The sequence below is a fragment of the Beta vulgaris genome, chromosome 3 (genome assembly GCF_026745355.1).
Source record: "Beta vulgaris subsp. vulgaris cultivar EL10 chromosome 3, EL10.2, whole genome shotgun sequence".
Taxonomy (NCBI): domain Eukaryota; kingdom Viridiplantae; phylum Streptophyta; class Magnoliopsida; order Caryophyllales; family Amaranthaceae; genus Beta; species Beta vulgaris.
In genome coordinates this window covers 38,183,871-38,255,959 of record NC_079204.1, presented here as the reverse complement: position 1 = coordinate 38,255,959, position 72,089 = coordinate 38,183,871, and the positions used below count along the sequence as shown (strand labels likewise).

At 35.0% G+C, this 72,089-nt stretch overlaps 1 protein-coding gene and 1 pseudogene across 1 annotated transcript; both read right to left on the bottom strand.

The window, feature by feature from the left end:
- Positions 1 to 29,628: 29,628 nt before the first annotated feature.
- Positions 29,629 to 31,508, bottom strand: LOC104883721 (xyloglucan 6-xylosyltransferase 2). Its single transcript, XM_010668276.4, has one exon. It carries the CDS (start codon positions 31,232 to 31,234, stop codon positions 29,876 to 29,878), a length of 1,359 nt encoding a protein of 452 aa, XP_010666578.2. The 5' UTR covers positions 31,235 to 31,508; the 3' UTR covers positions 29,629 to 29,875.
- A 21,521-nt stretch (positions 31,509 to 53,029) lies between these two features.
- LOC104883731 (pentatricopeptide repeat-containing protein At1g77405-like) lies at positions 53,030 to 65,323 on the bottom strand (annotated as a pseudogene).
- Between the last annotated feature and the right edge of the window lie 6,766 nt (positions 65,324 to 72,089).

Sequence of the window (72,089 nt, the reverse complement as noted above, 5' to 3'; positions counted from 1 at the left end):
CCTTAGAGTATGTTTTTTGTAATCATCATTTAGAAGATACTTCTCATTTTTTTTACTCATGCCCTTTTTTTTTTGATGTGTTGGAAATACTAGTGGAAGCCAAGATTAGTAAACATATCCCAAATTGAAATAATGAGGTGACTACATTTAAAGAGTTTATTAAGGATTTTAGAAACTGTTATTCTAATTCGCAAATTGAAATTTTCGCCATCATCTGATGGTTTATTTGGTTGGCAAGGAACAATATTCTTTTTAAATGTGAGTCTAATTCTCCGAAAAAACTATGTGAAATTTTTATTAAAAAAACTGATGGATTGTGACTCTACTTTGTTAAGCAAGGCTAATGTTTTGATTAAGACTCATCAAAAAGAATTCAGAATTGTTATGTTGTTTGATGTCCCCCTCTTCAAGGTTTTTATTATAAGCTGAAACCGATGGTTCGAAGTTAAGTAATGGTAACACTTCCTTTGGGTTTGATATTATGAATAGTGCAGGTGACGTTTGTTTTTGTGGCGCAAAGTCGATTGATCCCTTGTAGTCTATTTTAGTTGTTGAAGCATGGGGTTTTTCTATCTTTCTAGGTATAGATAAAATTCATATTGAAGGAGATAACCTTATACAATCTATTAAGAAATTATGGAGACTTCCTTGGACTATTAATGCTTTGATTTGTGATGCAGGGGAAGATTTAAAGATGTTTGAGGTAGTACAACTTGAGCATGTTGTGAGAGAAGCGAATTATGCAGTGAATTTGATGGCTAATCGAGGACATGAGACAGATTCGTTATCATATTGGTTTGAGTTTCCTGATGTTTCTTTTTCTGTAATCATCTACAGGGATACTTTAGGTGTGCCTTCTTCTTGGTATCCACCCTAGTTTTTCTTTTCTTGTAAAAAAAAAAGAATAATCCTAAGTTGTGCAGTTGTCTTTGCTTATTGGTCTCATTCCTTTATTGATCTACTCAGCAGGTTAAAAAATTGTGAGTCCCACCTAGGGATGACAATTCAGTCAGGATCCGACCCTAGTCCGCCCCGATCTGAGGCAAAAAATCCGAGCCGACTCCGAGAAAAAAAAAATCCGCGTCCGACTCAGTTTAAAAAGTCCGACTCCGAGTAGGAGGAGGGCCGGAGTCGGATCTCATAAAAAATCCGATACCTCCGATCCGACTCCGACATAATCCGACTCGACATCCGACTCCGACTCCGACTTTGAACAAATTAGTCTTATTTTTTTATATTAATGTATGATGTATGTATACTCTCGGTTTGATTTTAACTTTCAAAGCAATTGATCTTAGTTTATATTCAAAGGCATTCCTATTAAAGGAAAAATGCGTAGGTGGAATTTTCACATGACATGACAGTACTCTCCAATATAGTATGTGTGTGTGACGTGATAGTTGACACTTGCCACACTTATCAATCTTATAATACATATGCTTATGCTTACGATATCATTTAAAAATATTATATACTTTTATTAAACAAGATCTTACCTATATATACTCAATTCGATGATGGACCAACCTAATAGTCTATTACCCTATAAACCTTATGGCCTGTGTAAATAGCTAACTCTAATTTAAAACTCTAATCTATCATTTTATTGTAGTTATGTGTGTACTACAATAATTGTATACTTTTATTAGATAATTTCTAATTTATATATACTCAATTTGCCCTTGTTATTAAACCTTTCATTCTTAATAATCCCAACTTTTAACCAAAGGATGTATGACTCGAAATAATTTTTCGAACATAGAACACAAACGTATAACTCATGATATGACAAAAAGATATGTTATTGCACCTTTGATTACTATGAATCGACATTAAGGGAATGCAACACAGTAATGACATTTTTATATATTAATCCAATATGATTTATATTATCCTTAGTATGTTCATGATCATCGTTATTCGTTAGTGTTATGTATGATACATCATAACTTTTTACTGATCTTGTTAAATTTTTATAACTCATACTGAAAAGATCAAACTATAAAAAACAAACAACAAATACTTTGTACTACTCATTTTACGATGCTATACATCATAACGACTACCTTAGCCAACTTGTGCGATTAAGAAGTAGATGGTCTGGGTCAATTTGTTATACCATATTTTGTACTACTCGTTTTTACGATATCATATTCGTTGCTTAAATGTTTATTTCTTATGCTTTATTTTTAAAATTAAAGTTTTTAATCAATAAGAAAGGATGGAAAAATGTTAAATAATTGAATTTGTTTCCTTCAAAGACACAAACCGAAAAAAGAAATAAAATTGTGATTGTGAATTTCTTTTTCATAAAGTTAAACTTTTTTAATATATAAGAACGGATAGAAAAATGTCACTAATTAAATTTCTTTAATTCAAACAAAAAAAAAAAAGAAGGAAAAAAAATTCTCATTTGGAAAACAATGAAGTGTGTCGGGCAAATGTGCAACACAAACCCTAACCAAAATTCCTCATTTCTCACCCGTCCACCACCTCCCTCAAATCCTCACTCTCACTCTGAAAACCACCACTCCCCCAACCACTACTCAAAACACCGCAAATCAGCGACTGGCTATCTGCTTCACGCAAGCCAGGTAAAGAATCATCATCTCCTTCATGAAGTCGCAAAGCAGGTAATGAATCTTCGTCGCAAAACAGTGTTAAGGTTTAATATTTCAGTTTTTTTTTAAGTTTCAGTTTTATAGTTGAGTTGGGTTTATTACTTTTTTTTATGTTCAAGTTTTATTTTTCAGATTTTTTTGTATAATGTATACAAGTTTTTTTTCTTCTTTTTCTCTGGTTTGGTGATGGCTAATGCTACTGCTACAAAGTTTTGTTAAGTAAGGAAATTGATGATGTATAATGTAATGAATAAACTGATGATGATGAGATTTTGAGGGAGAGAAGTCGTTCTACTTCTTCTTCTAATGCAGCTGGATATAAAAGTCCTAATCATTTGCTGTTACTTTATAATTTCTTATAATGCTGTTACTTTGAGGCTGTATTGTTGCATGGTTTTAGTTGGCTATTGGACTTTGTATATGCGGTTGGAGTAATGATTTTTCTGTTTCATATTTATCAAATTTTGTTGAATAATATATAATGTTAAGTAATGAATTGAGACTTGAGAGGTAGAATGTTACTTTACATATTGTGAAATGTTCTTTTTTCTCCACCAAATTTAATTGATTTATTTGTATGTAGGGATGGAAGAAGTTTCATCTAGTCCTATTGAAAGATCTAGTAATCCATCTTCTAAAGAGCAAGAGCCAACCCTTGGTTCACAAACTAAAACAACTAAGAATGGTAATTCGAAAACTTCAAATGTGGCCAATGATGACCAAGTGGTTGAACTTGTGGGTGTTAATGGGAAAGCTAACTTCGATGGTGTGGAAGCATTTTGAGCAACTAATAGTGGATGATGAAATAAAGGCAAAATGTATGGGTTGTAACAAAGTTTTCGTTGGTGGAGGCAAGAATGGAACTTCACATTTGAAAGATCATATACGTAGATGTATGAAGACAAAACAAAATATGGATGTGAAGCAACAACTTTTGCAAGCAAGTGCAAGTAGAAGTGGATCTTCTACATTAGGGATGGGAGGAAAATTTAAGTTCAATGCACAAGTTGCAAGAAGTGAATTGGTCAACATGATTATATTGCATGAATATCCACTTGCTATTGTTGATCATATTGGGTTTAAGAGATATTCAAGAAGTTTAAATCCGGATTTTAAGGTTATCTCAAGGAGCACCGTTAAAGCGGATGTCCTACGAGAATTTAAGGAAGAAAAGTCAAGGTTGATGAAGTTATTGGCAAAGAATGAGTCTAGGGTTGCTATTACCGCGGACATGTGGACTAGTAACAATCAAAGAAAAGGGTATATGGCGGTAACGACGCATTATGTTGATAATGATTGGGTTTTTCAAGATCAAATTATTAGGTAGTTGGTTAATATTAGTTTATTATGTTTTTATTCTTGTTTATACATGTTACTTTAATATTTTTTCATGACTAATTTTTATGCAATTTAAATAAATTTGTTAGGTTCTTGTATGTCCCGTGTCCACACAACAAAGAATCAATTAGCAAGACATTGGTTGAATGTTTGAAGAGCTTCAATTTTGATGAGAAGGTAACTACCATTACACTTGACAATTGCACAACCAATGATGCCATTGTGTATATTTTACGTGAGAAACTTAATTCTAGCAAGCTTATTCTGAGTGGTACTAATTTGCATATGCGATGTTGTCCTCACATATTGAACTTGATTGTGGGTGATGGGTTAGAAATGATAAGTGGTGCGATTGAAAAAGTTCGTAGTGTTGTTGCTTTTTGCACATCAACACCAAATAGGTATGAAAAATTTGAAGATGCTTGTAATTATTGTAGGATTCCTATCACTGAAAAACTTGTTTTGGATTGTAAGACAAGATGGAATTCATGCTATGAAATGTTACAAGTAGCCATTTTGTATAAAGATGCATTTACTAGGTTGGATTCAAAGGTGACTAAAAGTGGAAGGGATAAATTTAAATTACCTAGTAAAGAAGAGTGGAAAATGGCTAGTGATATATGTGATAGGTTGGCATTATTTCATAGGGCTACCGAGGCTTTTTCGGGGAGAAAGTATCCAACGACAAATTTGTATTTTCAAAAGGTTTGTGAAATTAGACTTGCCTTGAGAAGATGGTTTAGTTGTGGGAATAAGGTGATTGAAACTATGGCTTCAAAAATGATTGATAAGTTTGATAAATATTGGAATGTGAGTAATGTGATGCTATCGGGGGCTTCGGTTTTGGATCCTAGAAGAAAATTAGAATGCGTGAGCTTTTATTATAAACTTGTGTATGATGATGATGTTGAATTTGAATGTGGTAGAGTAAAAAGATTGTTGGTTGATTTAGTTCATGACTATGAGAAAGATGCATGTCATGATGGAACTTCTTTCGTGAAACCTTCATCATCCCTTAATTTTAATAGTAAGAGGCCTATGGTTGATTTGGATGAAGTTGAGGGGTTATGGGAGAAACATGTTTTGGAACAACCACCTAAGAAGTCTCATAAATGTGAGGTGGAAACATATTTGGAAGAACAAAGAATTGTTGTTGATGAAAGTAAGTTTAATCTTTTGGCTTGGTGGAATGCACAATCACATGTGTTTCCCACTCTCTCTAAGATTGCTAGAGATATTCTTGCGGTTCCTATATCTACCGTTGCTTCTGAGAGTGCATTTAGCACAAGTGGTAGGATCATTGGGCCTCATCGAAGTAGACTTCTCCCGGAAACTATTGAAGCTTTGATGTGTCTTTAAAGTTGGAGGCGTTTATATTACAAAGGTATTTTCAAATTGTTTCATTTATTCGAACTTTTAGCCACTACATTTTACATAATATTAATGTAGCATAATTATGATTTCTAGATGTTACCAAGGATAGTCTTGAATGTGCACCTATCTATGATGATGAAAATGTAGAAGCTATGGAAGAACGAAAAAGGTAAATTTTATATGTTTATGTTTTGTGTATTTAGTTAATTTTAATTATAGTGACACTTACAAGTTACAATGACTTTATTCATGTATAGGTTTGTGTTGGCCATGGTTGATTAAAGTTGAGGGTTGAAGACTTGGATGAAGATGTATAGTTTCCATGGAAAGTTGAAGAAAAGTTAATGTAATTAATTGATTAATTTTCATGGGAAGAAGATTGTTATTGTTGTATGACCTTAGGTTGATTCGGATGAAAGTGAGAACTTTAAGTTGAATGGACCTTTCTTTTTAATCATGTATTTGTCTATTTGATTTTATGTGCTTAGTTAAACTTAAATGATTGTCATATGAATATATGATTGTTACTTGTTAGTAATGATTACATTTTTTGTATTATAGAAGTTTTTTTTAAATATAAAACCGTGCAAAAAGAAAGTCGGATGTTCGGATTATCGGAGTCGGATCAGAGTCGAATGTTCGGATTTTAAGTCTAGTCGGAGTCGGATGGCGGAGTCGGAGTCAGATTTAAAATCCGACTTCCTGTAGGGTCGGAGTCGGATTATGCATAATCCGGTCCAAGTCCGACCTGTTGCCATTCCTAGTCCCACCTTTTTACAATGTTGTGAGTAATGTCGTTTTTTTATTGGTTTAAATTTCTAAAATTTCAAATTTGTATTTAATTCTAAATCTAAAAAAACGCTTCTTTCTCTTTCCTTGCCTCCCTTTCCTCCACCTATTTTCTTCCACACGCTCACTATCAATGCTAGGGTCATAATGAGCTCGACATGTTTGCGAATAGTTTGGGCTCGGCTAAGTAAAAACTCGGTCAAAATTTGGCTCATGGTAGCTCGGCTCGAGACCTTAACGAATCGAACCGAATTAGGCCAAACTCGACTCGAAAAGCTCGTGAACAGGCTCAATTATTTTATAAATAAACTTAATTAGGAAAAAAAAAATTAACATTATTAATTAAAAAGATAATAAATTTGAAATCAATACTAATATTAAATTAAGGTAAACATGTGTAAAAGTACGGGTGAACATTCAAGTCAACATTTAATTACCATATAAAAAAGGAAAAATTGTCAAGAATAAGTCAACCTTTGCGTTGACCGCTTTTGACAAGTTAACCTTCATTTATTCCAGTAGCAAGTAAAGCTTGTACATGAATTAGCTTTTAACGAGTTTTTTTACTTATGACCAGAACAACCCCTACAATTTTGTTCAGTTTTAAGTTTCTCACGGAAGTTTTATTAAATTCAAGCAGTACAAATATGTTCTAGAGAACAATTTAATGAGTTCCAGAATACACACCTGTTAAAACTGAACAAAATTGTAGGGGTTGTTCAGGTCATAAGTAAAAAACTTGTTAAAAGCTAATTCATGTACAAGCTTTACTTGCTACTGGAATAAATGAAGGTTGACTTGTTAAAAGCGGTCAACGCAAAGGTTGACTTATTCTTGACAATTTTTCCTATAAAAAAATGGTTAGAGTATTGCATAGGTGCACTTCAACTCCTCCTATTACTCTTATTCTGATGTCACTAGATTTAAGAAAAAGCATGTAGATGCTGTAGCTCAACACATAGTTGTGGGCTCAGCGGTTGAGGACTTGAGGTTTTATCACAGGATAGTGGGATGAGAGGTTGTTGGTTTAGAGTAGACCTGTCAAAAAATGACCTGATATGATAATTCGACATGAACCTATGATGACATGTAACTGACTTGCACCTATAATTTTGGAAAAACAGGTCACCTGTAACAGTGTAACCTGACTTGTACCCGACCTGATAATAACTGACACATGCTCTTGGCCCGATACTCTATGACCTAAACTGATTCCAGCCTAAAAAAGATCGATAACTTAAATGATCCGACCTGACAACGATCTGAACCCGATTCGACACGTGACCTGATTAGGACCTGAAATCGATTATAACTCGATGTAACTTGTCATTAACCCGACCTGTTGCGACTCGTTACCTGATTTTACTAGACCTGTTGCGACCTGGTACATTATTTTATCCGACTTGTTGCTACATGTTACCCGATTTTTTACCCGACTTGTTGATTGTTGATAACTCGACTTGTCACTAACTTTACCATATAGTACCGTAAATCATAAACTAACACTAATACTATATAAAGGCATATAACTAGATGAACTATTCAAGCATTGATTTTCAATGAAATCTTAAATAATGATACAAATTTGAAGCAGTGCCACACAAAATTCATGACCTGTACCGTGCTCAAAGCGACCCGAGTGTGACCTGAAACCAAGTATGGTACAAATCGATAACTACCAACCTGAACCTGACTCGAACCTGACCCAAACCACTATTGTCCTGGCCTGATAAGTATGCTACACACATGACATGAGCCTGAAAGCACCCGCCACAAACCTGCAATAAACCCGATCCAATACCAAATGATCACAAAAGATGACCTGTCCCGAAATTGACCACGCCGAACTCGGCCGAACATGAAAGAATAAATGAACCGAGGAAGACCTGACCAAATTACGACCGTTCCTGACTTGCACCCGACCTGTTTGATTTAATGACCTGACACGACCTGACCAAACATGATCTGAAACCTGAGATGACTTAACCTGAACCAGACTCGTGTAATGGAATTGATAACTCTAGTTTAGAGCAGCTATATTATTCAGAAGCACAAGAACAAAGACAAGCTGCGCTATTATGACATTAAAGATGTAGAGAATGAAGTTAATTGTCTTCAAGTTTTTCCAATAATTTTCTACATTTATCTTTTGGACTATTTTGCATGTGAGAAGATCGATAATGAAAGACGAAAACTCGCTTTTTAATCTAAAAATCTCATTCATGAATAGTTGAATTTTCTCTTTTTTTTGTCTTACAACTTAATAGTTGTGTTTTATGCTCTTCAGGAATGGGTCTTGGATCCCACGTCAAAAAATTGAAGAAGGGTGAGTAGGATAGAGTTGATATTAAAACTAACATATGCATTAACAATTGAGGTATATCCCACATCAGCAAAATATAGAAAGGAAAATTGTGCAACTTTCTATTAAAGCATCAAGATTGCCTTATCTTCTATGTAAATCCAACGTCTGGGTCTCAAAACGGGATCTTAGTAAACGTGTATAGGCTTTATAAGCATATATAAAAAGTTAGCCTTTGGGCTTGATAAGAGACTTAACTCATTGGATTAATTTTAAAATGGAAAAAGCTTTTATAACATGCAAAGTTAGCCGTTGGGCTTGATAAGCATAACCGGTTGAATCGAGCTCATGAGTGGAACTCGAGTTCTAATTTTTTTGTCGAGCTCGAGCCAAGCTCTGGAATTTTAGGCTCGACGAGCCCACGAGCAGAGCCGATCTTGGTACTATTACTAACGAGGCGAGCCAAGCACATGGGTGCTCGGTCTCGACTCGTGCAATAAGCAGCTCTAGTCACTGCTGCTAGCTTGCTAGTTTCTCTCTCCTTCCTGAATCCGCCACATCCTTCTTCCTATCGCTTTCTTTCTCTCTCCATCTTGAACATGTCACCAACACCACTAACACTGTAGTAGCACCCACACCAATTTCGTAGCTACACTGCACCACTATCCACATCAAATTCGCAGCACCAATATTGCATCATTTTTCAAATTTGTGGTGGTTTTTTCAAGTTGGTCGTGTATAAGGGAGGTAGTCCAATCATAAAAAAATAAATGCAAGACTGAGAATTTAATTTTAAAAAGAAATTAAAATGTAATTAATTTAATCTCAAACTTCCTTATTCAACTATTGGTTGTCAAATTTTCACCCTCTATCAAGCAATTCGGAATATCTTTTTAAAAAGGATGAGCCTTGAGCTATGGATGGAGGACGAAGAAAGAGAAGGGTTTAAGGTTGACAGTCTTTTAGGATTCTCATGTTTTCAAATGGTGGTGCTTTAGGTGAGGTTTGTGATTTAGGAGGTTGTGGGTGGCTTGAGGTTGTTGGTGTTGGTCATGGTGTCTTTGCTTGAGGGTGTTGGTGCTAGTGTCTGTGGTGTAGGGTGTTAGTTGCTGGTATTAGTGGTGATGGTGTAGACACATAATCATGTCTCACCATTTAAGGATCCGATGATAAGACATATCGCGGTCTTAATTGGTCCAACCCAAGGGCATACCAATTTGAAAAAAATTCCAAAACTATTTCAAAAAAGTGTGAAACTCCTATTTCAAGACCCAAATAATTATTCATGATGATAATTATTTGTATGATGAGCCCAATCCTTTAGAAAGTCTAATTAATTTTTTATTAATAATTAATTATTTTTTTTTGATAAATAAATATTTTCAAAGATATTTTTTATAGTTAAAATCGGATTTTATCCCGTAACATCAGATTTTCAGAGCTAAAAATAAAATAAAATCTTTAAAACACGTCTCTAGAAAAGCTAATAAAGTTGTAGCAAAAGCCAGGCTGGTGCGCCAGACGTACGACCGTGCGCCTGACGCACGTTGGTGCGTCAGGCGCACCATTATTCACCAGTGTCTGGTGCACCAATCTGCACCTGACACATGGATTCGAGAATCAAACAGAGTCATGCGTCAATTGCACTTCTCTGTGTAAGACACATCCTTTTATTTCTTATCTTTTTCAAAGTGTGTACCACGTGTACGCTTTGTACTGGGCATGTTGTATCAGGCGCGCCAATCTGTGCGTGACACGTCATCTCGCGCCTGACGTTAGGGATGTCAATGGGTTGGAACTGCACAGGATCCTCTAGAATCTAGATTCGTTTTTCAGACATGAATCCAAATTCGACCCAGATATGTAGTATAAAATCGAGGATCCAAATCCAATTGATTCTACGGATGTCGGTCCAAACGCATCCAAAACGGATTCTAACCTATTTTATTCAAACGACCCTAATTTTCACAATAATTAAAGATTTTGAAGAACAAAACAACGTTGTTTATCATTTCATTTGTCGATGTTGAAGTAAACAAGCATTCAGTCTTATTATAGCAAATTCAAGGATAAATAACATTAAAAGTTTAGCATTAAGCTTTATCCTTTTAATGATATATTATAAAATATTTCTAAATAACGGATAAACGGATTCGGATTTGAGTAATAATTTAAGACCCTGTCCACATTCGTTTTGATCCCTCGAGTCCAAAATTTGAGGATCCAGATACGCTAAAAACGAATCTGGATCCACGTATCCAGGTACGGTCCATTACACACTGACATCTCTATGTGAAACACATGGTGTGTAAAACGCATATTCGTTTTTCTTATAAATACACTTGATTTCCGAACAGATTAAGACACAGTTTTCACGCAAAAACACTTCGAAGTTTAGGAATATATGAACATGTCTACAAAACCTCCCTGCAAAAACTCATATCTATTCCTTCAGGCTTCACGATTGTTCGTCCTAGATGTTGTCAATATCGCAGATCCAAGCCACTATATAATCATAAGGTTATTAAATAAATTCTCTATTTTTATATTGACATTACTAACTATTTATTTCATGATGTGAATCTTTAATAAAAAATCTTTCTAGTGTATATTCTAATCCTTTCTTCTTTTTATTTATTTTCATACATTATTATATGTTTATATGTTTGCCTGATTGTTCCATACATATTATATAATTGTTATATGCATGAATTTTATCACCCATGTGTTATTTTTGTTAATCAAATACCTAAAAAACTGTTCTAACATTAATCAGATTAATTTGAACAGGTTAAACAAATACCTAAAAAGCTGTTCTAACATTAATCAGATTAATTTGGAAAACCTATTAAATTTCCTATAATATTGATTGCATAATAACATATCACTAAAAACAGTTTTTATAAGTTTCCTAAACCAACCTAGACTTATTATTTTAGGGTACATGAAAATATTTTGTGGTTATTCCTTTACACAAACATTGACTTTTCCCTTGCTATTAAAAAACCACGGACTCGATTTAGAGTCGACCCAATACAACATAATCATGTTCCAGGTTCAAAAAGAGGTGGTGGGTATTCAACTCGAAACTCGGCACTCAATATTTGTGAAGGAGAAACTAGAGATCAATGTAATGATAACTCCAATCAGTTTGATGGACACATGGAGTCTGGGAATGTCTCAAATCTGGAACGACTGGGAACCCTTCATGCCTGAAAAGACGAGGAAGGGCAAGGAGCCTATGAACAGTAGTGTCCCAGTTTCAAAACCTCTTCCTAACTTAAAAATGAAGATTATTGTTTGGAATGTTAGAGGGGCCTCCAACAACGCTTTTGTTCCCCATGCATGGGATGTGGTGCGGCTAAATAAACTCTTAATTTTCATTTTTTCGAAATAAAGGCCGAAGAGTGTCGTGCTAGAAACGTTACCAGACTTCTTGGGTTCAATGACTTCAAAGCTATTCCCCCTCATGGTTTAAAGGGGTGGGGAGGATTTGGTTAATGTGGAAAAGAACGATTGAGCTAGTTAGTTGGAGTGAAGTTTCTCCTTACTACTTCCACTCTTTGTTTCAATTTAGCCTTAAACACTCCGAGGTACTCCTAAGTGGTATTCATGCGCCATGCACTTTAAAAAAAATACACGAAATTTGGAAAAATATGGAGCAAAATCTTCCACTGGACCTGGTGCCTTGGATGGTAGTTGGTGATCTAAATGAGGTTAGAAGTCAGGCGGAAAAGTATGGGGGTAGAGCTTTTCGAAGCTCTCAATGCAAAGACCTAAACTCCTTTATGGATGCTGCATGTCTGGTGGACCTAGGGTTCGACGTAAATCCTTTTACCTAGACAAATGCAAGAGAGGTTGCTGCTTTGGTTAGAGAAAGGCTAGATAGAGCGCTGGCTTGTAACACCCCGATAATTCTCTCTTTTCAGAAATACTTTTTAATATAAAACTTAGAGAATTACCAAAGCATTATCGCCCGTGTGATAACGTATCGGCTTATTCAGAATTTTGCAGCGGAAAACATATGACTAAACTTTAACCTTTTATTATAAATAAATAAATAAGTACTTTGAAATCAAACATTCTAAATAAGTCTACTCGGACAAACTTAATAAAGTACGTTCCTACTAATGCAGAAAATAAAATATACTAGTTTACACATTCTCTCCATTCCCAGATTCCCAATGATGCACATCTGCAAACCTGTAATGTCAATGCTTTAAAGAATCTGCTCACCAAAATGGGTCATCACAGGATCAATAAGGCAAAGTCATGATCACAATCACAAACAAAGCACGTAATCGGCAAAGTTGAGTACTGCATACTAATACATAAACATTCATAACATGATACTAATAAATAACATGCAGGGATAAATAATAATATAATCATTTAACATTATGCAGACAACTTCTACTGAACTAAACTCTAAACATCTTTTTATTACTTTAATGGAATAGTTATTGGACTTGAGTTGTCCCACCAACCAATGCCTTCAATAGGAAGACGAAATACGGGAGCTACCACTTATTCCAAAATGACCTGCGATATTGAGGAACCTTTGAAAAATAATAATAATAATAGGGATGGTGATCAATCCATCTCCCAAAAAAAGCCATGGGCTACCACCATGTACTCCAACTCCTAGTGTCCAACTCTAGACATGCACCAGTCTAAAGTCTATAACTATCCTCGTTACACTTTACGTTATTTACAACTTATTACTTGTTATGACACATACACGAGTAACACAAAAATAACAATCAAACATTCAGAACTGAACTTCTTTTATCTTAGGATTTAATAAGTGATCACAACTTACAACCCAAGATTACTTTCTTTTAATCTCAATCTTTCTTATTTGTTGAACCTAGCCAACAATCAAACTTACCTTTAAAAGGCATAACTTATCAACTTACCAAATAAGGCCACATTCCTCATAAAGTAGTGAAAATGATGAAATAAGGGAACATATGAATAAACATGATTCAACCTCAATAATATATTAATTCCCCCATGTGAATTAATAAATAAAGTTTCCATCCACATGCTTGCATCAATAAATCCATACAAACATGACAATCATTCATAATAATTCTTATAATTAACATGCTTGCACACATGCATAAAACATGTAGAAATCAATCATACTAGAAATCACATATGAACTTATAAAGTTCCTATACATGATACTATAAATTTTTCTCCTTAAATCATGATACTAATCACATAGCATACAGGTATGTACGTACTTTGTGTAAACTAGTCGGCAAGCCACTTTTAACTCTTTAAAAGTCCCCTACTGAGTATTCTCCGCCTAGAAATCAATATAAACTAAAATTAATACTCTTAAATAAAAATACAGCAACTTTAAAATATTTAAAATCCCCTTCAAACATATTCAAAAGTTGATTTTACTATCAAAACTTCAATTACTTTTAATTCCTAGCATAGTACTACCATACTAGTAATTAATATTCTTAAAACTCCATTAATAAAGCCTTTTATGAAATTCCAACAACTTATAAAATCATAAAATCCTTTTTAAACATATGTAAACATGCTTAAATTCATAATCTAAAACAATCTCATAATGTACAACATACTATTATGGTTTTCTAATAATTAACACCCAAAAAATCCATGCTTTAATGATTAAAACTTCAATCTAACAATAATAAACAAATCTGAAATTCTATTCTTATAATATATAATATATATGAATCAAGATTATTTATTAAAATAGTAAATTACAATCAATAATCATGATTAGCACTAAAATAAAGCATAAAAACATAGTCTTTAATGGAATCTTGATGAAGAAGAAAAGAAATTAACCAACAAAGCAAAGAATCCAAGAAGAAGATGAAAGGCGCCGAAAACCACCGGCCACGCAGCAGCACTTCAACGCCCAAGATTATAGATTTGAATGTTTTGTGATATTTCCTGTTGAAGAAGAAACGTTACTTGAAGAAGAATAAAAGATTTGAGAGAGAGAAAAAGAAAAACGTGAGGAGAGAGAAAATAAATCTTTGTATGGGGTAAAATAATTGGCTATTAAGATATTTATAAGGAGGCTTCCTTTTGAGCTTAGGAAAAGGAGATTGGGCTCAATTAAAATTGATGATAAATAGGAAAAATAAATTAGAACTCCTAACTAGGGGTGCTTATCGAGCGAGCCGAGCCCGAATAGTACTGGGATCCGCTCGAGCTCATTTAGCTTTTCATGAGCTTGGGGGAGCCGAGCTCGGCTGGAGCTCGTGATTAGAATTTGCGGCTCGAGCTCGGCTCGTGAGCTTGTTTAGGCTCGGCTCGTGAGCTTGTTTAAGCTCGACTAGTAAGCTTGTTTAAGCTCGAAGCCCAACCGTGTAGGCCCACGTCAATACTAAAGCAATACTTAGGCTGTAAGCCCAATCGTATAGGTCAAGTACAAAGTAGGTGAGCTTGTTTACTCACCCATCATATACTTTTATAACTTGGTTTCCCTCTTAGCATTGCTAAGATTTCAATGTGGGACTCCATGGTTTGTTAAACAAAAACAATCTCATTATACCTATGTTTTATAACTTGGTTTTCCTCTTAGTATTGCTAAGATTTCAATGTGAGACTCCATGTTTTGTTTAAGATAAACAAACTCATTCTAAATATGCTTTTATAACTTGGAATCCCTCTTAGCATTGCTAAAATTTCAATGTGGGACTCATGTTTTGTTAAAGAAAAAAAACCCATTATACCTACCCATGCTTTTATAACATGGTTTCCCTAGCTAATATTTCAATGTAAGACTCCACATCCTACATATGCTTTTATAACTTGGAATCCCTCCTAGCATTGTTATAATTTCAATGTAGGACTTCATGTTTTATGAAAAAAAAAATTCATATTTGTACCATTAACACTCTTAAGTGCATTTAAACAAACAATTATGAAATATTTTCAGTATTAGATAATCCAAATATTTAAAAATATACTTCATTCTCTTTTGAAGAAAATAAAGTATAGTTTTTGTTTTCCAACCAAGGAGATACAAAATTAGACTTTAAATTGAAGTAAGGAGTAGTAGCTATTTATAAAGAAAATAAGGTTGATCCTTGTTTTTTAACCATTGTGGGACTTTATTGCCTAGTGGAGGAGGTGAAGTTGGATCGCAAATTAAAATATATAATTTGTAATCTAAATTAGAATATTGTATTAAATTTTTTTAATGTAAAATATTTTTTTAATATAAATTTATTTTAGTATAAAATAATAATCGAGCTGTTCACGAGCTTTACGAGCCGAGCTTTGCCTAGCTTGGCTCGGCTCGTTTAATTCTCGAACTGAGCCAGAGTTCGAGCCGAGCTTCAAAGAGCCGAGCTTTGACCGAGTCGAGCCCGAGCTGCTCGCGAGCTTGTCAGGCTCATTATCACCCCTACTCCTAACATCAATATAACTCCTTTTTCCTAATCTACTTAGAATTTGGGTTCCTCAAGTCCACTTAGACTTCTTTTCCAAATCAAATTAGTATTTCAAACCTTTTTCAAAGCATGCCTAAATAAAATATTTTTAACTTTCTTAAATCCTTAAAAATAATTTCATTTGACTTTTAAAATAGTCAACCTTCTATATATAATCAAATCATTTAAAACTAACTTATGTTTAAATATAAATATATAAATACTAAAAGATATTTATAAAATCCTCTATAAATTTGGGGGATTACAATCTACCCCCTTAAAAGAAGTTTCGTCCCGAAACTTGACACGAAAACTCACAACTTTAAAAAAAGTTTGAACTCATCTTTTCAAAAGTTTAAAAAGAATTGTGCCACTTGTGCACACTTTTTTTTAACTTAAAACACTTGTGTTACTTATGAACACGTTTTCTTATGCGGAGAATCTACTTCTTTTGAACTAACATGTGCAAATTTCCCAACATAGGCATACATATGCATGAAAATAGACAAAAAGCGCGAAATTTATCGCATTCTATCCCCCTTGAAGAAAACGAGTTACACCCTCGTAACTCACCTCAAGGAATAAATCTGGATACTTCTTTTTCATATCATCTTCGGCTTCCCACGTTGCCTCTTCAAACTCGTGGTTAGACCAAAGTATTTTCATGATGTGGACGTCCTTATTGCGTGTACTACGCACTTTCCTGTCGAGAATCTTGACAGGTCTTTCCTCATATGTGAGGCTACTATCGATCTGAATTCGTTCAGGTTCTAGGACATGACGCTCATCAGGGATGTAACGTTTGAGTTGGGAAATGTGGAACACATCATGCATCTTCCCATCCATTGGCAATGCCAATCTATAGGCTAGTTTCCCAATTTGCTCTAAAATCTCATATGGGCCTACATACTTAGCACTTAACTTTCCCTTTTTCTCAAATCTCATGATGCCCTTAGTGGGTGATACTTTTAAGAACACCTTGTCACCTATAGCAAACTCATCCTCACGTCGTTTCAAATCATCATAAGTCTTCTGCCTATCTTGCGCAGCTTGAATTCAAGCCTGAATCAGTCTGACATTCTTGACGGTTTCCTCAATAAACTCTGTCCCCAAGACTATATTTTCACTAAAGTAGTTCCAACAAATGAGACTTCTACATTTCCGTCCATATAATGCCTCAAATGGTGCCATTTTAATGCTCGCATGATAACTATTGTTGTAAGAAAACTCAATCAGGTCTAATTGGTCCTCCCAACTACCTTGAAAGTCAATAGCACATGCTCTCAATATATCCTTCATAGTCTGGTTAGTCCTCTCAGTCTGACCATCAGTCGCAGGGTGAAAGGTTGTACTCATCTTCAATGTTGTCCCAATATTTAATTGGACCTTTTTCCAAAATTTCGAAAGAAACCTAGAGTCACGGTCAGAAATGATATCCTTTGGAACTTCATGTAGTCTCACCACATGCCTAATGTATGTCTTAGCAAGTTGCTTCTTTTTTCCTGTCTCCTTAATAGGTATAAACACAGCGGATTTGGTCAATCTATCCACAATAACCCAAATAATGTCGTTTCCACTCCTTGTTTTAGGTAAGGCAGTCACAAAGTCCATAGAAATAGAATCCTACTTCAATCCAGGAACCTCTAAAGATTGAATCTTCCCCATGGGTCTCTTATGATCTATCTTCAACTTCTGATAGGTTAGGCACTTAGACACATACTTAGCTACCTCTCACTTCATATTTGGCCACCAATAGATAACCTTAAGGTCTTTATACAACTTGTCACCCCTAGGCTGCACAGAATATGGAGTATTATGCCCCTCATCTATAAGGCATCTCTTAAGGTTATTACACTTCCGTGGTACACACCACCTCCCTTTAAACCTTAGACTCCCATCATCATGAATCTTAATGTTAGCTTCCTTACCTTGCCTAATTTTCTCCTTGATCTGATCTAGGTGCTCATCCCCAACTTGACCCTCTTTGATCTCATCGGAAACTGACAAACTCAAAGATAGAGTACTAAGTCTTACCTCACTTTTTCCAGGATTTAAGATTTCTAGGCTCAACCTTTGCATATCTCGACACAACTCCTCAGGGACTATCAAGGCACTCAAGCTCTGACTCGATTTTCTACTCAAGGCATCAACAACCACATTTGCTTTCCCCTCATGATACTGGATATCTAGGTCATAATCCTTAATCAACTCCAGCCATCTTCTTTGCCTCATATTCATGTCTTTTTGGGTGAAAATGTACTTCAAGCTCTTATGGTTTGTGAATATCTTACAAGTTGCTCCATAGAGGTAATGTCTCCAAATTTTCAATGCAAACACTATGGCAGCTAACTCTAGGTCATGGGTAGGGTAATTAGCTTCATAAGGTTTCAATTGACGCATCGCATACGCAATTACCTTCCCATTCTGATGTAACACACATCCTAGATCATTCTTCGAAGCATCACTATATACCTCAAATCCCTCATTCCCATCAAGCAAGGTCAAAACTAGTGCGGAGGTTAAATGATCTTTCAAAATCTGAAAGGCTTCTTCACACTTTTGACTCCACTCAAATTTAGACTCCTTTTTCATCAAGTTGGTCATAGGTCTTGCTATCTTCGAGAAATCTTTCACAAATATCCTATAATAGCCAGCTAGACCTAGGAAACTTCTGATATCTGACACGCTCTTTGGAGTTGGCCACTCACTCACAGCTTGAATCTTAGCAAGATCTATTGAGACTCCTTCCTTAGACACATAGTGACCCAAAAACGCTACTTTCTCCAAACGAAACTCACACTTAGAGAACTTGGCAGATAATTGATTTTTCCTCAATGTCTCCAAAATGATCCTCAAGTGATCATCATGCTCAGCTTCATTTCTCGAATATATTAGTATGTCATCAATGAAAACCACCAACAACTTATCTAGAAACTCATGAAAGCTCCTATTCATTAAATCCATAAATATAGCAGGAGCATTGGTGAACCCAAATGGCATTACAGTGAACTCATAGTGACCATAATGCGTTCTAAAGGCAGTCTTAGGTGCATTCTTATCAACTACCCTTAATTGGTGATATCCTGAACGAAAGTCAATCTTTGAGAACACACTCGCTCCATTCAACTGGTCGAATAGGTCATCTATTCTAGGCAAAGGATATTTGTTTTTGATGGTTAATTACATTATTCAACTCCCTATAATCAATGCATAGCCTCATGCTACCATCATTTTTCTTCACAAACAACACATGCGCTCCCCAAGGTGATGCACTAGGCCTAATATAACCGTTATCTAGTAGTTCTTGCAATTGCATTTTCAGCTCACTCATCTCAAGAGGTGCCATTCTATAGGGTGCCTTAGATATAGGTGCAGTTCCAGGAACTAAAGCAGGTGACATACCTGAAATCTCACTCGAAAATACTACCATAAACTCGTTCACAATTGGGACATCCTCAACCTTTACCTCGACTTCCTTACTCACTTCCTGCACACTACAAAAGAATAAGTCACACCCTTTTCTCATCAATTTCCTCACTTGCATAGCAGAGATAACTCCAAACTTCTTAGGTTTCCCAAAACATCTATAGGAGGTCATTTTCCCAAAGGGTTTCTCATCTCTACCTTCTGAATCTCATAGTCGATATTGGCCTTATAACGACTTAACCAATTCATTCCAAGAATCACATCTAGGTCTCCCAAATTAAATTCTATTAAATCAGATGGAAAGACATAGTCTCCTATCTTCAAAGGCAAATTTCTAAACAACTTGGCACACCTTATGATCTCTCCAGTGGGAAGACTAATAAACAAGTCAATTTCTTCATAATTTACTAACCCCAGACTCTGTAGGACAGATGATGATATAAAAGAATAAGTCGCCCCCGAATCAAATAATGTTTTAACAAGGACTGAGTTAATAGAAAAATTACCAGAAACTACGTCGGGAGATTTCTCTGCTTCCTTTCGACTCATCACGTACATCTTTCCCGCAGGGTTACTTTGGTTGGGGTTCTCACTTGCAAGCTTACCATAGTTCCCTTAATTATTTTGTTGTCCTCCAGACTTAGGACCTTGGTTTCCTGACTGGTTGAATCCTGATCTGACCTGATTACCACTTCCCTGGCCTTTTCTGCTCCTTACCATGCTTAGAGTTGCACTCGAACTCCCTATGACCCTTCTTTTGGCAGTATTTACAAATCACTAGATCTCCCTTACAATGTTTCCCAGGGTGGTTTTTGTCAAACTTCTTACAATGATAAAATCTTTCAGGTCTACCCTAACTACTATCCTGGTTGTTCCTCCCTTAGAAATTCCCGTTACCATTTCGGTTTCTCTTGAAATTCCCTTGGTTTTCCCCAGCATTAAAATCGTTCCTCTTTTCACCTACTACCCCATTTTTCTTATCTCTCCTGGACTATAGACCATAAATATGGGATAATCTCCCATACACAACATCTAGGGATGTAAAGGTCTCTCCTCAAAATCCTAACTGTATCTCATCAGTTAAGCCTTTCTTAAACCTCTGCGCCTTAAGTTCCTCAGTGGCTACAACCTCAGGTGCAAATCTGGACAGGGCTATGAATTTGCCGTAGTACTCAAAGATGGTCATACTACCCATCCTAAGGTTAATGAATTCTTGGGCTTTTTGCTTCCTCATAAAGGCAGGGTAAAACTTCCCTCTCAAGGCAATCACAAAGGCATCCCAATTGAATCCTTCAACAGCACTCAATCTAGCTCCACCCTCTCTCCACCATAAATCAGCCTCATCTTTCAGATATAGCACAACTCGACCCACTCTCATATGCTTAGAGTAGTTCACAACCTCAAAAAGTTTCTCAAACTCCCTAATCCAGTTTTCTAGGAAGGTTGGGTCAGCTTTTCCCCTTATAGTATGGTTGCTTAACCTTTCCCCAGCAGTTTTAGGATGCTCAACTCTCTCCTGAGTCAATTTCTCCACCAAGAGGCGAATAGCTGCAGCTAGGTCGATGTTGTTAGTCATGCTACTTCGGGACCTGAAATTAATATAACTCTACTTTAGATTCCAGCATAACTTACATGTCCAACTAAGAAGGCAACATTTGATTTGATCATTAAATAATAACTTTTATTCCTCCATAAAGGGTACTTAATAAAATGAATGTTATTATTATGTTATACTTTCCTAAAAACAATGGTACTATAAAACTATTATATCACTGTTGGTCAACTATCCAACATTATTATATAATACTAATATACTATATTAGTTTGCTAACCAGAGACATATAATAATTTAAGGTACTACATTGTCAACCTTATCCTTAGCATCCTGGTACTGGTCAGGCTTGAATGTCTCATCTTCAGTTTCCTCTACCTCATCCTCATAGTAGTCGACATATTTCCTTTGCCGCTTTGATCTTCTAGTGGGTTAAGGCTCTTCATCTTCCTCAAGTTCAGTATCAGTCTCATACCTGAAAAATGCATGATAGATGTCTTTTCTAGTTTGGCCTCTAACAGAGTCAAGTTCCACAACGAGCTCGTCATCGCTAGTCAATCCTGACCTCAGTATTCTACGCATAGTCCATTCTAGATTGGTATAATCTCTATCATCAATAGGTGCAATATCCTCATCAACTTCATCGTCACTCAGGACAATGGGGTTATAATAACTATCTAATCTGGCAGACATATTTAAGGATCTAGAACAACAAATATATACTATAATATTTTAGTACTCTCCCTGAACACATTCCCAACAATAAACAATAAGGAGTTACCATTAACATTATAGGCATAAGAATATAACACTTAGCAGAAAAGAAAAATATGAACAGTTAGCAGGAAAGCAAAATAATCATGAATAGTTAGTAGGGAAGAAAATAATCATCATGCTGAACTAACTATTCAATGCAGGCATATAATATTTCTATTATATGTACCCTTCCTATACTACCCATTCTCACAATGCAACAACTAAAACTTTGAAGGCATAAAAAATAATGCAGACACTCTTTATAAAGTAATACTCCCTCTGTTTTTTTTATCTTTCTCACTTGAAATCTTGACACTATTCATGCATAGAGATAATCTTCTCAAATGTTCTCAATTTATAAGAAAAAACATAGTCATGTGGGGTCTTGTTTGATTCGTCTCAATTAGTACTTTATTAATATTCAATCGTTATAATTTTTACTAATATATAATGAAAGATATTTAAGTTTTAAAACGTGCATTGGAAGACGCGCACAGAAAAGTAGGAATGATAAAAAAACCAGAGGGAGTAATAATTAAGTGTTTAAAAGAAATTTTCGACATATACAAAAAAAAACTCGGACTTATAAAAGTCGAATAAAAAATTTCGAAAATCCGAAATTTCCGAATTAATCATAATTACGAACAAAAATTTCGGAACAATGAAATTTCCCAAAAAAAAATATTTTCGGACTCCTAAAAAATAATTTTTTGGACCTCTAAAAAAATGTATTCCTATAAGTTTTTCAAAATAAATCAGTAGGAGCAATTCTAAGAGTTTATTCAAATGACTAGCAAGTTAGTTAGGCGCCTAAAAGTTTTGAAAATAGCTCCCAGATACCACTTTGTAACACCCCGATAATTCTCTCTTTTTAGAAATACTTTTTAATATAAAACTTAGAGAATTACCAAAGCATTATCGCCCGTGTGATAACGTATCGGCTTATTCAGAATTTTGCAGTGGAAAACATATAACTAAACTTTAACCTTTTATTATAAATAAATAAATAAGTACTTTGAAATCAATCATTCTAAATAAGTCTATTCAAACAAACTTAATAAAGTACGTTCCTACTAATGTAGAAAATAAAATATACTAGTTTACACATTCTCTCCATTCCCAGATTCTCAATGATGTACATCTGCGAGCTTGCAATGTTAATGCTTTAAAGAATCTGTGTGCTCACCAAAATGGGTCATCACAGGATTAATAAGGCAAAGCCATGATCACAATCACAAACAAAGCACGTAATCAGCAAAGCTGAGTACTACATACTAATACATAAACATTCATAACATGATACTAATAAATAACATGCAGGGATAAATAATAATATAATCATTTAACATTATGCAGACAACTTCTACTGAATTAAACTCTAAACATCTTTTTATTGCTTTAATGGAATAGTTATTGGACTTGAGTTGTCCCACCAACCAATGCCTTCACTAGGAAGACTAAATACGGGAGCTACCACGTATTCCAAAATGACCTGCGATATCGAGGAACCTTTGAAAAATAATAATAATAGGGATGGTGATCAATCCATCTCCCAGAAAAAGCCATGGGCTACCACCATGTACTCCAACTCCTAGTGTCCAACTCTAGACGTGCACCAGTCTAAAGTCTATAACTATCCTCGTTACAATTCACGTTATTTACAACTTATTACTTGTTATGACACATACATGAGTAACACATAAATAACAATCAAACATTCAGAACTCAACTTCTTTTATCTTAGGATTTAATAAGTGATCACAACTTACGATCCAAGATTACTTTCTTTTAATCTCAATCTTTCTTATTTGTTGAACCTAGCCAACAATCAAACTTACCTTTAAAATGCATAACTTATCAACTTACCAAATAAGGCCCACAATCCTCATAAAATAATGAAAATAATGAAATAAGGGAACATATGAATAAACATGATTCAACCTCAATAATATGTTAATTCCCTCATGTGTATTAATAAATAAAGTTTTCATCCACATGCTTGCATCAATAAATCCATACAAACATGACAATCTTTCATAATAACTCTAATAATTAACATGCTTGCACACATGCATAAAACATGTAGAAATCAATCATACTAGAAATCACATATGAACTTATAAAGTTCATATACATGATACTATAATTTTTTCTCCTTAAATCATGATACTAATCACATAGCACAAAGGTATGTTCGTACCTTGTGTAAACTAGTCGGCAGGCCACTTTTAATTCTTTAAAAGTCCCCTACTGAGTATTCTCCGCCTAGAAATCAATATAAACTAAAATCAATACTCTTAAATAAAAATACAACAACTTTAAAATATTTAAAATCCCCTTTAAACATATTCAAAAGTTTATTTTACTATCAAAACTTCAATTACTTTTAATTCCATGCACAGTACTACCATACTAGTAATTAAAATTCTTAAAATTCCACTAATAAAGCCTTTTCTGAAATCCCAGCAAGTTATAATATCATTAAATCCTTTTTAAACATATGTAAACATGCTTAAATTCATAATCTTAAACAATCTCATAGTGTACAACATACTACTATGGTTTTCTAATAATTAACACCCAAAAAATCCATGCTTTAATAAATAAATCTGAATTTTTATTCTTATAATAGGGGTGAAAGTTCGGTGTGCGGTTTGGATTAGGGCCTAATCCAATCCAATCCGAATAAAATTTGAATTTCAAATTCTCAATCCGAATCCAAACCAAATAGGGTTTGAATCCGATCCAATCCAATCTGAAATTTCATACTCTAGATTGGATCTGATCCGAAAATCCGTTTTTTTTAAAACTCTAGTTTTTCGATGAAATAAATTAAGCACAACAACAGTCTAGTAGATTTAGGAAATGAGGAATTGAGTGCAGTTAGTATTTTAGGGGAAGGATTGAAGTGCTATGTGTATTGGGCTATGGAGTAGGTTTTTTTATAATAAAAATCAGTTAAGCACTTAAGCCCAATTCAGATACATAATACAAAGCATAGTACTATTCGATTATATTGGATTTTTGGATCCAATTACCCTCAATCCAATCCGATCCGAAAATCCAATTTTTCAAAAAATCTCAATCCAAATCCAATCCGAACACAGTTCGAATCCGATCCGAATTACTAATTTGGATTGGATTGGATTGGATTGGATTTTGGATTTTATCCGAATAACTTTCACCCCTATCTCATAATATATAATATATATGAATCAAGATTATTTAATAAAATAGTAAACTAAAATCAATAATCATGATTAGCATTAAAATAAAGCATAAAAACATAGTATTTAATGATATCTTGAGGAAGAAGAAAAAAATAATCAACAAAGCAAAGAATCCAAGAAGAAGATGAAAGGCGCCGAAAACCACAGGCCATGCAGCAGCACTTCAACGCCTAAGATTGAAGATTTGAAGGTTTTGTGACGTTTCTTGTTGAAGAAGAAACGTTACTTGAAAAAGAAGAAAAGATTTGAGAGAGAGAAAAAGAAAAACGTGAGGAGAGAGAAAATAAATCTTTGTGTGGGGTAAAATAATTGGCTATTAAGATATTTGTAAGGAGGCCTCCTTTTGGACTTAGGAAAAGGAGATTGGGCTCAATTAAAATTGATTATGAATAGGTTAAATAAATTAGATTTCCTAACATCAATATAAATCCTTTTTCCTAATCTACTTAAAATTTGGGTTCCTCAAGTCCACTTAGACTTCTTTTTCAAATCATATTAGTATTTCAAACCTATTTCAAAGCATGCCTATAAAATATTTTTAACTTTCTTAAATCCTTAAAATAATTTCATTTGACTTTTAAAATAGTCAACCTTCTTTAAATAATCAAATCATTTAAAACTAATTTATGTTTAAACATAAATATATAAATACTAAATATAAATATATTTATACTAAAAGATATTTATAAAATCTTTTAAAATTATGGGAGATTACATGGCTAATCACACTTGGATCGCAGAGTTTCCTGGAACTCAAGTAAGTCATTTACCTAGATCCTATTCTGATCATTACCCTATAAGCATCAATCTCAATCTTTCCCACTCTTCTCGTAAAAATTATCCGTTTCGATGCAAGGAAGCTTGGTTAGCTCATCCTGACTTTAAGGATTTTTTTGTCAACAACTGGCTTAATTCGAGAGTGAGTTTTTAGAAGGAAGAGAGACGTTTTTGAAAAAAATTCACTATTGGGATGGTCACATTTTTGGCAATCTTAACCTTCAAAAGAAAAGGATTTATGCTAGGCTTAATGACATTCAAACTTCTCTTGCTTTTCGAAACTCAAATTTTTTGGTTAACCTGGAAAAAACTCTTGTATTGGATCTTAATAAATTTCACCACATTGAAAGACGTATTTGGGCACAAAAAGCAGGTTTTTATTGACATAGATTTGGGGATTATAATACACGTTACTTTCATGTTTTAGCTAAGATTAAAAAAACCAAAGGGAAAATTCAGGCACTTCAAAATTCAGAAGGAGATTGGGTCTATGATGATTTGGTTTTAAAGGACACGGCTAAAACTGCTTTTATAAACATTTTCACATCTTATCATATCTCTAGTCATTGCTTCTCTTCTTTTGTCTCCCCGGTTGTTATTTCGAATGAAGATGCTTTTGATTTGGTTAAGCCTATTTCTGTAGAGGAGTTAGGCGTTGTTCTAAAATCAATGCCTCCCCTCAAAAGTCCAGGTCCATATGGTATCCATCCCATCTTTTATCAGCAATGCTGGGAACTTCTCAAAGACCATATTGTTTCCTTTGTGAATAAATGTCTCAATGAGGGTGCATTTCTGGAATCCATTAATAAATCCTACCTCTGTTTGATCCCTAAAAAAGAAGCTCCATGCTCGATTAATGATTTTCGTCCAATAGGTCTTTATAACACTATTCTAAAACTCTATACAAAATTTATTGCGTCCAGGCTCAGGTCCCTAGTGCCTAATTCGATTAATCTGCTTCAATCTAGCTTTATCATGGATAGGACTATTGACGAAAACATTACAATTATTAAAGAGGTAGCTCATTTGTTTAATAAGGCTAAACGAAATAAAAATATTATGGCTCTTAAAACTGATCTAACTAAAGCATTTGATAGTCTTGAATGGGCCTTTATTAGAAAAACTCTCGTTGGCTTTAACTTTCCCAAAAGTTTAGTTGATGCTATTATGAGTGTGGTTGCTTCCCCTTTAATTTCTGTTTTATGACATGGTGAAATAACAACCGAATTTCTGCCTTCTAGAGGTATTCGTTAAGGAGATCCTTTGTCTCCTTACATCTTTGTTTAATGTATGGAAAGACTAGGCCTTCTTATCCAATAGAAACTGGATTTAAAATTGTGGAAGCCCTTAATGGTTGCTAAGGACATTGGTTTATCTCACCTATTTTATGATGACGATGTATTCCTTTTTGGTAAAGCTTCTTGAGCTAACCTAGATGTGATCTTAGGAGTCTTAAATGAATTTGGGAAGCAATCAGGTCTTTTTCTTAATATGCTAAAGTCCACCGTTTTTGTTCCAAGGAAAATGGATCATAATGTTAAGGAGTCTATCGCCAGTCATTGTGCTCCGCGTGTTTCGACAAATTTTGGTAAATATCTTGGTGTTCATATAACTCCTAATAAACTGAGGAAGTCAGATTATCTAGATTTACTTGAGAAAACAAAGGATAAAATAAGGGGGTGGCAGGCTAAAATCTTGAATATGGCGGGTAGATGCACCTTAATTAAGTTAGTTCTTAATACTTACCCCCTTCATATCATGCAAACCAACATCATCCCAATTGGTGTTCTTAATGATATTTAAAAAGATGTTAAACGCTTCTTGTGGAACATGGTAGGGCAAGGACACTACATTTCCGAAACCACTTGGGATCAAGTTTGTAAGCCCATGATGAATGGTGGTCTAGGGATTAGGACTTTAAATATGTGGAACATTTTTTTTATGGCTAAGTTGGGTTGGAAAATTTCTAACTCAACCTTCTAAACTATCGGTCCAAATCTTAAAGAAGAAGTATTGTAAAGGAACAAATTTAATGGATGTCATTCCGAATCAATCTCATTCTGCCATATGGCGTGACATGCTCAAGGGGAGGGATCTTCTTAAGCAGGGTATGATTTATAATATTGGGAATGGTGAAGATATCTCCTTGTGGTATCATCACTGGGTTGGGGATGAACCTCTTTATAAGCATCAAGACATTGTGATTCCGGAAACAAAGGCCCGTTGGAGAGTTGCCCGCATTATCCAGAATAGGAAATGGAACCTTGACCCAATTGCTCCGTTACTCCCTCATGATATTATTGTGATGATCAAAGCTATTCCTTTACCAAAATATGCTTATGTTCCGGATGGAATAAGATGGATTTTTTCTAAGGATGGTAACTTCACAATCAAATCAACCTACCATAATCTTGAACCTAACAAAGAATCCTTGTTGCTCAATTCCAACTTATGGCCTAAATTGTGTAAAATAAATGCGCCTTTTAAATATAAAATATTATTGTGGAATGTTGTTCATAAAATCTTACCTACAACCACTATTTTGCAAAAGAAAATAAACAACTTTGATCCACAGTGTCAATGCTGCCATGAAAGCTTTGAAACTCATCTTCATCTTTTTCGAAATTGTTTTCATGCTAGTATTCTTTGGAAGCAAATTTTTCAAAATTGCCATTTAGCTAAATCCGTGGATGTCAGGATCTCTTTTAATTGTGATTGGAATGACTGGATTCAGTTTAACATAACGCAATCAAAGAATTGGCTTGAAATCTTTACCATTGCCTTATGGCATATCTGGAGAAACAGGAATATGGCTGTCTTTGATGGGGCTATGTCAAGCTCCTCATCTCAGTTTAACCAGTTTTATATAGATTGCATGCATAATATTGATGTTTTCCAGAAGCAGATTACGACAACTCCAAAGCCACATCAACTTACTGCTTGGAAACCACAAGTCCATGGATACCTAAAGCTGAATACGAATGGATCATGGAAGGCCAGTGATGAAGCAAGTGGAGGTGGAGTCATTAGGCGAACAGATGGCTCATGGTTCATGGGGTTCTCAATTAAGTTTGATGTTATTAATCCAGCAGCTGCATGATTGGTTACAATCAGGAAAGGTCTCTCACTGGTCAAGGATCATAATATCAGCAGATTGGAGGTGGAGACTGATGCTCAGGCGCTGAAGATTATGATGGACAGGGCGAAGAAATATCCCCACTGCCAACTAAACGCAATCATTTGTGACATTGTTAAGCTATTGAAATCTAACTGCGCAGTGATCTTCCTCCATGCTAAACGTGATGCGAACATGGTGGCTCATAAGCTAGCAAGGTTTGAGATGAACATAGAGGTGGACAGAATCACTCATATTGCTCCTCCGCAATGTATAATGCAAGACTATATGCAAGAATTGGTGAATCCGATGGCTTAGGTTTATTGTCAAAGACCTTAATTTTGAATATTTTGGTTACTCGCTGCCTGGATAATTTTGTTAATGATCATTCTAGGGTCTGGCTTGCTATAAAACAATGGTGTAAATTGCTAAAATGCTAATATATTCCCTATTTTGTGTTTAAAAAAAAAGGCATGAATCGTATTATGTAGATGACAACAATGGGCATCATGATTCCTGATCATGTTCATACCCTTACCTCCAAACTCAATCTTTGATTCATTTTTTTATTATTTATAAAATTTAAACGGAAAAATCTACATTAAATAAATTACATTATAGGGAGAAAAACTGTTTGGCTTAGCCTTAACCCTTAAGCCCGCTATTTCTCGCTAACTCTGGCAAAAAACAAAATCAACTCAACATTAGTAACATAAACTCCACAATTACTAAATTCAAACCTTGCATACGGGTGGGCTGTTGTGCAAAGTATGTATTTACGTTCAACAACTTTGATTGCATACCAAATTATATTTACTGTACGTAATCCAAGTAGCAAAGGTGTTACATATGCATTCAAATTGACACCATCTTGCATAAGCAACATTTCATCTATGTGCCAAAATTTCCATGTAACAACAAAAACGCAGGTAGATTTTGCGATAACCATTTACATAATTGTTTAAATTACTCCTTAGAATCAATATAAGTTGATCCATACTAACATAAACAATTGATTCTTGAATGAACCGTGGTTTTACAATAAACTGGAACTACAACAAATGGGGAAGCTAAGAGAAAATTAAAAAAAAAAAAAATTAAAACAATCAAGTTCCATTTCTACTTTGCGAGCTTCTATACTTACCAATAATGATGAAGATCATACTTTCAAAGCTTTAAAAGTAGGGTGAAGCAAGCCAAGTTCGTCTTTAACCTCTAATGGATTACTTGTTTCATTCCTTATCTTAACCACCTTCCTACTAGCCAAAGACTTGTGAGAAAAACCATACATTTGCAAAACCTGATTATCCCCAAAATTGTAAGCTCTATCCATTTGTTTCAAGCACCTTTCAACTGGGTAATCCCCAAATTTACCACAAGGCTTACACCCAACAAAGTGAGTCACCAATGGCCACCGGTGATCGCCGAATCCAGGGCGGTATTTCTCAATCATCTCTTCATAACTATCCACTAAAATCCCCCAGTAACCATGAAGATAATAATGATTCTCTAAATAAACTTTGTTACCCCATTTCTCCCTTTGAGTAGCTAAGATATACACCATTGCAGACTGATCATCAGCCTCGAAAACAGGTCGACCTTTAAGCTCCCTTGTTAAGATCTTCCCAGCTTCATCCCTAACTTTACCTTTAGGTCCCATAGGTGCCCAAGTATCAAGCATATCTAAAGACCATTGATTATTTCTCAACAAAAAACTACCAGTATTTAAACCAATCCAATTTTTCTCATCATATATCATTTCATTCCAACCATGCATAACCATGTTATAATCCTTATACCTCTCCCATGGAAGCTCAAATACCATATCAGTAAACATAGCATCACTATCCATCCACCATAAAAACTCGATTTCCGGGTGCGACAACAATAGCTTCCTAATCAAAGGCAACTTTGCCCAAAACCCAGCCATCTCAGCATCCAAAAGTGCCAAATTATAGAAGATCTCAATCCCATGAATTCGACAATAATCAATCTTATTCTTAATCGATTTCAATAAGTAATGATCACCAACAGGATTCTCACACGGTTTTGGGGATGACCCAGTTACCAAAAGCACTCGTGGCTTATTAGGTTGAACAAAATTAGGAAACTCTTTGTTTTTCTCTAACCATTCTCTCCTCTGCTCATCCCAATCAGAGATCTTGGGACCTAAACTGTAAGGTTTATTGGGATCAACCTTCTCAGCCGGTTCATCGTCAACGAGTATCTTCGATATATCGAAGGATTCGTAACTATTAGAATTAGTGTTAGATTTTTTATCGTCGGCGTCCTTCAACTCTTCTAAAATACGGCGATTGTGGGTATGGTGAGAGCCGGCCGATGCAAGAGATGAGTGGAGTAGATCAAAGTCTTGCTTAGGCGTGCCGTATTCGCCGGCGCCCAACATTGAGCGGATCATAATAAGAGTTAAGAGAAGACATAGAATAGTTACCTTCATTTTGTGGAAACTTCTTTGGATCTGGGCAACTCTGCGTTGCCCAATACACCAGCTGAGCATTTCAGACTTGTTTTTTTTCTTTTGATGTTGTTAAATTTTCTTTGCTAGTTTTTGAAATTCATGCAATAATTTGTGAGGAATTTTTTTGAATTGGGTGAGATCTGAGAAGATGGAAGAGGAAATTTGTCGGTGTTGAAGAAGAAGAAGAAGAGAGGAGAGAGAAAATGGAAGTGGGTGAGGGCCTGAGAGGGGGAGTGAGAGGAATGAGAATAGTGTGAATTGTTCATTTTTTATTGCAAAAGTGTTGCACGAAATCACGTTGTAATTGACAAGATAGTCTGGACGTGTTAAGCTGTCTGTGCACTGTATTGCATTATCATGTGATGTGGTTTTTGTCTAAATATAATGGTCAAATACAAGTAGTAATAGTATTTACTTTGTCTGTTTTTAATGACAATCTAGATGCGGATTTTATGGCATTATTACTCCTTCCTCTTGTTCTGTCTTTCTCCATAATTTTTTCCTTAAATAAAAAAATCTCACTTGGAGGATTAACTTTTATCGATATTTCCAATATTAATTTTAAGTTTTACATTTTTTTCAATTTTTTTTTGTTATGCAACGAGTTAAATACACAATTTGGTACTAATTTTTGACAAAAGTTTCAGTTCGGATACTCAACTTTAAAATGTTTCAATTTTAGGTACTCAAATCAAATTTCTGTTACTTTTTTCTGAGAGTATCTCCGTGCTTTGGATTGATAGAATGACGATGACTCCTGCTTTCATCGAGAGGTATTTGTTAAAGAGATCATTTGTCCCCGTATATCTTTGTCCTTTGTATGGAAAGACTTTGTCTCCTTATTGAAGAAAAAATAGGTTCCGAGTTTGGGATTCTATCAAGATTAGTAGGGATTCTATTTCCCTATATTTCTATGGTAAAAAAAATCGTATGAACACGATGCACATTAATAAGTGTGCGTCCAATAGAGTTATGTAGGTTGTAATTATTACAACTCCACTATTTTGTCTTTTTCTCTCCTGAGATGTCCTTGCCTTTTCATTTTTTTTCCTCTCATAACTGCTTCATTTTCTCTCTTTTTAACTTTTTACTCTGTTTATCAATTTTCGTGATATAGTTTATTGTACAATTGAACCTGCTATAAAATATTAGGATTATATTGTCAGTTTCGATATAATGTGTTTGTGTAATCCCCCACAACTTTAAAGAATTTTTATAAAATATATTCAAGTATTTATGTAGTTATATTTAAATCCAAATGAGTTTGGAAAATGATTTGACTATTTAAAAAGGGTTGACTATTTTAAAAGTCAAATGAAATTATTTTTCATAGCTTAATAAAATTAGAAATATTTTAATTAAGCGTGTTTTAATAAAAGTTTTAAATATTAAAAGTATATTGAAAAGGAAGTTTAATGGAATCTAAAATCCAAAAAGGGATAAAAAGGGAAAGAGTCGTTTGATGACTAAAGTCTTAAATAGTCCATCTTATTGGTCATCAAGTTTCATTAAACATAATCTCTTTTCCTAAGCCCATACAGAAAAGCCTTTATATAAATATCCTAAAAACCCAAATTATTTCACCATACACATTATTTTTCTCCAATTCTCACGTCACTTTCTCTCTCCCTCTCTTCGACTTTTTCTCTCTCCTCTTCGTGCGCCATTGTTGTTCGTTTCTCTCTCAAAGTTCGTTTCTTCTTCTTCAAGTAACGTTTCTTGTTCAACAAGAAACGTCACAAACCCTTCTCGAAAATCAAGAACCGCTGGCCGACGGGCTCCTTGCTACTGCTGTGCTGCCGGCGCAAGTCTTCTTCCATTGTTGTCGGTTGTTTTCTTTCTTCCTTCTTAAGATTCCATTAAAAGACTAGTTTTTATGTTATTTTATTATTATTTATCATGTTTGCTAATTAAATTACTGTTTTATATACACATATATTTTCGGTTATCATGATCATTATTATAATAAATTTCAGATTTATTATGTTGAGTTTATTTTTAGTTTTAATCATGGAAATAAGAGTTTTTAGGGTTTTTAATTTCTAAAAACTAAAGTTATATATATTATAAAGTATGAGATTTATTTAGTGCGTAATTTTAAATACGTTATATATGTTTTGAGGATGGTTATTAAATTTTATAGGTGCTGTAATTTCAGAAAAGAATGATTTATGGAGTTTTTAAGGATTTTTAATTGCTAGAATAGTATTACTATACTAGGAATTAAGAATAACGTAAGTTTGATACCTAAAAACGATTTTAAAACGTGTTTTAAGGGGGTTTTGATCGTTTTAAAGCTGCTGTAATTTTTGGGTCAAGTTATTAATTTTCGTTACTTTATTTTCTAGGTGGAGATTACGTTGTAGGAGACTTTTAACGATTTAAAAGTGGCATACAGGCTAGTATATACAAGGTACGTACATTATTTACGTGCTATGTGATTTAGAAGCATGTTCTAAGAGTATTTTAATATCAGTATCTGTATAGGAACTTATTTGTTCATATATGTGAATGCTGGAATTTATTTTACATGTTATGTGCCTATGTGCAACATGTGATCTAGAAGTGATTATGTTATCAGATTATAAATGTTTGTATGGAATGTTTGATGCAAGCATGCTAAGTTAGTTTATTTATTAATTCGTGAACGAATTAATATAAGTTAAAGTGAATCATGTATTACATGTATTCTTTGAGTATTATTTATTATCTTATAAGGACCGTGAACCTTATTTGGTAAGTTACAAGTTGTACCTATATAAAGGTAAAGTTTATTGTTGGCTAGGTTCAACAAATAAGTTAGAAAAGAATAAAAAGGAGTTAAAGGAGTCTTGGTTGATAAGTTGTGATCACTTGTTAATCCGAAGATAAAAGAAATTCTGTTATGACTGTTTGGTTATTAATTATGTGTTACTTGCTTGTTTGTGTCAACACAAGTAATAAGATGTAATTAATGTAAAGTTCAACGAGAATAAGTTATAGATATTAGACTGGTGCACGTCTAGAGTTGGACACTAAGGGTTGGAGTACATGGTGAACGTGCCATGGGCTCTTCTAGGAATGGATTGATCACCATCTCTCTTTCAATTCAAAGGTTCCTCGATATCGCAGGTCATTTTTGGAATACGTGGTAGCTCCCGTATTTCATATTTTAGATAAGTCAACTCGTCCAATAACTATTCCATTTAAAGAAAGAAATAATGTTTAGAGTCTAGTTCAGTAGAAGTTGTCTGCAAATTATTATATGCTTATATTATTATTTATCCATGCATGTTAGTTTTGTAGTATCATGTTTAGGATTATTTATGTCTGATATGTAGTACTCAGCTTTGCTGATTACGTGCTTGTTTGTGTGTGTGATCATGGCTTTGCCTATTGATCCTGTGATGATCCTTCTGGTGCGCAGAGTCAATATTGCATTGACATTACAGGTTCGCAGATGCATATCATTGGGAATCTGGAATGGAGAGACTATTTATATATCTAGCGTAGTTAAGTTGTTTTCGTAGGAACATGTTATTTCAGATATTAGTTTATTTAAGTTGGTGTGTTTTAGTTTCAGACATTTGTCATTTATTTAATAAGTTTTAATAAAGTTGGTTTTTAGTAAATTGTTTTCCGCTGCAAAATTCTGAGTAAGCCGATACGCTATCACACGGGCGATAATGCCTGGGTAATTCTCTAAGTTTTATATTATAAAGTTATTTCTAGAAAGAGAGAATTATCGGGGTGTTATAAAATGGTATCTGGGAGCTTTAGGTTATTTTAAGACTTATAGGCGCCTAACTAACTAGCTAGCTAGCTTACTAAGTTATTTAGCTTACTAGTTATTTGAAGGAAACCTTAGAATTGCTCCTACATATTCATTTCGAAAACTTAGACATAGAGTATATTTTTTTTAGAACCAAAAATTTTTAAATACCGATTTTTTTCCGGAAATTGTGAGGGTTCGAAATTTTTCTTTTTGGAAAAAACAAGGGTTCGAAAATTCTTTTTTTTTTTTCTTTTCGAATATTAAGTCCGAAATTGTTTTTTATTTGTGGAGTCGAAAAATTGACAGAAATAATCCCAACTATGACCGGTTCCCTCAAAATAATCCCAACTTTGGGTTATTCTGGAATAATCCAAACTATTTGGGGTATCTTCCCAGAATAATCCTAACTTTTATTTTTCTTGCCTTCAATGATCCCTTTTGGGTCTATTATATATAGGATAATTAAAAGTTTGAATTATTTTGAGAAAGTACTCCCAATAGTTTGGATTATTCTAGAATAACCCATAGTTGAGATTATTTTGAGCGGAACGGTGATAGTTTGGATTATTCTTGTCAATTTTTCTTTGAAAATTCATAGGTTCAAAAAAAAAATTTATTCAAATTTTTTTTCAGGCACTTAAGTAATATTATTTATAAAAGTGTCTGCATTATATTTTCATGCCTTTAAGGTTTATATTATTGTATTGTGAGAATGGGTAGTATAGGAAGGGCATATAGGATAGCTACATTATATGCCTGCATCCAATAGTTAGTTCAGCATCATTATTATTTTTCTTCCCTGCTAATAATGCATTATGATCATTTCTTCCTATTGATGATGCATTATTTTATTATACTTCCCTACTAATGATGCATGAATATTTTTCTTCCCTGCTAACTGTTATATTTTTTTTGCCTGCTAAGGTGTTATGTTTTTCATGCCTTTGTTTTTGTTTACCCCTATTATTTTTTGGGAACACGTTAGAGAGTGCTAAACCACTATAGTTTATTGTATTGTAGTTCCCTAACCATGTATGTCAGGCAAGTTAATAGAGTAAGAAGCCATCGTAGCCCAATTGTATTGAGTGATGATGAGAATGTCCGATGTCATGAGCCTGAAAGTTATAGTTACACTAGCTTAGAGAGCATTATGCATTATGTGTTAAAAGTAGACATCCCTGTTAGCGATATATGAAGTAATTCAAGAGTTTGATTGTACTGGAGTGCAAAACTGAAAGGACATGTATAATATTATTTGGAGACTTTATCTGAGTGATGCGAGTGATTTAGAGGTGGATGAAAATGGACATCAACCTAAAAGGATTTGAAGACATGCTAGATCTAGGAATTCAAATTATTATTGCTACTATTATTATTATTATAGTGAAGACTCTGGAAACTTTGGAGATGAAAGGTTTACTCCACTAGTAGAATAAATGTTATTTGCTGCGGTCAAAAAGAGGCATATTGCTGCGGTTTTGGGCGCGCAGCAATTAAGGACGCAGCAATAGGTATTAATTATATTGTTGCGGTTTTAAACCGCAACAATATCTACAAATATTGCTGCGGTTTCTAGGCCAAAATCGCAGCAATATATGTTTTTTTTAATTGAAAAAAATACAACATATTGCTGCGGTTTTGACCAGAAACCGCAGCAATAGATACCGGTAAATTGAATTTTTTTTTTTTTTTGCATTATTCTATCAAATTTGCTATCAAATTTGAAAGACAAAAAGACGGAAAGAAAATAAAACACTACTGATCGAAACTAATGACAAAAAATTATAATACAAATTCAAAAACATAAAAAATACAGATTGAAGTATATTATTACAATAAATTTAAGGCAGATTATAAAAAAATCAAAATTATAATACCAAAACAATAGCAGATCTGAAAAGAAAGAAGCTAATTATACAAATTCAATCGAAGAAGCTAATCAAACACCCAACAGTTATATAAAGCACAAGCAGTCACAACTATGGCTTCATTGCTCGATATAATTGTTGGGTGGTTTTTGGTTAACTTCTCCTAAAAGAAGCCTAATTTGTTAATAAAACTAGGTACTAATCTACTACTCCAAGATGCAAGTAAATGACCTAAAATCTAATCAACTATAACCAACTCATATGAAACATAAAGTGGGTAACTGTAGGTATTAGCAAACTGAAACGTAATGGATTGCCCATTTAGTAGGGCTCTGCCAGCATTGACGAGGCAATCATTGAAATGGATTCGCTTGAAGATGAGTGGATCGACGAGGTGAGCAGAGCTGAACCACCCACAATGGAGGTGGATCTAAGAGATGTCACAACCAGAGACACAAGCATTCAGAATATCAACAGTGTAAGTGGGTATATCGAAGGGAAGTGGTGCACCCGGTCCTTGGTTAACTAGAATATCGGATTCACTGCACTTGTTTGTATCACCCCAAATCGATTTGGTTTGTCAACGTTCTTTGGCGCTGCGCATAATCAAGTAGAAACAAAGGACAGAAAAAAGACAATAAACATCACCAATCCTCTTCTTCGAGAAGCCAGAGGCAATAAACATCACCAATTAAAGGAAAGAGGAAACAACACAACAAATTGACAAAAGAGTATAATACCAAAACTTCGAAAATATAGAAACAATCGTCTTCTTCACATCCTCTATAAATGACGAATGACAACTGAATTTATAGAAGGGTTTGCGAGCGATGATCCAAACGACTGAATTTATAGAAGGGTTTGCGAGCAATGAACCAACGACTGAATTTGGCGTGAGTTGTGAGAGAGCGCTGAAACAATGGTGAACAGTTGTGGTCGAGAGGATGAGAGGAGGAGAGAAAGAGAGGAGAGAGAAGATGAGAGAGGAGAGAGCGCTGAGAGGAAAGAGGCGTGAGGCGTGAGTCGTGAGTTTTGAGATATGAGGGAAGAGGCGCGAGAAATGAACCCTAATTGAGTAATTGGGCCGCGTCTTTTTTTTTTTTTAGAACAGACAATATTGCTGCGGTTTTGGGCGGGAAACCGCAGCAATATATTTTAAAAATATTTTTTATTATATTGCTGCAGTTTCCCGCCCAAAACCGCAGCAATATTAGTCTCTCCAGGCCCCACATTTTTTAAAAATGTATCCATTGAACAATATTGCTGCGGTTTTAGGAGGGAACCGCAACAATATTGTTATTTTCTATTTTTTCTTTTCTTTTTGCGTGTAATATTGCTGCGTATAGGTAAAACCACAGCAATATCACCGCAGCAAATAACATTTATTCTACTAGTGCTCCATAAAAGTATAAAGGAAATAAGGATAGGAATGACAACGTAATTCCATAGAGTATTTGTTTATGCTTTAAGATTAGTTGATGGAAAGTAGTCAAGCTACAATGGTTTAAATTTCCTTATTTAGCATTCTTTTATTGTTGAGGAATAAGTTGGTTATTTTGGATTGGGAGAATATTCTTATTATCGATTGAGGAATAAAAGCTATTATTTATTTATATGAACGAGTAAGAATTTATTCTGGGCACGTGATGGGAATATTTTTTTATTTTATTATTCTTTTCATCATGTGATTATATTCTTGCTTGCTTGTTTCTACTTTCATGTTGATGTAAATATATTTTACATGAACGATTATGTGATTATTGGAGAACATTTTAAGTTGAAACTAGCGATAAATTGTTTGTTGATGCGATCTTTAATGATCAAATCAAATATTGCCTTATTAGATGAACATGTAAGTTATGCTGGAACCCAAAGTGAATTACGTTAGATTTCAGTCGCCAAGTAGAGTGTCAAACAACAATTATGCCTTAGATTCTGCTATTCGCCTATTGGCAGATAATTGGACTCTAAAGAGTTGAGCGTCCCGATTCTGCTGGGACATGTTTGAGAGACTAACTAAGATTAAACTGTCGTACCTTAAGGGGTAAGTTGACCGTATCTTCTTAGAGAGTTGGATTAGGGAGTGTGAAAAGATTTTTGGGGCTGTGAACTACCCTGAGAATGTGAAAGTAGGTCAAGTTATACTGTATCTGAAAGATGAGGCTGACTTATAGTAGAAAGAGAATGAGACTAGACTCAGTATTATGAAAGAGTTTATTTGGGAATCCTTTATTGCTGCTTTAAGAGAAAAGTTTTACCCTGCCTTTAGAATGCGTTATGGTCACTATGAGTTCACTGTAATGCCATTTGGGTTAACTAATGCTCCTGCTATATTTATGGACTTGATGAATAGGATCTTTCATGAGTTTCTGGATAAGTTCCTAGTGGTTTTCATTGATGACATTTTGATATATTCGAAGAATGAAACCGAGCATGATGAGCATTTAAGGGTTATTTTGGAGACTTTGAGAAAGAACCAACTATATGCCAAGTTCTCTAAGTGTGAGTTTCGTTTGGAGAAAGTAGCATTTTTGGGTCACTTTGTGTCTAAGGAAGGAGTCTCAGTAGATCCTGCTAAGATTCAAGCTGTGAGTGAGTGGCCAACTCCAAAGAGTGTGTCAGACATTAGGAGTTTCTTGGGTCTAGCTGGCTATTATAGGAGATTTGTGAGAGATTTCTTGAAGATAGCAAGACCTATGACCAATTTGATGAAAAAGGAGTCCAAGTTCGAGTGGAGTGAAAAGTGTGAAGAAGCCTTTCAAATTTTGAAGGATCGTTTAACCTCTGCACCTGTTTTAACCCTGCCTGATGGAAACGAGGGATTCGAGGAATATAGTGATGCTTCGAAAAATGGTCTGGGATGTGTGTTACAACAGAATGGCAAGGTAATAGCGTATGCGTTGCGTCAATTGAAACCTTATGAGGCTAATTACCCTACCAATGATCTAGAGTTAGCTGTCATAGTGTTTGCATTGAAAATTTGGAGACATTATCTTTATGGAGCAACTTGTAAGATATTTACAGATCATAAGAGTTTGAAGTACATTTTTACTCAAAAAGACTTGATCATGAGGCAAAGAATATGGCTAGAGTTGATCAAGGATTATGACTTAGACATCCAGTATCATGAAGGGAAAGCCAATGTGGTGGCTGACGCGTTGAGTAGGAAATCGAGTCATAGTTTGAGTACGTTGATAGTCCCTGAAGAGTTGTGTCGAGATATGCAAAGGTTAAGCTTAGAAATTTTAAATCCTGGGGAAAGTGAGGCTAGACTTAGTACTCTTTCTTTGGGAGTGTCGGTTTTCGATGAGATTATTGAGGGTCAAGTTGGTGATGAGCACCTAGACAAGATAAAGGAGAAAATGAAGCAAGGAAAGGAAGCTGACTTCAAGATTTATGATGATGGAAGTCTAAGGTTTAAAGGGAGGTGGTGTGTACCACAGAAGTGCAATGACCTTAAGAGACGTCTTATGGACGAGGGGAATAATACTCCATATTCCGTGCACCCTGGGTGTAATATCCCAAATTTTTGTAACTATTTTATAAATTTATTTTGTTATAATAAGATTTTATAAATATAAAATTCTGAAAAATAAAGTAAAATCATAACAAATCAGATTTTTATGAAACTGTTTTTATTTATTAAATCAGATTTTTTTATCTTTTAAAAAAAAATAATAATAATAATATTCGAAATCAGAATTTTATCTTTTTTTAAATCAGATTTTTTCGTTCAAAAAGAAAGATAGAGAGAAAAGAAAATTCTGAAATTTTTTTTAAATACTTATCTTTTAGTGAAACCCTAGATTTACATACATATATATATATATATATATATATATATATATCCCCAAACACCCAAAAAAAAAAAAATCTCACGTAATTCACTTTCTTCATCTCTTTGGTAAGTTCTAAATTTCAGATCTAGAATCACCATTGTTGTGTTTCGAAGGTTTCAACCAGAAAAAAAAAAATATTTTTAAAACCCGAGACCGAGACTCCGACGACTTGACTGGAGACCGGCACCGGTCTTCTTCTTTTTTCTTCTTCTTCTTCTTCTTTTTCTTCTTTCCTCTCTTCCTTCTGGTTTCTCGTCTGCGTGCACTAGCAGTACTCAAAAGAAAAAAAAATGGAACTTTAGTTCCTTGTTTTATGGAAACAATTTCAGATTTTGATTTTTTAAAAGGAAAGAAAAAAAAAGAAATTGCAGAATTTTGTCATCAGCGGAATTTTGTCATTATGTACTGCGAGCGCACAGAAAAGTTTTGGAATTCTTGTTCAAATTGGTGCACTGTCACGTTTTTTGTTCAATTCCTTTTTTTTTTTTTTTTTTTCTTTTTTTTTTTTTTTTTTTCAAGTTTCAACTTTGACATTATTAATTTTGTAGTTTTGGTTAATTATTTTTTCGGGATATTATATCAAATGACTAACTTTAGGTGATATTATTTGTTGTAGACGGAAACTTCGTAGGAGGCGAATTTTAGTTGATATTGCTATATCTGGGAAGCGTTTTGAGGTAATTTACATGTCCCATCAACAACTAGAATCCCGTTAGGAATCGTATGTGCTATGTGTAATACATGTGGTTATGTGATTTTATGTTTATATTAGATGTATATTATGTGACAGGAATAGTATAGTACTTTCTATGACTAAAATTATTATTATTATACTATAGTACTATTATCCCTGCGTATAATATATATGTATCTACTGGTATTGTTATGAATTTGGATTTATAATGTATATAATTATACCATCGTATTAAAATCATACTAATATTGATAATGTACTGAATGGGTATAACTAGTGTGTTAATGATGTAACGAACGGTATTATAAGTTGATATATATTGTGACTATATGAGGCTCTAATGATGGATATATATATTGGTTACTATGAATTATGGACGTTGATTATTATAATTTTATTAAGTGGCTAAGTTGTGAAAAATATTATTTGAACTAAATATGTTCATGTTAATGTTAATGGGATTTTTGATGTGCCATAACTATTAAAATCTATTAATCACGTAAAGTGGAAACATTATTGAGGGAATTATCCTGTGGATTTGGATCCTCCATAGGTGATGAACAGTACTTGATTTTATTATGTTACAACTCTTTATTGTCTTCCTCCTAATACTATTGGTGCGCATTGCGGATACCCATTAGATTAGTGAGGGGTGTGCACACTAGGGACGCTCTGCAAAACGATATTGGCCATTGCTCTTAATTTATTGGGTGACGACCCATGTTGAAGTAGGTGGTTACTGGGATTAGTCCCGGCCTACTGACGTTCAATTCCCTCTAATAATTAAATTTGATGTTGTGTGAATCATATAAACTTGGAGTATTAAATTGATTAAGTGTGTTATATACTTGTTTGTATTACGTATACATGTCTGTTTATGTTATACTTGTCTGTATTGTATTATATTTGTATGTATGTTATAAAAATTATTTTTAAAATATAACTATTATTATTATTATTTTACGGGATGGAGTTGTAATTACTTAGCTTTCGCTAATTTTTGTGTTTTGTTTTCTTTGCTCTTTTCCTATTTATTTTGTGCAGGTTGGTGAAAGGGACTACGTTGCAGGAATGAGTGAATTTATAGTTTTTAAGTTCACCTAGTTTAATAACAATACTGTCATTTGAGATTGTTTAGTTTTGGTTTGGTTTAAATTAAACAACTTAGTTTGGTTATTTTGATACTTTGGTTTGTAAGTTAAATTTTTATTCTTAATATTTAGCCTTGCATTTATTTTAACAATAGATGCGGCGGTAACACCCTAAAGGTTTGGTCAGATATTTTAATGAAAAGTGAATATTTTATAAAGTTTTAGAACCAAAGTTTTGGGGTGTTACAAATTGGTATTCAGAGCTTAGGTTATAATAAATATAAATTAGGAGTTAATAAAATTTGATAAATAATTACGAGTCTAAGGTTAAATTAAGTAATAAACATTAAAATAAATTGTGAGAGTGGGATCGAAAAGGGTTTATGTGCCTTAATGTGAAAGCACTTATTTCAGGTGCTTATTAATTGTTTCTTTTCGTTCTTGTATGTTTAGATGTTGTAACTACAAGAAAATGTTGTGCTCGGATGACCGACCATAGGATTTAGAAATTTATAATTAAGGTTTGTATACTAAGTTCTTTAGTAGTATTGGAAATTCTCTAAGTTCCTATTTATGTGTTTTTATTAGGAATCTTATTACTTGACTATTTGAGTTGAATAGAGTTTAAGTTCTTGTTATAATTGCTGTTTACTTGTCAAAATTGATGGAAGCATGCAAAGTTGTCTTGAAATGTTATGATGAAATATATTTTGTTGAGGCATGTAATTTTCTTATGATGAAAGTTGTATTGAGTAAATAAAACGATGTGCAAGACATGTATGGTGAATGGTGTAGTAATACCAATGCTAATGTGCAGGAATTGTATGCAAACCTATCAAGTATACACTAGATCTCGTAGGAGGACTTTTGAACAAATGGCTGAAACCCCTGAACAACTGCTTGAGAGATTGAGATCTCTTGAACAACTTTCGCAACGTATGGGTTTAGTGTTCAAAACCAATTAGGGAATAATGGTGGAGAGGACCCACAAGCTGCTATGGCAAAGAAGTTAGCAACCCTTAAACCTCCAATCTTTGTAGGAAAGGAAGACCCCTTACTCTTAGAGAACTGGCTAAGAGACTTTGATAAGTTATTCACTGCTACTGGGACACCTGAAGCTCAAAAAGTAGACCAAGCTACCTTTTATTTGAGGGAGGATGCAGACACTTGGTGGGAGAGTCAAGGACCTATTGTTAGAGCTCAGGAAAACTTTAATTGGAATGCTTTTAAGGTTGCTATTAAGGATAGATTTTTCCCTGAACATATTAGGAGGCAGAAATACAATGAGTTCACTAGATTTAACCAGGGAGGTACTATGTCTGTGCAAGAGTATGCCCAAAAGTTCAATGAGTTAGCTAGATTTTGCCCTAATGTTGTGCCAGATGAGAGAGCTAAGGCTCAAAAGTTTGAGGATGGTTGCATTTAGAATTCAGACCAGACTTGGGGGAGCAACTTCTGCAACTTTTCAGGAGCTTATGCTAAGGCTTCTAATATTGAGAGGATTTTGAGGCGTGAAGAGGAAGTTATGGGAGGAATAAGAGAAAAGACCCACCTACAACCAAAATGACCATGGAAATGACAAGAAACCTCGATATGGGGGTAACAATAATAATGGGGGAATAATCACACTAATGGTGGTGGTAATTATCAAGGGAATCGTAGCAACTACCAAGGTCAGGGGAGATCAAACCAGCAAGGATCCCGTACCCAGAACCCTACTTGTAGAAAGTGTAACAAAAGCCACCCAGGATTTACCTGTCAAGGAGACCCAATAACTTGTTATGCTTGTGGAGAGAAAGGCATAAGGCTAATCAGTGTCCCAAGCGTCAGAATAATGGACAAAATGGAAACAATGGGGGAATAGGAATGGTCATGGGCCTAATCAGAACCAGAACAACAATAACCGTCCCTAATAACAACAATAACTCCCAGGGTCAGACTTCGAATGCTCAAGGGGGAACAATACTCAGCATAATGGTCAGAATAACAATCGAGCAAATGGAGGAAACAACAATCAGAACGGCAATGGAAATGGCGCTCGAGGCAACAATGGAAGAATCTATGTTATGAACCAGAATGAAGCAGACACCAACGCCAATGTTGTGACGGGTACTTTCCTCGTAAACTCTAACCCTGCTTACTTCTTTTTGATTCTGGGGCGTCTCATTCTTTCATAGCTAGTTCATTTGTTGAAAAGTTAGGTCTAAAACCCTCAATCTTGTGTCAAACTTTCATTACAATACCTTCAGGAGAAGTAGTTCCTTGTAGTTCTCTATACCAAGACATACCCATTACCATATTAGGATCTGATTTGCCGGCTGATCTTATTCAGTTTGACTTACCCGACTTTGATGTAATATTGGGAATGGATTGGCTTGCTAAGTATAGAGCTAGGATAGAGTGTCATACTCAAAAGGTGTCTCTTAGGGGGCCAAAGGGAAATAGAATATCCTATCAAGGAATTGTTTCTAAACCTGGAGTCAGTATTGTGTCAGCCATGTCATTCAAAACCTATATTAGGAAGGGCTACCCCATATATTTGTGCCATGTGAAGGATGTGAGTGTGGAGGATGGAGAGATATCTCAAATACCTGTGGTGAGTGAGTTCCAAGATGTTTTTCCAGAAGAAATTCCAGGGATGCCGCCAGTGAGAGAAATGGATTTTAAAATTGACCTAGTGCCTGGAACTGGAGCTATTTCTAAGGCACCATATAGGATGGCACCTGCTAGATGCAAGAGTTGAAAGTGCAATTGGAGGAATTATTGGAGAAAGGGTACATTAGGCCAAGTGTTTCACCTTGGGGAGCACCAGTGTTATTTGTTCGAAAGAAGGATGGAACCTTGAGGTTGTGTATTGATTACAGAGAGTTGAATAATGTCACAATAAAGAATAAGTACCCATTGCCTAGGATTGAGGATTTATTTGATCAACTTAAGGGTGCTGGAATTTTCTCTAAGATTGATTTGAGGTCTGGGTATCACCAATTGAGAATTTCGGAGGAAGATATACCAAAAACAGCGTTTCGTACGAGGTATGGGCATTATGAGTTCACAGTGATGCCATTTGGACTTACTAATGCACCTGCAGCATTTATGGATCTTATGAATAGAACATTTCAGCCGTATTTAGATAGATTTGTGGTGGTGTTCATAGATGATATATTGGTGTATTCGAAGGACAAAGAAGAGCATGAAGGTCATTTAAGGAAAGTTTTGGAGATACTTCGAGAGAAAAGTTGTATGCTAAGTTATCAAAATGTGAGTTTTGGCTTGAGAAAGTTGCATTTTTAGGTCATGTGATTTCGAAGAAGGTGTTGCGTAGATCCATCAAAGATACAAGCAGTAACGAATGGGTGAGACCTAGTAATGTGACTGAGATTAGAAGTTTCTTAGGACTTGCTGGCTACTATAGGAGGTTTGTGCAGATTTCTCAAAAGTAGCTCAACCTTTGACAAATTTGATGAAGAAAACAACTCGATTTCAGTGGGATGAGAAGTGTGAGAAAGCTTTTCAGGAATTGAAGCAAAGACTTACTTCAGCACCAGTTTTGACGTTACCATCTGGATTAGAAGGTTTTGAGGTGTATAGTGACGCTTCTAAGAATGGGTTAGGATGTGTATTGATGCAACATGGTAAGGTGGTAGCATATGCTTCGAGACAACTTAAGCCTTATGAACAGAATTACCCTACTCATGATTTAGAGTTAGCTGCTGTAGTATTCGCATTGAAGATTTGGAGCATTATTTGTATGGTGTGTCATGTAAGATTTTCACTGATCATAAAAGTCTGAAGTATATATTTACTCAGAAGGAGTTGAACATGAGACAGAGGAGATGGCTTGAACTCATTAAGGATTATGATTTAGAGATTTTGTATCATGAGGGTAAAGCGAATAAAGTTGCTGATGCATTGAGTAGGAAGACTAGTCATTCGATGAACATGATGGTGTTATCTGAGAGATTGTGTGAAGATTTCAAGAGCATGAGTTTAGAAGTCATGGAGCAAGGGCAAGTGGAAGCTCAATTGAATGCACTATGTGTGCAACCCACCTTATTCGACGAGATTCGAGGAAGCAAAGTAGTGATGAGTGGATGGTGAAGATAAAGAAAGAAAGAAGATGGAGTTGTCATCGAGTTTGACATTGATGAAGAATGGTGTTGTGAAGTACAAGGAAGATGGTGTGTGCCTAAGGATGAGGAGTTAAAAAGAAAGATTTTGGAAGAAGCTCATAATACGCCATATTCTGTGCATCCTGGAGGAGATAAACTCTATAAGGATTTGAAGCAGCATTTTTGGTGGAAAATGAAACGTGAAGTGGCAGAGTTTGTTGCAAAGTGTTTGACGTGTCAGAAAGTGAAGATTCAGCATATGAGACCTGGTGGAATGATGCAACCTTTAGAAGTGCCGAGTTGGAAATGGGAGTCTATTTCAATGGATTTTGTGATGGGATTACCACTTACTAAGTCAGCTAAGAATGCCATATGGGTTATAGTGGATCGATTGACAAAGTCGGCCAGATTTATAGCAATGAAGGATACATGGAGTATGCAACAGTTGGCTAGTGCATATGTGCGAGAGGTTGTTAGACTGCATGGAGTACCAAAGGATATCGTTTCAGATAGAGACTCGAGATTTTTGTCCAAGTTTTGGGAGAGGTTACAACAAGCCTTTGGGACATTGCTCAAATTTAGTACAGCTTTCCACCCTGCAACAGATGGACAGACAGAGAGAACAATTCAAACATTGGAGGATATGTTGAGAGCATGTGTGATAGACTTTGGAGGATCTTGGGATGATTATTTGCCAACTATAGAGTTTTCGTATAACAACAGTTATCACTCAAGCATAAAGATGGCACCGTATGAAGCATTGTATGGGCGAAAATGTAGGAGTCCTTTGTGTTGGAGTGACATAAGTGAGACGATGACTTTAGGGCCTGAGATGATTGAAGAAACAACGAAACAAGTTAGGCTTATTCAGGAGCACATGAGGGCAGCTCAAGATAGACAAAAGGCTTACGCAGATCAGAATAGAAGGGAGATGGAATTTGAGGTTGGGGAGAAGGCTTTGCTAAAAGTGTCACCAACAAAGGGGGTCATGAGATTTGGTAGGAAAGGAAAGTTGAGTCCACGTTACATTGGACCATATGAGATCTTGGAACGAATTGGGGAAGTAGCCTATAGATTAGCCTTACCAATGGAGTTAGCTAATGTCCATAACGTCTTTCATGTGTCTCAACTTCGAAAATATGTCCATGATCCTACCCATATCATTCAACCTGAAACCATTGAACTAGATGAGACCTTATCCTTTGAGCAACGCCCAGTTACATCCTTGATACCAAAACGAGAAGTACCCGGAACAAGGCGGTAAAATTAGTCAAGGTGTTATGGTCAAGTCAAACTTCTGAAGAGGCTACTTGGGAAGCCGAAGATGATATGAAAAACCGATATCCCGAACTTTTTCAGCAGGTACGCTTGAGTTTCGGGGACAAAACTCTTTAAGGGGGGTAGAATGTGATACTAACTTTTTGTTTGCATATTAGTAGCGAACGATAACGTTAAAGTTCGAGGACGAACTTTCTTTTAAGGGAGAGTAGATGTAATATCCCAAATTTTTGTAACTATTTTATAAATTTATTTTGTTATAATAAGATTTTATAAATATAAAATTCTGAAAAATAAAGTAAAATCATAACAAATCAGATTTTTATGAAACTGTTTTTATTTATTAAATCAGATTTTTTTATCTTTTAAAAAAAATAATAATAATGATTTTCGAAATCAGAATTTTATCTTTTTTTAAATCAGATTTTTTCGTTCAAAAAGAAAGATAGAGAGAAAAGAAAATTCTGAATTTTTTTTTAAATACTTATCTTTTAGTGAAACCCTAGATTTACATATGGTGAGAACCGTGAGAACCACTTAAAATGAACAAAAACTTCCTAAAATGAACAAAAAAAGTAACAAATGAGCAGAAACATAAAATAAACAGAAATATTAAGTTATCAAAAACATAAAATGTACAAAAATATAAAAGAAGAAAAACGTAAAAAAAGCATAAAAAAGTTCAATGAGAAAAAAAAAAAATGAGCAAAACATAAAATGAGCAAAAACGTTGATAAATGAGCACAAGATTGTTAAATGAGCAAAACCATAAAATAAGTGAAACAAAAAATGAGCAAAAATGTTATGAAATGATCAAAATCTTCGTAAAATGAGGAAAAATGAGTGGTTCTCACGGTTCTCACCATAAGGGTGGTTCTCATATGAACTTAAACCTATATATATATATATATATATATATATATCCCCAAACACCCAAAAAAAAAAAATTCTCACGTAATTCACTTTCTTCATCTCTTTGGTAAGTTCTAAATTTCAGATCTAGAATCACCATTGTTGTGTTTCGAAGGTTTCAACCAGAGAAAAAAAAAAATTTTTAAAACCCGAGACCGAGACTCCGACGACTTGACTGGAGACCGGCACCGGTCTTCTTCTTTTTTCTTCTTTCTTCTTCTTCTCTTTTCTTCTTTCCTCTCTTCCTTCTGGTTTCTCGTCTGCGTGCACTAGCAGTACTCAAAAAGAAAAAAAAAATGGAACTTTAGTTCCTTGTTTTATGGAAACAATTTCAGATTTTGATTTTTTAAAAGGAAAGAAAAAAAAAAGAAATTGCAGAATTTTGTCATCATGCGGAATTTTGTCATTATGTACTGCGAGCGCACAGAAAAGTTTTGGAATTCTTGTTCAAATTGGTGCACTGTCACGTTTTTTGTTCAATTCCTTTTCTTTTTTTTTTTTTTTTTTTTTCTTTTTTTTTTCAAGTTTCAACTTTGACATTATTAATTTTGTAGTTTTGGTTAATTATTTTTTCGGGATATTATATCAAATGACTAACTTTAGGTGATATTATTTGTTGTAGACGGAAACTTCGTAGGAGGCGAATTTTAGTTGATATTGCTATATCTGGGAAGCGTTTGAGGTAATTTACAATGTCCATCAACAACTAGAATCCCGTTAGGAATCGTATGTGCTATGTGTAATACATGTGGTTATGTGATTTTATGTTTATATTAGATGTATATTATGTGACAGGAATAGTATAGTACTTTCTATGACTAAAATTATTATTATTATTACTATAGTACTATTATCCCTGCGTATAATATATATGTATCTACTGGTATTGTTATGAATTTGGATTTATAATGTATATAATTATACCATCGTATTAAAATCATACTAATATTGATAATGTACTCAATGGGTATAACTAGTGTGTTAATGATGTAACGAACGGTATTATAAGTTGATATATATTGTGACTATATGAGGCTCTAATGATGGATATATATATTGGTTACTATGAATTATGGACGTTGATTATTATAATTTTATTAAGTGGCTAAGTTGTGAAAAATATTATTTGAACTAAATATGTTCATGTTAATGTTAATGGGATTTTTGATGTGCCATAACTATTAAAATCTATTAATCACGTAAAGTGGAAACATTATTGAGGGAATTATCCTGTTGATTTGGATCCTCCATAGGTGATGAACAGTACTTGATTTTATTATGTTACAACTCTTTATTGTCTTCCTCCTAATACTATTGGTGCGCATTGCGGATACCCATTAGATTAGTGAGGGGTGTGCACACTAGGGACGCTCTGCAAAACGATATTGGCCATTGCTCTTAATTTATTGGGTGACGACCCATGTTGAAGTAGGTGGTTACTGGGATTAGTCCCGGCCTACTGACGTTCAATTCCCCTCTAATAATTAAATTTGATGTTGTGTGAATCATATAAACTTGGAGTATTCAAATTGATTAAGTGTGTTATATACTTGTTTGTATTACGTTATACATGTCTGTTTTATGTTATACTTGTCTGTATTGTATTATATTTGTATGTATGTTATAAAAATTATTTTTAAAATATAACTATTATTATTATTATTTTACGGGATGGAGTTGTAATTACTTAGCTTTCGCTAATTTTTGTATTTTTGTTTTTCTTTGCTCTTTTCCTATTTATTTTGTGCAGGTTGGTGAAAGGGACTACGTTGCAGGAATGAGTGAATTTATAGTTTTTAAGTTCACCTAGTTTAATAACAATACTGTCATTTGAGATTGTTTAGTTTTGGTTTGGTTTAATTAGACAACTTAGTTTGGTTATTTTGATACTTTGGGTTGTAAGTTAAATTTTTATTTTTAATAATTAGCCTTGCATTTATTTTTAACAATAGATGCGGCGGTAACACCCTAAAGGTTTGTTCAGATATTTTAATGAAAAGTGAATATTTTATAAAGTTTTAGAACCAAAGTTTTGGGGTGTTACACTGGGGGTGACAAGTTGTATAAAAACCTTAAGGTTATCTATTGGTGGCCAAACATGAAGCGAGAGGCAGCTGAATATGTGTCTAAGTGCCTAACTTGTCAGAAGGTGAAAATAGACCATAAGAGACCCATGGGAAAAGTTCAATCGTTAGAGGTCCCTGGATGGAAGTGGGATTCTATTTCTATGGACTTTGTGACTGCCTTACCTAAGACGAGAAGTGGAAATGACACCATTTGGGTTATTGTGGATAGACTGACCAAGTCCGCCGTGTTCATACCTATTAAGGAGACATGGAAAAAGAAGCAACTCGCTAAGACCTATATCAATCATGTAGTAAGATTGCATGGAGTTCCAAAGGACATTATTTCTGACCGTGACTCTAGATTCCTATCAAAGTTTTGGAAAAAGGTCCAACTAAACCTTGGGACAACATTGAAAATGAGTACATCCTTTCACCCTCCGACCGATGGTCAGACTGAGAGGACTAATCAGACTATAGAGGACATGTTGAGAGCATGTCATCAACTCCATCATCGTTGCCTCTATCATGCATCAGTTGGGGGTTTTCAGAATTCCAACTTCTATTATTAACATAATTCATAGTGTGATTGCTAGATTTTTTTGGGGTCATGGTCAAGCTACGGGTGTTCACTGGCATAAAAGATCTATTCTGCAAGCTCCTAAAGGTATGGGGGGGGGGTTAGGGCTTCGGAATATTGGCATAATAAAGCATTGTTGATGAAACAAGCTTGGACAATTCAGCAGCACCTATAACTATTAATCTCACAGGTTTTTAAGGCTATGTCCCATCACACACAATATCAAACAAGCATATCATAGGGAAAACGAGGCTTATGGCAAGTTGGACGCAAAGTCATACAACAATGTATTTGGAAAGTGGCAAATGGTCATCAACTTTTCGCCATACGAGATAAACGGGTACATGGCCTCCTACCCATTATTCGTGATAGAGTTCCCCTTTGTGAGGCTGCTAGTTTGAAGGTGCATGATTTGATTTTACCTCACTCTCATATGTGGGATTCATGAAAAATTAATCAATACTTCATCATATCTAGTGCGTGAAGAGTTTTTAGTTTGGAACTACATACCAACCGATCCAGCCACGCCAGATACTTGGTCTGGCCATTCACGAAATCAGGTGAATTTTTCATCAAATCAGCTTATTTGTTGCTTTGGCAACAACATCAAAATGATATCTACAGCACGATAATCTCACTTCAGATGCATTTTTACTACGCAATTTGGAGGTTTAACATCATGCCAAAATGGAAGCTTTTTCTTTGGAAGCTTTCTTAGAATAGTTTAGCTACGACTGTAAATCTCTTCCGTCGTGGAACTGCTACCTCGTAATTGTGCCCGATTTGTTTAGCGGAGCAGGAGAATTACCATCATTTGTCTAAGCTTTGCTCCCTTGCACTGGAGGCTTGGGAAACTCAAAACGATATACACACTAGTAGTGATCACTCACCCACTTCAATCGCTAATTGCCTAATGACGAAGATCCTCAGTTTCATTGCTACTGAAGGGTGGGAGGGGTTTCTTCTCCCGAATTTTGTTAACAAGCTTTGGGTAATTTGGCTAGCCAGGAATGCAAAGGTCTTTCGACAAGCTCGAGCTACTATAGAAAGTCTTCAACAACACATTCAGTTAGGTCAACAACAACATTTAAGATTTTCTCAAAAGCCTTCAACCTTGCCCACTACTAATATTCAAGTCGGTCCACCACCGGTTTTCACTTACGCCCATTTTGGTAGACTGAGATAGGTTCCTGCAATGGCTACCTTCAAAATGCATGGTACTTGGGATAAACGATCCAAGAGGGGAGGCGTAGCTTGGGTTGTTCATATACACGATGGCTCCCCTTTTATAAGTGTTGGTCGACAACTTTATGCCTCCTCAAAAATCCACACAGTTCTCCATTCGTGCATTCTTGCTCTCTCTTGGGCTAAAACACATTTGCTATCGCACATAGTTTTCCACTCGTATTCGAATATTGGTTCGCATTTTGCAAACCACAACCAAGCCCGACATCTCTATTCTCCATACTCTCACAACTCTGAGGACACTCTTGGATACCTTTGATGGGTGTCGCTTTCAACAGGTATACAAGAGTGAGCTTGAGGCGGTTGTGCGTCTAGCTAGGACTTATAGAAATAGAAGTCCCATGTCTATAAATGTACTCAGTTAGTTTTTTTGTTGGTTCTTTGTTGTTTGTGTTGTTTGGTTTATTTAATGTATGATTTCTTGCTGTAAAAAAATTGTGACATTTGAAGGGAGTTATCGTTGTCATTGTTGAACCCATAAGAATTGAAATGAACCGAACTAAAAATAACACATAAGTAAGTTTAACCAAACATAGCCTCAACACCACCGACCTCTCTCAAATCCTCCCAAGAACGTCGAAACCTGTGAGGTCCTAACCACTGGTCTAGTAGATGTATTGCTCTGTCAAAAGTCCACAGAGTTCGGATCCTCTGGAGATTTAGTGGAACTCTACAAGGTAGAGTTGTATCTTAGCCATAAATTCTAAAATCAAGGGCTCATATTGGTGGAAGGAAGAGATTTAGGGGTGGATTTGATGAGATAAAATAGGAGGAATTGCAGAAAGAGAATACATGAGCCATTGATTTTTTTATTCAATGGCAAATATTGCTCAAACTCTACCTTGTAAAGTTATTTTACAACTCTAGAGGATCCAAACACGATAGCACATGGGTTGTCATGGACTCATGGCAATATATTTTCACAAAATATAGCTACTCATTTCAGTAAAACAAAAAAAAAAAACATGCAAGAAGTAGCTGCCATTATTCTTAGGGGAGAGTATCCCACAAAACATTTCATTTAGTATTATTGTGATCTCTTTTTGATACAAAAGTCCAAAAAAATCCCATTACTCATCTTCAATCACAAGAACTGAAATTTTCCGATTCATGAAGGGTTTAGCCTTCATTCTTTGCCTAAATCTATTTAGTATCCCATCCTCAATTTTCCTACGTATTTTTTCACCCAATAAATTCAGTTCCCCATTGTAACGTAAGGCATCCACAACTAACTTGTATGTGTATTCCCTGGGAACGGAACCTCCATCCACCAACTCCACAACAAAACCCCAAGCCTCAATCGACCTACCAACTTCGCACAAAGAATGAATAATAGGCGTATACGAACTAGTTGTAGGAATCCCGTGGCTTGTTTCCTGCATTCTCCTCAACATCTCGATAGTCTTATCAACCTCGTTCACCATACTATAGTACCGAATGAAAGAATCATACGTAACTCGATTAGGAAAACAACCCCTGTTGTTCATATCCTCAAAGAGCTCAAGAGCTCTCTCAATCCTATTAGTCTTACAACAACCATCAATCAAGCTATTGTACGTGACTATATCAGGAAGAAAACCTTTAAATAACATCAACCCGAACAAATGATTCGCTTCCCATAGTCTCTGCCGGATTGCCTTCCCACACCTAGTCTGCATAACATAGTTGTAATAAGAGCTTATGAGAATGGTGTATGTATAAGTATCAGGCGGGCATCGAAACCTTGGCAACTCCATTTGATGTAGTATTTCCTTAGCTTTCTTAAAGGACCCAACTCTACATAGAGCCAAAATGATGGTATTGTAAGCATAAACATCAGGCTTACAGTGAAACTACTTCATTCTATAAAAAGCATGTACTGCCTCATTTACCAGCCCCTCTTCACCTAAGCATTTCATCAAACATGTCATAGGCGTGGTAGTAACGAGGCCGGTTTCAATTTCGGCTTGTTTACTCATCTCCTTGAGTAAACTCCATAACTCAGTCAACCTATTAGCCTTAGCGAATACAATAGCCATCTCTCTGACAGTGGTTTCATTATGGGTGAACCCGGGTTGTGACCCGACCCAGAGAAGAGCTAGGTTGACTTCAAGACGCCGAAATCAATCTGGGTTTGGTCTCTGTGGGCCACGGGGCCCAAGACTAGAGAATTGTTTTGGGCCTTGACTGACTCTAGTCAAAGGTCCCGTTGCTTAAGTCAAGCGCGATGGCGGGTCAAATTTGGTTGACGGCCAATTGAGCGGGTTGGTGTGAAGAAGAATGTGGGTATCGCACGGAGGATATCTGAAACAGTTCGGGTGGTCCATGGATATGAGATTAGAGGGGTCAGATCATCTAATGACTCACCCCTCATTATTACGGCAAGTACCTGCTTTACCACCGGTGAACGGTTGTGGTTGAGTTGAGGTTTTATGGCCAACAATTTTTTGTTGTCTTGTTTTGTCGATCACTAATGTTTTTATTATTGAGTTAATAAGTTCTCACCGCCTACATCCAATGAATTTTGCGAGGACCTCAATACCATTCAAGAGTTGGTTCCTAAGCTAACTCACCTTCAAATTAAGGATATTCAGCTTCAGTCGAATAAAGAGGTTAGAGGGATGGTGTTTCAGATGGGAAGCCTTAAAGCTCCAGGACCAGATGGATCTCCTGCAATGTTTTATAAAAAGTTATGGTCAGTGGTCGGTGAGGATGTATGGAGAGTGGTCTCTAATTTTTTCGAGAATGGGTTTCTCTTAAAGAATGAAACTTCATTCACATCTGTTTCATTCCAAAGGTGAAAAGGCCGAAACAAGCCAATTAACTTAAGCCCAAATTATTGCCCATGATTACTAGTTTGAATTCGGGACTAGAATTTGAGTTGTTAAGAGTTTAATTAACTTGTAAATTAATTATAATTATTGAGCAGGATTCAAATTTCTTTAAGAGTTATATTAAAGCTATTTTTCTAATCAAACATAACTTGGGCCTAAAACTTTATTCCATTAAACCATGCTAGTTTAGATTTGTTAATCAAACATAATTGTTGGGCATAAAATTTGATTTGCTTAGTCTAGCCACTTAGTATATTGTTGTTGCTTCAATTTATTTGGCTATAATGGAATGATTTATTTGTCATAATTAAACCACTTAGTTTAGCTTATACCTTTAATTAGTTGAGCTATTCTTATAATAAGAGTTAATCTAAGTATATTATGTTAAACCGATTCTAGTAATTTGGAATTACAATTGAACACTAGAAACAGTTAAGTTTCTATAAATTATTCTATATTATTTCATAGGTCAAAAGACAACTAATGATCTTAATGATAATGTTTTGGATAACTAGATTAGTGATAACAATTCATCTAATTTAGTAGTAATCATGCTAAGCTAATGTTTAAGCGAGTAATTTGATAGCTTTCACCCATTGGTTCAAAAGTTGTGAATCGAATTAGGGTTAGAAATAATAATGTGGTTATAATATAGGATTTCTTAGATTATGATCTTTTAGTAACATGATAAATAATTAGGATTAGAATGACTTCAGTTTTATAATTAGTCATGTATAAATTTATAATATTATTAGATAATTAATTATAAGCCGTTTATATGTTGTAAGTTTTATTAAAGGTTGATAACTTAGTAAATATGCGCTTAAGTTAAAATATAAAAAATGAAATGATTAGAATTTGAAAACCATATCTACAAGTCATTAAACATGGATTATTGCAAGTCAAAATTATTTATTATTACCACTTTAATGTAGTTTTTATGTTTAAAAGATGTTAAGAATAATAACACGATTCATAAAATAAGACTATGATGATCATGCTCGACTAAGTATGCCTATTATGTTTAGGAAAACCCTATACGATTAATGACATAAGTACTAGGACACGCAATGAAAGAACATTTTAGAAAGTCAAAGTCTAAATAAATAGGTAAGAATTTCATTATTCAACTCTTAACTAGATTACAAGGAAGGAATATTACAAGCCTCCCCCAGCTATCAAATAATTTATCTGCAATATTAGGTATAATCTATTGCTAGCACCTGCTTTCCCCTTCTGAATAAGTTTTGTATATATTTACAATGATTCTGTTGATGTTTATCATGGAGTGCGGGATACAAAACATTTACTATGGAAACATGCTTTATGAATGATACTAAAATATGGTTATGAGTATGTTATGATTATGCTTACTGTTATAAAACGTAATTATGATTACCTTATAACTAACGATTACGTCATGGTTATGATTACGATTATGTAATGTAATTATGGTTATGTTATGATTACAATTACGTCTTATTATTACGACTATAGTTATGTAATGTAACTATGATACTTAAAAGAAAAGAAACATGTTAAAGTTAAGTGAAAGATTATTCTGGGTAGCATTCTCTGGGCATCGAAAGTATCACCTTTGTTGTGACTGTCTTTCTGTGGGCACAACAAGTGTCAACTACATTCTGACCGCCCTTCTATTGAAAATGTAGGCACCGAAAGTGTCACCTATATTGTGGCCGCTTTTTAGTATGTTTTTTGGGAGACATCCCTTTATTGTACTAGCCAATTCAAGTTATCAAAGTAAAAGATTAAAAAAAAAGACAGGGAACCCCCCAAAACTCCCAAGCACACCCCACCACCCCACCTTCTCCTTCTTCTCTCTCTCCTTTATTATCCCCCACTCTAGCTCCCTATGGAGAAGAACCACCACTTAACGCTTAAACCACCTCCATTTTGTATCTTACAACTCATCTACAAATGACCCTTGAATTAGGGTTTCAAATCACAATTTCATAATAACAACTGTTAGAATAATATATGTAAATATTATGTCAATATTCCAGAATAGGATGTAATCCTTGTATTTAGGTAACAATATAGTAGTTTCCTTGTTTATAGCATAGATTGACCCTTAGTCTTAAGTATATAAACTAATTATGATAATGAGAATAATCGAGGGGATTATATTCTTTCATGGTATCAGTGAGCCAAACCTAGACGATTTTCTTTCTCTTCAATACACTTCACGTTTTCTACCGTGGTGTGCAGCCTACTCGTCGCCTTCTTGCATCACCTTTCTGTCAACAATGGTTGATACAAAGAACCCTTCAACTTTTCACCCCGCGCTTATCGTCTCCAACAATAAAAATAATATTCCCATCGTTCTTGAAATGGAGAACGTGCAATAAGCCACTTGCGCAGAATTGTTTAAAGTCCATGCACGCTCCCATCACATTCTCCCTCCTAAGGATGCTTCGGCCAAGGCCCTTACGAATAGCAGAAGGAGCTTTGAACTACTCTTGACACTACCGTCTTGCAGTGGATTTATTCTACCATCTCCACTGATCTACTTCATACCATCATTGAACCCGATGCCACAACCATGGATGCTTGGAACTGCCTCCGTGATATCTTCCAAAACACCAAAAATTCTCGTGCTGGCCCTTGAGCAAGAATTCTCGCATCTCTTTATGGAGGATTTCTCAAACGCGTCGGCATATTGTCAACATCTCAAGGAATTATCCGATCAACTCAAGAACGTTGGTTCTCCGATTTATAACAATTGTCTTATCTTACAATCGTTTTCCGGCCTCACTCCGCATAGCGCGCTGTTGGTACATTAATTCTTCAAACTTCTCCTCTTCCTCCATTTTATCAAGCACGTGCTATGCTTACTTTAGAGGAGGATGGATTTGCTAAACAAGCCACCACATGCTCCACCACTGCTATGGTGGCTGCCTCTAATGACACTGATGAGACTCCTTATGCTTCTTCTCAAACTTATAGTGATAATTGGAAAAAGCACCAAAATCATCATAATAATCATGGCAAGAAAAATGGTGGTGGTGGTCGTGGCTCTGGGTGGCCACGGTGGCCGTCGTGGTGGTGGTGCCCAGCAAAGATAGTGGGGAGGGTCAGGGCCTGCGTGGCCTTAGCGGTACCTTCCCTGCCCATATCCAGCAGTCCCCACAGGTCAGTGGGCTCGGCCCAACTTCTTCCCCATGCCTCCTGCTAATCATCTAGGACCAGGAGTATTGAGCGCAAGGCCACATGCCTATGCAGCAGATTCCGGGCAGCCCATGGCCACATATATCGAGGATGCGATGTATGCTCTTGATTGTACGCCACCGGATGCCAATTGATACATGGACACGGTGCGACGTCTCACATGACTTCCGAGCAAGGTAACCTCTCTTATTCTCTATGAAGGATTGTTGAATTTGATCCATTGGGGTATTCTATGAAGGATTATCAGACGGGGATACGTCTAATGATGTGTGACAGTTGGGGCAAGCTTTATTCTATTACCTCCACTATAAATAATGCTTTTCATTATGCTTTTGCGGCCTTAGCTCCTTCTTTATGGCATGAACGTCTTGATCACCCGGGGGAACCTATTCTTTCTTGTCTTCAGAAAAATAATGTTATTCAGTATACTTCATCTAGTAGTTATAATATTTGTAATTCGTGTCCTCTTGAAAAACATGTTAAACTAACTATTGTTGCCTCAAATTCTTGTACTATGTTACCATTTGATATTATCCACAGTGATTTATGGACTTCTCCTGTTTTAAGTACATCGAGCCATCGTTATTATCTTCTGTTGTTGGATGATTTCTCTAATTATTTGTGGATATTTCCTATCTCAAAGAAATCTGATGTTTTCTCCACACTCCTCATGTTTAAAGCTTCCATTCGCACTCAATTTGAACGTGAAATTAAAAATATTAATGTGACAATAGTAAAGAATTTGATAATGGCCCTTTTCAGGAATTTGTAAAATTAATGGTAATTCTTTCCTTCTTTCTTCTCCTCATACTTCATCTCAAAATGGCAAAGCTAAAAGAAAAATTTGTACCATTAATAATATCATTAGAACTCTTATGGTTCATGCCTCCTTAGCTCCCTCTTTTTGGCATGATGCTTTAGCCATGACAACATATCTTCTTAACATTCTTCCAAGAAACTTATTAGACTACCAATCTCCACTCAAAATTCTTTATAATCGGTATTCTCTATACGTTCATCTAAGGGTTTTGGGTGCTTATGCTATCCCCTTTTTCCTTCTACCACCATCAATAAACTCTAAGCACGTTCTATGCCTTGTGTTTTTTTGGGGTACCCTTCCAATCATCGAGGATATAAGTGTTATGATATTGCATTTAGAAAAATCATCATGAGCCGCCATGTCATATTTGATGAGAGTCAACTTCCTTTTCATCCCTTCACAAGCCTACCAATTCATCCTATGACTTCTTAGATGAGGGACTCTCCCCTTATGTGGTTCATCACCTTTATCAAAGTGCTTTTCTGTTTGGTCCACATTTCTTGGGCTCTTCCTGTCCCACAGATAATCCTGCCCAGCCCCACATAAATGTCCAGCCCCACATACCTTCCCCACCTAATATCCCGTTCCCAGGCCCTACCCAAAATTCCCCTATGGGTCGTGTCCTGCTCTGCCGCTCCATCGAGCAGGCCCAGTCCTGCTCCCCTTGCCTAATCAGCCCTCACCTAGACCGCATCCCACTCCTCCCACTGCAACAGGCCCACTTTCTCCCCCTTCTTTTTTCTCCTACCCAGCCTAACGTCATCAACTCCCCCTCACACCATACTCCAACTCCTACTGCTCCCCGCCTACCCAAGGCCCAATCATCCATAGTCAACGGGGTGATTTTAAACCCAGCTAATTCAATTCCATTTTACCACCTTATGTTACCCGTTACCCCATAACCCGGTATCGACTTTGCGTGACCCGAATCGGAAACTGGCTATGGATGCTGAGTATAATGCTCTTAGTAAAAATAAGACTTAGGAGTTAGTACCCCCCTGGAGTTAATGTGATTCATTCTATAAGGATTTTTGCTCATAAAGAAAAATCTGATGGTTGTTTTGAGAGGCATGAAGCCCGTCTTGTAGGTGATGGAAAAATTCAACATGTTTGCATGAAATGTGGGGAGATATTTAGTCCGGTTGTTAAAACGGCTACCATTCGCACTGTTCGCAGCTTAGCTATCTCTAAGCATTGGTCCATTAATCAACTGGATGTGAAAAATGCGTTTCTTCATGCAGATCTAAAACAAACTGTTTATATGTATCAGCCTTTGGGGTATAAGGATGCTGCTTATCCTGATCATGTGTGTTTATTGAAAAAGTCTCTATATGGCCTCAAGCAGGCTCCCCGTAATTTGTATCAACAGTTTGCCGATTATCTTTTTACTATTGGTTTTTATCACAACACGTCTGATAACTTATTATTTATCTATTGTAATGGTACTTCTATGGCATATTTGTTGTTATATGTGGATGACATCATTTTGACAGCATCTTCTTAGCTTTGCTCTAGTTTATGATCACTAAACTTAGCTCCGAATTTGCTAATGAAAGATTTGGGTGCTTTGAGTTATTTCTTGGGTATTGATGTTACCCGACAGTAGGTGGCCTCTTTCTTTCTCAACGAATGTACACCACAGAGATCATTGAACATGCTGGGATGTCTTCTTGCAAGCCATCTTCCACCTCGGTAGATACCAAGCCTAAGTTGAGCTCCACCTCCAGTGCTACTTATGAGGACCCTTCTGTATCACAGTCTTGCTGGGGCTCTTCAGTATCTCACCTTCAGCAGGCCTAATCTTTCCTATGCGGTGGAACAGGTATGCTTATATATGCATGATCCACGTGAATCTCATATGCATGCCCTTAAGCACATTGTGTGCTATTTACAAGGTATTTTGGACCATGGTTTACATCTTTATCCCTCTATTCCCAAGCTCATTGCTTACACAAATGCCGATTGGGAAAGGTGTCCAGATACTCGTCGTTCTACTTCTGGGTATTTTATTTTTCTTGGTGAGAATTTACTCTATTGGTATGCTAAACACCAGCCTACACTATCTCGGTCTAGTGCTGCGGTCGAGTATCGTGGTGTAGTAAATGTGGTGTCGAATCTTGCTGATTACAAAATCTACTTCTGGAGCTTCACTGTCCTATTCCGGTTGCTACCTTGGTTTATTGTGATAATGTTAGTGCCATTTACCTCTCTGGGAACCCTGTTCAGCACTAACGCACTAAGCATATAGAAATGGACATTCACTTTGTTCGAAAGGTAGCTCGTGGACAAGTTCACGTGTTACATGTTCCATCTCGGCATCAAATCGCCGATATCTTCAACAAAGGCCTTCCTTTGATTTTATTTGAACAGTGTCCTTCCACCTCCCGCTTCGACTATAGTTACCTAGGCTATAAACAAGGAAACTATTATATAATTACCTAAATACAAGGATTACATCCTATCCTAGAATATTGACATAATATTTACATATATTATTCTAACACTGAGATTGTGAGTACTCACATCCTTGCTCATTGAGCAAAGGTATATCATACGTCCTAAATTTTTGCTTTGACTTTAAGCTTAAAAACTATAATTATTGGGCATAGTTACCCATGTTAACTAGTTTGAATTTAGGCCTAGAGGCTGAGTTGTTTAGTTAAAACTTAATAGTTTAATTATAATTATTAGCCGGGCATGAATTAGATTTCTCAAGAGTTAGATTAAAGCTATTTTGCTGATTAGACATAGCTTAGGCCTAAACTTATTTATTGATGCCCATTAAACCATGCTAGGTTTAATTTTGTTAATTAAACATAATTTTTGGCTTTAAAATCATATTTGCTTAGTTAAGCCACTTAGTTTAATTTTATTGTTTCAATTTATTGGGCTATAATGGTTTGTTTTATTAGTTAGTTTAACTTATACCTCTAACTAGTTAGGCTAATCTTATAATATTAAACTAAGTATATTATGTTAAATAAATTCCAGTAATCTGAAATTATAATTGAACACTAGAAACACTTAAGTTTTTATACATAATTTTATATTAGTTCATAGGTTAAACGACAACTAATGGAGGATACTAATTATAATGTTTTGTATAACTAGATTAATGATAACAATTCATCTAATTTAATAGTAATCATGCTAAGCTTATATTTAAGCGAATAATTTGATAGCTTTCACCCATTGGTTTAAATTAAAGTTGTGAATCAAATTAAAGTTAGAAATAATAATGTGGTTATAATATAGGTTTCCTTAAATTATGTTCTTTTAGTAATATGATAAATAATTAGGATTACAATGACTTTAGTTTATCACTAGTCATGTATAAGTTTATAATATTATTAGCAATTATAAGCAGTAAGGATGTTGTAAGTTTTATTAAAGGTTCATAACTTAGTAAATATGCGCTTAAGTTAAGATATAGAAAATGAAATAATTGGAATTTGAAAACCATATCCACAAGTCATTAAACATGGATTATTGTAAGTCAAGATTATTTATTATTAACACTTCAATGTAGTTTTTATGTTTAAAAGATTTTCTGAATAATAACATGATTTATAATTTAATACTACGATAATCATGCTCGACTAAGTTTGCCTATTATGTTTAGAAAAATCCTATACAAGTCATTCTATGTATGAAAATCTATTATAGGATGATGTCTTTAGCGAGAATCTTAACTTCTTTAAAGTTATAAGTATTTCCAGTAGGAGTCCTAATATACCATATTTATTTTTTGCAGATGATGCACTTCTTTTCTCTCGCTCTTTTAGGGATTCATCTCAACATATCTCAGATGTTCCATACAAGTTTTGCTTTATTTCAGGGTCCAAAAGTAATCTATAAAATTCTTTTGTTAAGTTCGGTCCAATTACTTCTTGAAAGGATCAATTGGCTTTTAAGATCATTCTTAATATGATTCAAAAAGATTCCTTAGGGACTCATTTAGACATTCCAGTTGATATACAAGGCTCTAAGCTCACTACTACATAATTAGCTTTAAGTAACACCCAAAAAGTGTTACTTAAAGTGCTTAAAGTGTAACATTAGATAATAGGTAACACTTTTTTGGATGTTACATCTGTCCGTGTTACCTAGGATATTAGGTAACACTTTTGATCGCTTATAGTAACACTTAAATAAATGTTACTTTAGATTCGTTTATGTAACACTTTTAATACCTATTATTACACTTTTAAAGTGTTACCCTAAATTTATTATGTAACACTTTTCATATTATTAGTAACATATTATAGTGTTACCATAACCTATAGTAACACTTCATTAAACATTACGTATCACTTTTTACCATTTTAAGTAGAATCTCTAGTGTTATTAGGTAACACTTTCTTATCATATTCTGTAGCACGTTCTAGGTGATTAAGTAACACTTTTCTTTATTAGGAAATATGTATATATACATATATATAAATTAAAATTAATATATGAATTGACAATTGTATTATAATAATTATTGAATTTTGTACACCTATTAGTGCTACTTCCATAGAAAATAAACTAATGAAAAATAATATATGTTCAATCTAGAATCAAAATCATCCCACAAGAATGTATTCATATGGTAATCTAAAACTAGATCTAATAGTCATATATCTGTACTCCATCTATTTTCATCTCGCCATATGCATCCATTTTCCTAGCAGCCTCGATGTGTGGTGTTGCTACTCCAATTCGTCATTTTGATTCTCTAGATCCTGTAATAAAAAAAAATATTAAGATGAAATCTTCAACAATAATATTATAGAGATGCTTGTTAATTATGTTTGAGAAGTAGAGAAGCCTACGAATTACCTTATCCTTATCTTGATCACTAGTGCCTTCATGAAGATGCTTTGTAATATCATGAATAGTGGAAACATTTTTCAAGTGAATGAGACAAACCAGCAAACATCCTTGGTTCAAGTTGTTGCTCAAACTTTTTCATTACTTCTCTAATAGTGTCCTTCACAATTTGGTCTTTATATGATTGGAAACTCATCTTTGCACATAGTTGGTCCTCTAGTTCGCTTCCCTTTCGGAGGTGCTACACAAAAGTTGACAGAAAAATATAATTTAAAACATGCCATGACTAATTACATTTCTCTGTTTTTAACTGCAACATATTTACTACTAGTCATATGTGTCCAATGTGTCCTAACTAGTCATACACAACATTTATGTACTATTCTAGAAAATGATTGAAAGTGCAATTTGGGGAAAGAAGCTCCAGTGAGTAATCCAATATCAATTGTATGTATATGGATCATGTGATATAATACCTGGAAGTCAGAGCTATTTCACATTGCTTTGAGATTAAGGAATAACGACGAAGATTAGATAGAAAGAACAAATGGGTATATGGAAGTGGATCCCAATGGTAGAGAAAAAATAGAGAGGAAAAACTAACCAAAAACACATCACTCAGCTTTGGGAGAGGGAGTAGTCACCACTCACCAACTTATTACTATCATTAAGCACCAAAGCTAATTTGTCATCAGGAACTATGAAGTTCCTTACAAATGTCCCAAAATATCAGAACTTAGAAGCAATAGATTGGTTGTAGATCTTCTGTAGTTAGAGGATGTTTCCAACAAAAATTATTCACCAGCAGGCCACAATTTGACATCAGGAATATATCTTGGCTCTATCTTTCCTAACAGATCTGAACTATGCTATACATAACTTTCTTGATCCTGTCACCTCAAAATAGAAAGAGTTTTAAACCATCAGCAACCAGTGCCAGAGTACAACATATTACATTGTCTATACCACACAAATTTAGTCTCAACTTCAGATCTCAGTTCAATATTAGTGGTTATCGGCAAGTTCTGATCCTCCGCAATGGCCAAACACACCCCCATTTCTAATTTCCAAAAATAATTATTAAGAAAAACGACGGCAAACTTACAAACAATATAGTTGAGCTCCTCTGTTAGTGGGTCTCAGGGAGTTCTAGACATATACCTTAACCCTAACCAGATAAGACTTAGTTAGAAAAGCGAAAAAAATGAAAGGAATTTCTTCAAAGTAGATAATACACTTGTTAAAACACTTGGCAGTGGGAGAATTGCAATAAGTTGAGGAAATATTGCAGCAATTGCTCAAGCTAAAGTGTCATATCATGATTATAGCTTAATATCTAGGTTTAGGGAGGAATCATGGATTCCATACCGCCCCTTGAATTCTCTCTAGTGTCAATCACACTCTCAAGTCTCATCTTCTATTTTTCAGCTAGAAAGAATTTTGCTCATGGTGAGATTACATTTCAGTGAAAACCCTCATATTGGAGTTAGCCGTGACTAAGGTTAGAGGTTGTTTCTTTCTTAGACTCCCGAATCAGAGACCACAATTCAGGGACTCTTTCAGAACTTATTTGTCTATTTCCTGTTATGACCACATTATAATAACACTATCCTCTTTCTTTGTTCCACTTATCAGGTATATTCGAAAAGCCAATGTCGCGTTTAAAATATAGACATATATGTCAATACCATACTAGAAAGGCTCAACGCTTGTGACAATCTGTAAAACCAGAGACTGGATAACAGATTATGAATGTAATAAAGATGTAGAACAACTACTATATAAAAAAGAAAGAAAGAATAAACATCTCTAGCCAATTAAGCAATCATAATGCAGACATGAACAAATCCAGTACTTAAAATATTTGGGGTAAAGGCTCCCCAAAAGATACGAGGATAATCTGATCTCTGAAAAAATAAATTTATCTTGTAGAAACTGCAGCTAAGTAGTTTCCCTTCAGAACCAGAAACAAACAACGTGTGCCCTTGTCACCTAAACTTATGGTTTATGAAACTACAACTAATTAGATACTAAGATAACTAAAGTTTTGATGCCTAGTCAACTTAGGATAGGGAAACAACATCCACGATAGCTAAGATAACAAGGTATGATTCCTAATTTTATTTAGTTACTCAGCTATGTATAGAACTTTGTGTAAATGTCTTAGTTATTATGATTGTCAATGATAGCTAACATAGCTAGGGTGTATAAATGGCAACTTAAAAGTAACAATATAAGTATATAATGAAACTAAGATGTGATGCAGTTGTATTATCCAAATAAAACTAACTAGTTGTTAATTCCTTTGTTTTGCAAGCTATGGTTTTCCACTCCTCACAGATTAACTTAGGTCCTTGCAAGATAAGATCATATTTAACAAACACTAGAATTTTGACTCGGTTTGCTTAAGTGATTGGTTCTTCACTATATGATTAGCCAAGCAAATAAGTAGAAAGAGAACAGATTGAGACTAAGAGATAATAGCAAAGCATGTCACCAAAGAACCATCCTTAGCCTAGAAAGTCGCCAACCTATTAATTAGAATTTTCATATCAGCTTGTATGTGGCAATCACATTGTTCTACATTCAAAAAAAAGTATCCCAAAAAAATATAAAGAGGCCAAAAAACATCTATATTTTCATGACAAGATCGATATAGTTCTATTGAAGATTCATTCTGAAAGTCTACTACAAGGCTGCAATCTAATACATATAATTTCACAAATGCCACACTTACAATAGTTAAACATAAATTGAATAAAACATAAAGAAGCAATGTTGTAACTGAACGCTAAGAAGATATTCATTATTGAAAAGAAGTTAAACACCAAATTGAATTGAGCTTCACCTGAATGCTACCTATAATTCCCTCGAAATGCAGCCCTAGATTTGACCACAACATTTAGAAAATTCAGATTTTCTGCACAATTATATAAAATTACTAGAATTTAAGAACCATATATGCTCACCTATTTTAAACCCTAGAATCAAAAAGCCACAAATCAATTAAGGGGTTGTAAAGCTTGTTAAATCAAAACCCTAAAATTGGATTAGAAGATCACCGAAAACCTTATGAATAGCAGAATAAAAGCAATATCGTATTTTTTTGTCTTAATTTGGCCAGCCAATAAAACCATGAAATTGAATTTGAATAATACCTTATTTCCAGATCAAGCCCTATAAATCAGTAGAGTGAACAACGAATTCGAATGAGCGTGAGCAGTGAATTGAACCCTGGAACCATACCAATGGTTGAGTCGAGCTCGCTATGCCTCCTATCGGTGGTCGAGTCGATCTCGGACATCATTGGAGGACAGCAGCTACAAAGATCGAGAGTAATAGAAGGGAGGTGATAGAGATCGAGAGTAAGAGGGGAAGAAAGAGAAAGAGAACTAGTTTGATGGAAAGGGAGAGAGATAGAGGGGATAGAGAGGCCAGAGAAAAAGGGGGATCAGTAATAAAATCGAGGAGAGAGGAAAGGAGCAAGTGAAAATAAAATTAAGTAAAAAACACATATGTGAAATTTGTATATTGAAATATTGAGGTAATTCACAAAAGGCTACCTTTTTAAAATGATTGTCGGATCATGTAACAAGTAGCAAAAGAATTATTTTTTTTTGCTAGTGTTAAGATTTTTTTTTGACAATGTACAAACTTTAAAGTAAATTTATTAGAGAGGGTAGAATTTTTTCGGACTCGATTCCCATTGTGAAAAAACAATTATGGATAATAATATTTTATAAAGGTACCTCAAAAGACTATAAGTGTTAGTGTAGATATTAAATAACCATGCAACATCCTTAAATGTTACCCAAAGACTATAAATGTTACTTACAAAAAAGGTGTTACCCTTTAAAATTGAAATTTTACTTTGTAAATTTGAAATGTTACCTATAAAAAAAAGTGTTATCTTAAAGTGTTACATACAAAAATATGTTACCATCAAAGTGTTACTAATGAAAAAGTGTTACATTTAAAGTGTTACTTACCAAATAGTGCTACATGTAAGTGTTACGTATCAATAAAATGTTACTAAAGTGTTACCTATGTGTTAATGAAAGTTGGATCTGAAAAAGTGTTACCATACAGTGTTACCTTAGGTGAATTATAGTAGTGAAGTCTACTCATTTCCATTTCCTTATAGATGCCTTATCTAGGAAACTGCTAAGTTCAATTGCTCTGCTTCTCTCTCAATCCACAAATGTTAATTTTATAAACAAAACTTTAATTGCTATGATTTCTCATGTGCTTTCTTGTTTTAATATCCCTTAGGTGTTGCCAACAAGTTAAATGCCATGTTATGCTCCTTTCTCTACGCTTCTAAGGACATATAAAGTATTCATGGGATAAAGAGAGAAATTACTCATCTTCCTAAAAGGATGGGAGGAATGAGAATAAAATCAATAAGTGTCATAAACAAGGTTTTCCTCATGAAAAAGTTTGGCAAATGCATTCCAAACTAAATTCTCTCTTATCTTGAGTGTTCGCTGCTAATCAAATATTTGGCTCTTTAATTAAACAGACATCTTGGGGATTCAAAGGCTTCCGATCAACTCAATCTCAACATCTTAAAGGTTTTATGTGGAAGATCGGACATGGAACAAAGGTACGTACCTTCTCAGCTAACTAACTGAATGGTAAGACTCTTTTCTTTAAGAGCATTATCACTCTTCAGCGAATTCTACATTCAAAGTTAGTGATTTCATTGATGTCAATACGCATCCATGGAAGGTAAGGCTTGTTAGAAACTTCTTTAAACATTCAAATGCTCAGAACATCCTTGCCATGAACTTGCCCCAAAACGATTTGAAGATTACATGGTATGGAGACACCGTAGTTTTGGCAAATTCACATCAAAGTATGCTTATGCTTGTCTTGTTAATGAGGCGTCTCATTCTCCTCCTTACATATGCTAGCAAAAAATTTCAAATTCTTTGGTATATGTCGTTCCTTCTTTAGTGGAGGTTCTTCATATGGTAACTTCTTTATGACCGCCTAGCCACCAAGGAACAACTTCACAAGAGGGATATTCCCATCCATCCTTTTTCGTGACGTCTATTATCAAGAGATTAAAACTGCACAACACTTATTTCACTCTTGTTATTTGGCCCAAGGCACTTGGCAACAACTAGATATCACCATTTAAACTCTACAAGACGACCAATTAACATGTACAAATTGAATCATCAACCAGATTCTACTTTTTAATAGCGAGGATGGTCAACAAAGTCTTCGTATCAAAAAAAAAAATTGGACATTGTGGAGTATTTGGTTGCATAGACATGACCGCATTTTTCGTAATACCGTAGCAAGTGTGACTCGAATTATCCAAGAAGTGATTACTATCGAGCAGAATCAGGCTAATCTAGCAAATGTCTCTTTCTTCAATAATCTTCGTTTTCTTCACATGTGAAAACCAAATCCAAATGTTCCACGAGGATTCATGGGTATCTGCATAGGAAGAACAACCGCAAGTTTTTCCCAATGGCACATTATGTTGGATAACATCCAAGTAAATGCGAATTTCCATTTTGCGTCTTCGCGCCCGACCGGGCAAGTCTTCCCGACCGTGCGATTGATCATGTTTCTCGTTCTCAAAGTTTTTCGCTCGCGGGCTTGATCAGGCGAGTTCCTTTTTCGGTTTTTCCAGCCTGTTGTCATTATCGATCTAGGACCCGATTGGGCGAGCATCCTTTTATGCGGAATTTGGTTCCAGCGATTTGTGGGATTTCTTTTTAATTCTTTTATATAAATACCCCACCCCAAAAACCGAGATTCATTATTCTATTCTAGTAAACTCTAAACATAAGCCTACCCTATTCTCTGTAAGATTGGAGTAGTTCTTGAGAAATAGTAATCTTTGATCCGGGTGCACGGAGTCAGAGATAGTTGTGTGAACCTTGGGGAACGAATGTTATCGTGAATCTGCACCAGTGGTGGTGAAATTCGTTTCTAAAGAAGTGGCCATCATACCACGGTGTAACTCATTCGTGTAGTTCAGGTTTAAATTATGTGATTTCTGCAGATTTACTACTTATAATTTAGAAACGAATTTTTCTGTTGAAATCATGTCTAGGTCTCATAATAGATATTTCCCTGATATGTCAAAATTGGAACTTTAGATGGACGTAACTATAAAAGGTGGTCCCTAAAATTAACGATAGCATGTGAACAATTAGATCTTGACTATGTGTTGTTTGGTGATCTACGTAGATTCTACATCTAAAATTGTTGTTATCGCTGATACTCCTATAAAAGAGAAATCTGATAAAACCCCTAAGTCTGATGGAGCGATAAGGTATGGAAAAATTATCAAGGATATGCTGAACCAAATGACAAACCCCATCAAAAGATTTGTTTGTATTCTATGAAACTGCAAAATCAATATGGATTTCGTTGGAGAAAAAGTATGGTGGTGATGATGGAGGGAAAAAGAAATATGTTACTGGAAATTGGTTAAACTTTAAATTGGTAGATAATAAGCCAATTATGGATCAAGTTCATGTATATGAGAATCTAGTTGCTGAAGTTCTTGCTGAAGGGATGGAGATGTGTGAAATTCTTTAAGCTAATGTTTTGATTGAAACGTTGCCTGAATCATGTAACAATTATTGTAATCATCTGAAACATAAGAAAAAGGATATGACTCTGGAGGAATTAATTAAGCACATAAAAATTGAAGAGGCTAATAGATTGAAAGACTCAGTAGCCCCAATTGTAAATAATCTGGTAGTTAAGGCTAATCTGGTTGAAGCTGGAACTTGACTGGCTCGTGTTCTGGGAAGCCAAGAGGAGATTACAAAAGTTCATGGGGAAGGGTCAAAAGCTCCTTGACAAGGGAAAGTTCAAGCGCAATGGAAGGATTGGAAAGAAGTTGAATTTCTGTTACAACTCTGGCAAGCCGGGCCACTATGCATATGTCTATCCAACTAAAAAAGAAAGGCACCGGTTCGGATCAAGATAAAGGTCAAGAAAATTTCATAGAGGCAGATGGAGCTTATTGTGGCAATGGTTTCTGAGGTTAATCTGGTGAAGAATAATTCTGACTGGATAGTAGACACGCGAGCTTCTCGTCACTTCTATGCAAATATGGACTTGTTTGTGGAATTTTAAGAGGTGAATGGGGTTCACCAAGTCTATATAGGAAATGACAGCAAATCTCAAGTGCTCGAAAAAAGGAAAGTTCTTCTGAAGATGACATTTGGGAAATCATTAGCTGTTCTTAATGGTTTTATGTCCCCTCCCTTCCTAGAAATTTAATTTTTGGTAGTTTGCTTAATAAGGCAGGTGTCAAGTTAGTTTTTGATGTGAATAAGCTAGTGTTAACTCGCAATAGCGAGTTTGTTGGGTAGGGTTATGTTAGTTCTGACTTGTTTGTTTTGGACATTGTAACTCATTTTTCAATGAATAAGATATCTTCTTCTGCTTATATTATTGAGTCTTCAAATCTGTGGCACTATCGTTTGGGTCATGTGGGGGTTAGTTCAATAAATCGTCTTCGAAAAATGAACCTATTGCATGATTTGATTGATGATGAACTTAAAATGTGAAGTGTGTGCTGAGGCAAAATTTGTAAGAAAGCCTTTTAAACCAGTTACTAAGAGTGTCTTAACTATTAGAACTAATTCACACTTATTTGGCAGACTTTAAGAATCTTGAAATTCGGGGTGGTAAGAAATATTATATTACCTTTGTGGATGACTGTTCAAGGTATTGTAGAGTTTTCCTATTAAAGTCTAAGGATGAGGCTGAACAAAAATTCTTAGTGTATAAGGCAGAAGTCGAAACTCAATTGGACCGGAAAATTAAGAGGCTTCGGTCTGA

Bases quoted from the DNA above. Each gene is read 5' to 3' on its own strand.
- LOC104883721 (XM_010668276.4), bottom strand. From the start codon at position 31,234: ATGCTCAGCTGGTGTATTGGGCAACGCAGAGTTGCCCAGATCCAAAGA.